General features: G+C 42.2%; 6 protein-coding genes across 6 annotated transcripts; 5 read left to right on the top strand and 1 right to left on the bottom strand.

Moving 5' to 3' along the window:
* The first annotated feature begins 7,197 nt into the window (after positions 1-7,197).
* On the top strand, positions 7,198-8,360 carry LOC122397903 (WAS/WASL-interacting protein family member 1-like). Its single transcript, XM_043397398.1, has 2 exons — positions 7,198-7,248; positions 7,599-8,360. The coding sequence occupies exons 1-2, from the start codon at positions 7,225-7,227 to the stop codon at positions 8,358-8,360; spliced, it is 786 nt and encodes a 261-aa protein (XP_043253333.1). The 5' UTR covers positions 7,198-7,224.
* Positions 8,361-14,253: 5,893 nt separating this feature from the next.
* On the bottom strand, positions 14,254-17,148 carry LOC122397705. Its single transcript, XM_043397052.1, has 4 exons — positions 16,884-17,148; positions 16,562-16,735; positions 16,173-16,305; positions 14,254-16,091 (listed from the first exon to the last, which is right to left on the bottom strand). The coding sequence occupies exons 1-4, from the start codon at positions 16,914-16,916 to the stop codon at positions 14,350-14,352; spliced, it is 2,082 nt and encodes a 693-aa protein (XP_043252987.1). The 5' UTR covers positions 16,917-17,148; the 3' UTR covers positions 14,254-14,349.
* A 413-nt stretch (positions 17,149-17,561) lies between these two features.
* LOC122397781 (protein phosphatase 1H) lies at positions 17,562-20,860 on the top strand. The gene is made up of 6 exons (XM_043397173.1): positions 17,562-18,298; positions 18,391-18,648; positions 18,732-18,949; positions 19,360-19,630; positions 19,703-19,962; positions 20,034-20,860. Exons 1-6 carry the CDS (start codon positions 18,116-18,118, stop codon positions 20,287-20,289), a joined length of 1,446 nt encoding a protein of 481 aa, XP_043253108.1. The 5' UTR covers positions 17,562-18,115; the 3' UTR covers positions 20,290-20,860.
* An 11,310-nt stretch (positions 20,861-32,170) lies between these two features.
* LOC122397636 (probable salivary secreted peptide) lies at positions 32,171-32,824 on the top strand. Its single transcript, XM_043396906.1, has one exon. It carries the CDS (start codon positions 32,215-32,217, stop codon positions 32,614-32,616), a length of 402 nt encoding a protein of 133 aa, XP_043252841.1. The 5' UTR covers positions 32,171-32,214; the 3' UTR covers positions 32,617-32,824.
* Positions 32,825-33,186: 362 nt separating this feature from the next.
* On the top strand, positions 33,187-33,588 carry LOC122397904 (probable salivary secreted peptide). The gene has a single exon (XM_043397399.1). It carries the CDS (start codon positions 33,187-33,189, stop codon positions 33,586-33,588), a length of 402 nt encoding a protein of 133 aa, XP_043253334.1.
* A 3,345-nt stretch (positions 33,589-36,933) lies between these two features.
* On the top strand, positions 36,934-37,806 carry LOC122397766 (probable salivary secreted peptide). Its single transcript, XM_043397157.1, has one exon. It carries the CDS (start codon positions 37,001-37,003, stop codon positions 37,391-37,393), a length of 393 nt encoding a protein of 130 aa, XP_043253092.1. The 5' UTR covers positions 36,934-37,000; the 3' UTR covers positions 37,394-37,806.
* The last annotated feature ends 34,283 nt before the right edge of the window (positions 37,807-72,089 follow it).

Here is a 72,089-nt window from a genome sequence, read left to right on the forward strand (position 1 = left end):
AAATCGATATCTAACCGGTGGTTAGTCATCCAAGTTGGTTAGCGTGTTGGTCTTTTTTCGTAGATACAGGAGAGAGGTAAATCCAATCACTTGTACGCGTGTAATTTATATTTAATGTATTCAGAATGTATATCTTTCTTATATTACCACTTACACAATTCTTCCTTATAGCATGCACGATCTTTAATTCTGTAAATCCCTTATCGAGATCGAAACTTGTATTTTGTACAGTTTTTCTACTAATAATATACGTCTATAATCGCACAATAGCACGTGCTTTATGCAATCTCTTCGAAAACGATGAAATATTTATTTCTGCGTGTAGAAACATTTCCAATTTGACTGGTAATACTATTAGCCGGTAATTTACTTAACTTATTCCAGAAACTCTCATCACCGAATGTGAATCCCATCCAAGAGCAATCTCTTCACCTTCCCATTATACATTCATTGAATTTGATCGTTTTATTAGTTCGGATAGGTTCCACGATGATCGGAGCCAGTAAATAAATGCAAATTTAACGAGGAAAGTTACGAAGAGACTCGACGATGATTCAAAAACATTGGTCCAAGAAATCATTTTTATCGCTAGCGAGAAGGCTTACGTAATCACGTAACGACAGAGCATCGATAATGTTTATTCGATGCTTTATGCGACCGGGCCAAAAGGTACAATTAACAGTTTAATATCCGGGCGAAATTTATCGATCGCCGGTTACGCATCTCCGATACTTTCCATCTTTCACCGGAGCAATGTTACAAAACTCGGCTCGTTTAATGCAGGTGGGCGCCCATTCGCCGTCCATTACGCGATCAAAAGTACCTCGCGAGAGGAAAGTTTTTGGGTAACGCACGTAACCACGCCGGTGAAAATCGCCGGGTCGTTATCCCCGGGAAGAGAATGGAACTTACGGCTCGCTTCTGGATATCAAGTTGCTCGACAATTAATCGCGGAACCCCAGCCTTTTCATCGATTTCCATCGATCTGCGCCATTATAGGTTTCACGTCCTCGCGTGCAAACGTAAACTTTTTCCTCTTGCATCTTCTCGCAATTTATAGCCCCAAAAATTCCTCTATTACATTTGCAGATCAAAATTTAAACAACCACTAGAGATATAAAGAAACAGAAACTTGAAATTTTTATCGAAACTAACCCTATTCAAAGACATTTAAGAAATTTTCTTCTCTGCACGTTGAAACGAATTATCGTTTCGTTGCGTTCTATCGAGGGTTTAGATGCTAGTGGTGTTTTTTCGAACTAATATCGCGGGCCTGTGTTGGAAAATTCAGCGGAAAAGTGACGCATGTTTCGAAGCAACGTGTCGAAACTAATCACTGAATTTCCGTAACGAATTTTATTACAATAGACGTACTGCGACACCGATCACAAAGGGATGGGACTGCGTCGACTTTCTCCCGTTGTCGCGGACACGCGCGTACGCCATGAACTTAATTGACGGATTCCCGGCATCATGCTCGATGCTCAGTTAATTAAAAAAATAGATCCGCGATACGCGAAGGAAGTTGTTAGGCGTCACGGCGACCGACAGCATTGTCGCCGGGACTGGCTTAATCATCGTCGCACGTTTCTAACGTTACTCGTCGTCGCAGCCTTTACGGTCACAAGTACTTCCTTGAACGCAAGAAGATCGTGTGGCGTGTCAGATGATTAAAGTATCCTGAAATTTCACACGAGACCCGGAGACATGAATTTCAACGTCTCTTTTAGCCAACGATCGAACCAATCTCCAAACTCGTACAAATAAACAGTTCACGAGGGTCCAAAAGTTTTCCTTTTTCAAGGCAAAATAAAGTTCCTGCTTAGACTAGTGGAATATTAAAAAGACACTTTTGTGCGACGGATAACTTAAAATCTCTGCGATACCAGCGCGGTAACAGTTTGCGAAAATTCATTACTCTCGCATCCCGTTACCGAACGATAAATTACAATTACGTATCGCGCGTTCAAACACGACAATCGTCGATTCGTACAGCGAACGGATTGAGCAAATCAACGAAGCGTGAAAATATTATAATCTCCGACAGATCGGGTTTAAATTATGAAGTCGAAAATATATATGCACCGTCCGTGTCACCGCGTTGCAGTCGTTGCATGCGTGTTGGTAATGAATAACGAAGCTACAGGGACGCCCGTTGATCATTTCCACGGATGCCCGGACTCGCAGAAACTTTTTACAAGGACCAGTTTCATAATCATTTTACGGATACTTTGACATTAAACTCTCGCCCGAGTTACGGTGGCCAATATTTTCGCTGTATCCACAAATTAATGCACCGCGATCCGACCGGGAACCACTTTCGTTCGAGCATCGCAACACGCTATTAGCGGGGAACTCCATCGCGCGAAAAAATACATTTTCCATCACGGTAGCCATTTATCTTCGGCTGTACCTTGTTTTGCAAAATGGGCGAACGTGCATCCAGAGATATGGTTAATTGCTTTTACAAAATTAACAGAGACGAACACGGCTGAACCTGGCACATTCCAACGCGTCCCTTTGCCGGTATTTTAATCGAAGAAAATATGTATAATGATCGAAACGTGATCAGAGTGTTTTTGTCTCGATGATGTACCAACGAAAAGTAGAAAAGGAAATTCATGCTCAGACGAGAGACCGTCTTTTGTATCGCGCGAAATTTCAGAGCGAAGAAGAGAGTAAACGCGAGTCGTCGACGGATTTCTGGAGGATTCGCGACGGTGTGGACGAGCAGGCAACCATTCGCGACGATGACAAATCGGAATTGGAAGGGGGCAAGACGAAGATGAAAGGGAAACTGGCGGCGAAGTCCTTTTTGGTCGTTCGCAGTCGCTCTAGGACGCGAATTAAGTTTGCTCCGTGGCAGAGAGGAGGACGAGGAGCGAAAAGGGCGAAAAAGGAAAGGGCGTAACTAGAAAACGGCTTGATAAACACCTTGAGCGAGAACATCCATCCATATATTCATGAGAGCCGCGGCCTGGCCGACTCGAAAGCCATTATTGCATAAGGCTACGTGTGCGGTCGGTGAAGCAGAAATGCAGACTTTGTGAAAATTCCGCTCCTACCGTCTGCCTGCACGCTCGTTGGCCGCGGGGATTTACTCGGTGCTCTTAGGCTGCATTTCCGTAACTGTCGCCCCTGCGAATACGAAGTTCGAGAGGCTTCGATTCGTTCGAGGACACGCCCGAAAATCACCATTCGCGTGACTTTGTCGATTACCTAGCCGCGAGAGATCATTGGAACAGAACGAGCGAACGTACCGGATATACGTTTCTGAAGGTGCATGAAAGCGGCGTTATTGTTACGAGAAAGAATCGCGTACCGATAAAAATGTTCGCGGTGTATCCATTATAGGAAATACAAGGAGCGGCCGTTTATGTAATTGGAATATTACAAATAGCCGCGGATTACCAGGAAACGCGAAGTACAGAAACAATACGTACGAAAACGGTATCGAATACATCCCGCACGTAATATAATCCCGAGCACTTGCCAAAGTTCCGTGTACGTAACGAGACGAAGCCGTTTATGTGGAAAATATAGTTTTCACTTTAACGAATTTAATATAAAACGGTTTCCCAATATCAACATTTTTTCAGCAAATCGACTGCTAGAGAACCAGTAGTATGCCAGAGGCGGTAGCCCGTGTAAATAAAAAAAAAAAACAAATTAAGAGAAACCTACATGTATTCGTCGACGTGTACGAGCAAAGGACTGTAAACGCGGGGAAAAGTAGAAGAGCGCGCAAATCTCTCATTTTACGGATCTTGGAGCCTTTTAATTGCTAGAGAGAGGGGGGGGGGAGGCAAATCGTGACATAATAGTAGCACGAAACGTATTGCTGTCGGCGTGGAAATTACAATTACTAGCAACAGAATTGGCCACGTGGTGGCGTCGAAGCGTGTTATTAGCTTCAAATTCAATGAATGAAACAGCAACGTTCGCAAACAAATAGATTCCCGTCACGGAGATTTGCGCAATTACTTGGCACCTGTGACCGACCGTCCACCTAATTAATACGCTTCATTACGCCTCCGCGGTAAAGAATCTTTTTTCTCCTCTCCGACGCTTATCTTAGTATATCGCTACAGAAAAACCTCGCGTTAAGATTTAGTCATTTTCTATTGTAATAATGATATCCTTGGAGTGTCGTACTATTGAAACTTTTGTTTGAGTAATATCCAACCCTCCAAAAAGGTAGAGGGTGTTTAGTCAAAGTATTTTAAATCTTATCTTCTTCTAATATTAATTTTACTTGATTCTTACTGTTGCTTTACTGTATTAAATAAATATCATCAAAAAGCTTCAACAACTCTTGAAGTACTAACCATCGATGTCTAAAACCACATACATATATTGGCTTCAGTATTTCAAGCACTATCATCCTCTGACTCCTATAACGCTATGACCCGTTGTCAGATCACCGTGCGTCATCTCGATCGACAGGTTTCACGTACCCCAAATCGAGAAACGTTTTGAACCTTCGATCGACGTAACCTGTTATTGTACGGAAATCGGTTTCCCGTCCGAGGAGATTGCGGCCGCCGGAAAATCTCTATAAATTCATCGAAAACAATTTAATCCTGTTCGAAGGCGAGGCAGAAACTATCGACAAACATCTTCCTCTCGCTTTTCGTTCCCGTCCCGATCGAACCTAATCGAAGCCAGGCCGGGTTCGTCGTAACGCACCGACCTATCTGGCCGGCAGTCAAATCAATATTTTCAGATTCAAATATGGAGATTCAAATTCAGATATATGGAAATGTATTCCCGCCGATAAGCCTGATAAACCACGGATACGCCGGATATTCTAATGCTTTCCAACAGGCGAGATCAAGGTACAAAGTCATTCCGAGATTAACCGCGCCCCAGGGAGCTCGTCGGTTGATAACCAAAAATCGTTGGCGTCCCGTAACTCCTGGAGCACGCCGCGAACAGACCGCGAATAACGTTCAACGGAAGCGGCGGCATCGAATCTAACGGTTACGTCGAGAATTTTATCGGCCGTTCCTTCGGAAATATGGGCCGTTTTGTATTTCGCGATCCACCCCCGTTTTCGAAACGGTTTCCACCGGGCGTACGAGGGAATTATTAAACGTTAACTGAATTTAACATCGGAAACGACGCGGCGGCGAGCGTTTTATTTCGAATCGAAAAGTTTCGGACGGAATGTAGGTTAAACTCGCGCCCGTCCACTATCCGCCGGAGTGGCCAAGTTTCTTTAACTGCGACAGAAGGAAAGAAGGTGCAAATACACGGAAGAGCGTAGTTTCAATGCCTTCGGAGAATTCCTAATAGTCTCGCTTCTCGCTTTAATTAAGCTCTTAATATTAATGAAGCTCCCGACGATGTGAGTACAGAGATGTAAGAACGTATTGTGAACAGTAATCGGATTAAAAAGGGCCAACGGGAGCTGAATCCGTATTAGTTGCGCCGGTTCGCTCCGACGGTTCATCCCGTAATTGAAAACTTGGCGACTCGGGGAAACGGCGGTAAGTAACGAGAAACTTCGAAGCCAATCGACGCGCAATTCTGACAAGTGCATCCGGAATCGAAACGCGATTACAACTTTTTTTCGTTCCGGCCGATCCAACGAATTTTGCATAATCTCTCCGAGCGCGATACTTCACGACTGCGCGGCATCATCGTTCGTTCGAAAGAAATTAAAAAGTTACATCGAGCCGAAAGTTTTCATTCCACGAGTCGATAAACTCGAGTTTGAAAAATAATGGATAATGGATCCTAAGTACGCTTAACGCGGATAAAAAAAGTTCGACGTCGAATCGTGTCTACAATTGGGACATTTACCTTAAGTATTAACATGGCATGGGGCATATGCGGCAGTTGGCTGGGAAAAGAGGATTTTCGCTGCAGGATTTAGCTTCTCTAATTGGATATTATAAGATTATTGACTCTATAGTAAAATCATTATATTTTAAAGAATGTGGCAGCACGTTTGTTCGAAAAATATATGATGTTATTTAATGCGTTCGAATTTTTAACCAAGACCTCGGCAGTTTACTGCAAATTATTGGCGCGATGGGTAGTAATTATTGGTCCCAATGCGTGCTGATATTGCTCGAGATATCGACGGGAAATATATTTGTATCGCAGAGGTTCTAATGTATAATACACGCTACGAAAGAGGCTGGATCGAGCACTCGTTTGGACCAAAGGCCTAATTTATACTTTGCTATTATGTCACAGGACGCGGATGCATAATTATTTTACGACAATGAAATATAATTTAAAGGCCACTTTTCAATCGCACCAACACCGGCCATTATTCCATTATGTAAACGCGTGTAGGATCGAAAAGAATGCAATAATTTTCACGAAAATAAGCGAAAGGATATAATTATATAAATTTAGCGTGGAATAAACTCTCCTCTGGCGAGGAGGAAAAGTATTACATGTTTAATAGAGAATCAACTTATGGTTAAAATAGACTTTTCAAAAATCTATTTTCACTGCCATAAATTTTTGAATAATCATGAATATTTTACCGTGTTGATGTAACCTTTGAAAAGTCGAACGAGAAAAACGCATTAGGTCCATTCGTGTCACGTTATTATACTTGCGTAAATCGCCACAATGCGAGTTAGAGCCATTTATGTTAAACAAGATTGTACTCAAATAGAAAGTACATTCACTTTAAGTAACATTTTAAATTCAAAAAAAAATGAATGAAAATAATATTTAGGTACATATAAAGAGTGAAAAACAATAGTAATAGTAACTTTGCTATTACTACATTTGAGAAATTTGTACTTTTATACAATAGGTATTATAGACTCAGTGAAAGCCAAAAGAGGATCGTCGAAAGCTCCAACGTAAATAAAGACACGTTTGCATCGATCGATAATATTTTTAACGTTTACAAGAATTAATTCAAAAGTCAAACGAGACCCAAATTCGCGTCGCGACAGGAGCAGAGTTAAAGGATTCGCCGGGCTGTTAGTAGCTAAAGGAGCTTCAAAAGCACCGAGCAGCGTTAAGGAAGAAATTGCACGAAGCTCAGGGCAACTTGCTAAATGCTGGCTGACAAAAGCTAACGGAGGAAAGCGTCGTCCATGACGTCGATCTCTTCCTTTCCTTCTCTCAACTTCCTACTCCGCTACAATTTCAACGGCACGCTCGAGTTGCCCACCGGACTGGCCGTAGCGTCCCCTATAAAAGCGGGGGTAGACCATCGAGGAATCAGTGTGCTCACTGTCGACCAACATGAACAGCACAGAGAAGCTGAAAGTGAGTAGCTCCGGTACGACAGCCACTTGAATCCCCGTCTCTTGGGGCTCTAGCGACGCGAACGGAGCTGGCGTAACCGGCGAAAATTCGAACGTGTTGCTGTTCTAGACGATATCGCTTAAAGTACACTCGAAAATTCGCTGAATTCTTTACTCGAGGCGATTAACTAGAATTTCATGAAACAAGTCGCGACTCTTACGCGACCCCATAGCTCTTTAATAACCGTTCAATGTTTTTGCCAACTTCGAACCCGTTCGATCAACGACGCTTTTAAAACATCCCGCGGAACAATCGAGACCGACAAATGCCCGCTGACGCGCGACTAACGATCAACGATTTGTTTTCTTCAGATCTTACTTTTCTGCGGTTTGGTGCTGTCCGCCGCGGCAGGAGAGACGAAAAAGGCCACGGAGTCGAAAGTCCAGCCGAACGAATCGAAAACGAAACGCGGCTTAGAGCTGAGCCTTGGTGAACACAGTTTCGGAGGAGGATTCGGAGGAGGTTACGGAGGAGGTTACGGAGGTGGAGGTGGAGGAGGTTACGGAGGTGGAGGTGGAGGCGGCTTCGGAGGAGGCTACGGCGGAGGTAGCGAGACGGTATCCGCGGATCACGTAAAGGCGGTCACGGTTACAAAGACGGTCCATGTGCCGGAACCGATTCCGTACGAGGTCACGAAGCACGTGCCCTACCCCGTCAAAGTACCGATTAAAGTACCGTACGACAAACCAGTCCCCGTCCACGTGCCACAACCTTATCCAGTAACCGTCGAGAAGCACGTACCCTACCCGGTCGAGAAGCCAGTACCTTACCCTGTCAAGGTTCCTGTCAAGGTGCCCATAGGCGTGCCGTATCCGGTCAAGGTACCCGTCAAGGTGCCGTACACGGTGTCAAAGCCAGTACCCTATCCCGTTAAAGTGCCCCTGGTCGTGAAGGAGGCTGTACCCGTTGTCGTGGAGGAACATGGAGGAGGAGGATACGGCGGTGGATTCGGCGGTGGATACGGGGGCGGCGGTGGATACGGAGGCGGCGGCGGCGGCGGCGGCGGCGGCGGCGGCTACGGCGGTGGACACGAACTCAGCGGTTTCGATCTCGGCAGTTACGGGCACCATTGAAGTCAAACGCTTCGCCTCAATGAGGCGGAAGTCTTTGACCTTCTCCGCGTCTTGTTCGATACGAGACGTAACGGTTAATTTCGTGACACCGGTCTCTTCCGGGCTCGCAACACGCCAGCTGCTCGAGAAACGAACACCCATCGGCGAGCAAACGTGCCGTTCGTAGTAGACGTCATGTCGAATGCACCAATATTGTATTCACCCGTGATCCCAACTCCAAATTTTATTGTATAGTATGTTTTTTTGTAAAAGAATAAAATGATATTTTTTATACATAACACGAAAACCGATTACGTAAACCCGGGACACAAGATCGCACGGGAGGAAATCAACCGCGTCAGCGGTTACGCGATTGGGAGGAATCGCCTCCAGAACTTTCACCGATTACTGTTACGTTACCCGGTGGTACACCTGTTCTACCGTAAGCGAAGTGTCGGGGAGAAAAAGACGCGTGTCGTTCGCACGGTCGTTAAGATAAACGGTGCCGCGCGAAAATCATAAGTTGAGAAAGGTAAAACGAAACGCTGGTAATAGCAGAGATTGCGTACGCCTCTCGCTCCTAATCCTCGATACTTTCGATACGTACGTAAGTACGTGATCCGCGGGATATTTGAAGCATTAGAAAATAAGCTTTTCGAGTGCGGTTTTTAGCGGTGGCAATTTGCCGTTAACCGTTCGGACGTAATTTTAACCGCGCGCCATCTCGTTAATTTAAAATCGTAACGCTGTGCAACCGCGTGGCGAGCACGCTCTTTTCCCCGTAACCTGGTTTCATTTCCGCGTGCAACGCTCGTTCCCTTTCGCGAGCGCGTGCGCCCCGATCTGATACCGCGGTGGAAACTGAAAGTGACTACAGAACGGATAAACGAATTTTAAAATCTAGGAAAGTGGGTCCGCGAACGTCGTGAAGCGCGCAAACGCGGCTCGTGGAATCGCAGAACCGTGTCCGTGCACGCGTACGTCCGCGGTCTGTTCGGTTCGACGGGTTCGCAAGTAGCGAGGAGACTCGTTTACGACAATTTCGGACCATTGACGAATGCCCTCTGCGAATATCCGGTCTATCGACCTTGTCCAACGATCAAGGCAAATTGCACGGATGCGGCACAATCGCGTTTCACGCCGTCGCGTATCGATTGCTAAATTATATTGGATATCGCCTCGCCCCCGTTGCGAATTACCCGCTGGATCGCCGAAGAAATTATCGATTGTGCGAAACTGATAATAGCGAATCGAGTAAATTGTGTTTAATTGACCGATCAACGATCTTGCACGATTTGATTCGCATCGGGGAAAATATTTACGAAGTACGATAAACATCGTGCGTCTGTGTGATCTCGAGTGGTCATCGTTACGCGTTTTTTGATTGTGAGTAGCGGTATTAAAAAATCTTCCAAGGCGCAAAATCACTCGTGCGGATATATAATTATTCGCGTTTGCATAAGGCAGAAATACGTAACTTACGGTTCACCGATTGATTGATTTACTGTGGCTCGTGACCTGATTTGAATAAAAGAGGGAACTTGGTTAACTCTGGCGTGAGTTGAGCTGGGTCACTGGATTCACCGACTTTGGAACGATCGTAATAACGAAATTGTTTATGTAGTAAGAAAACCATGATCGCGTTGAGAACGGAACTTTATTGAAACAAACAGTTCTATGCTACGTTTCAAAAGAGAATTTCCCAGTTAATAGTTTTGATTTCAAAGCCGTTTCTTATATTTTATCTGTAGATAATAGTGTTCTATTAGTCGTCTGGAGAAATCATAGTTCTAGAAACTATGGCTATGGTGACTACATTTGATTCGGACCACGGTACTTCCTAACGATTTAACGCCACTCTAGATTTAGTTTCTTCGAAGGAAAACGAAATTTAAAATATGCGGTTCGTCGAGAAAACGAAGCTTTTAATGAAAAACCAGGAAAAAAGGTGAATGTATTTTTTCTTAAACGGGTAGTTTATAATCTACGATGAAACGAGGGTTCGCCGCGGCGGCGTTTAGTACTCAGCAAGCCGTTAAGAAATAATAACCATTAGCCAGGTTTATCTTTTAACGTCCAGACGAGTATTAAAAGCGTGATAACCGATGCTTTTGTATCGACCGAGACACGCGCTTGGTTAGCAAATCCCGTTATTTAACGTGCTGCAATCCAGGTAATCATATTTAATGGTCGAGGAAGTTCGCATAAGAGGGAAAGAGATTTCTTCGATTAGTCGCGGGCCGCATGTGGATGGTGTTCGGGTATAAAGGAGAACGATGCAAATACGAGGTTCCCTCGTGCGCGAGTATGTCGATTGCATACCGTGAGTTACGTTTCCGTCAATTGTGACGCAAACGTTCCTTCGCGCGAATGCATTATTTTGCCGGTCTGTTGCGTTCGTTCGTGTCCGAATCGTAATGTCTCTGAAAGAAAATTTTAACGTCTTCAAAACGACGCGGAAAATTGCTCGTAAATAGCTGTTGGAAGCCTATCGTTGGCTGTGACCGATGCTACCAATTTTCTTCAACTCATTTAGCAACTCTTTGAGATATAACAGTTGGTGCGGTTTTCCAATGTGAGTAGAAATCGAAGAAATCTCTTTAGTTCAATTCAAGCACGATTCTGTGTCATGATACTCGTTCTTGTCAGAAATATTTTCACCCCTCTTACGAAAGAAGGAAGACGTCGATCGTCGGTAGCTGTAGCGTTGAAGTTTGAATACTTCGTATTTGTAACGTTCGCGTTAGGTGTACGCCCTTCTCTTTAATGGGTATATAGGAAAATTCGCAATTATTTATCCGCCTGGCACGGGCAGCGATTTCTACGCTTCCTCGTTCCCCAGAAATTGGCGCGAAATTGTCGAGCACAGGCGTTTCCGAGAAATCGAAGCGTGCTGCGCCTCGATGTAGACGCGTCTGGCGACGTTACACAACGCGGTCTGGAGCACGAGTTTTTCGTTTTACAATTTAAAGAATCGTGACTTGGCGGTTGCATCAATCTCTATTGTGTCTTCCGTCGAGTGTCTTGGAAGAGACGAATAAGGAGGTCCTTTCACGTTCGCGACGCTTTTTTCCACCGATATGTACGTGGAAATCCGCGTTACGTCAGGACATTTCCCACTATGCGCGCCGATCGCAGCGTAATGTTATCGTGCAATCACCGTTCTATTATTATATCCACCATTTACTCAATTTTATTAGCGAACCACGTGTACTTCTTTCCGTCCCGCTCTCCGAAACGCGTTAGATAAACTATAAAACTAGGTAAACAAAAGCGACTACTAATCCATGGAAAATCAAGTTACCCCTTGGGAAATTCGAAGCTTGACCGAGTGACCTCGATAACAAAGACTTTGAGAAGCAGACGAATGTTCTAACGCGTATAAATTTATTTATACAAAAAATTAGATCTCCCAGGCTATAAAAATATTTAAAAAAAATGATGAATGAATAACCAGTTTACACAATAGAACGCGTGAAATGCTTTCGTTCCGCCGTTATCCGTCAAAGAAATCTCGACGAAAGAAGTAACAAGAACGTAACTCGTACGAATTCGAAAGCGATGACCGAGAGAAAAGAACTTCGTGCGCAATCTTTGTTTCGAGCGATTATTATCGCCGAACGATGCAGCGCTCGAAGTGATAAAATAAGACGGAAATGCGAGTTAGAAACTGACGTTTACTGCACGCATGAAGAAATACGTGCACCTACTTGTTATATCCCATCAACCCCTTTTTCATTCCTAGCGAATGGCGAAATGCGCTTATTGTGTATTCGTGCACTCAATTTGCGCATTCGTTCCCCTTCACTTTCTATGTAAACGCGTAAACTTCGCACGTGTGTCAACAAAACTGAACAAATAGCGGAGAATTAAATTCCAACACGCGTTTGTAAACAACAGCGATACGAAGTGTTCTCTGCGAGATAGACCCTAAAGATTCTCAAGGAAATTCGTACGGTCGAGACAATGTTCTGAAAATCTTGTACAATCGTATCGATATCGCGACCTTCCGTTCGCGGATTCACAGAACTCGATGGAATTCCATGGGGTGGCACGCGACACGTCGCGGGAACGTGAAAGGAACGTAGAATCCTTCGTTCTACACGATCCATCACGTTCGTCGATAGACCAGCTTGTTTGCACGAGAAATGATCGTCAACGTAACGTTAATATTGGTACTGTCGACACGTACGGGCTTCGAGTTTGCGTTTTACTCCGTAAGTTCCAACTCCTCCACCCACTCAACCGCATGAAGGGGGTAGAACGGAGATGGTGTTACTAACGGACAATCAAGGAAAAGAAATAAATCAACCAGAAGATAGAATAACAAGTAAGCTTCGAAGAATTCAAATGGGCAGGTTAACGAGGAATATTGTCTTCGTTTAATTGATACAATTACAGTAATACACGGATTGTAACAAAATGATATTGCAAATTTATCGTAATTGTTGGACCATTACTTTCAGCGTCTAAGCTGTGTTTCTTCCTGATAAAGCTTTATAGAATCCTTCGGGAAAGGAAAGGCGTTTAATCAACGCCATTGGAAATGAAAAGACTTAATCGTGCGCCACGCTTGTCGCGATTCCCCGTAAATTGCTGTCGCACGCGCCTTTTATTCGCATCGTCCACAAACATGACTGATTCTTTGTTTAAACATTAAGATTTTGATACACTGTCGCTCTATCTTCTCGTAGTGTCACTTGAGCGTTGTTACGTGGAGCTATTTTCCATATTACGAGAAATCAATCCAAGAAACTCCCGCGACGAACGGTTGCAGCCAGCGACGTTTAAATTTATCGCTGTATTAACTCCTCTACCGTGGTATTGTAAATGCAACTTTCATCGGAAGTAGACCATCTAGAAATTCCCGGTGTTGCGCAACACGTTTCAGGATTACTCATTTAAATTCCACTCGAACCTCGTCAACAATCTGTCTCGCATGATGCAGAGCACTATCGACCTTTCTACTCCCCTGCGAAGTTGCCGGTCTCCCAACCTTTTGTATCTCTTATTTGCATCGTCGCGGAGAAACTTTCCAAGTTCCACGGCACCGGAACCACCCATCGCGATCGAAAGTTTCTTGTGCCAAGACCGTCGCGGTTCTGAAAAATCTTTCCAACGGCCGTGTCGTAATACCCCGTCCAGCATTCAAACATGCAACGACAAAGTCAATGAGACTACGTGCGTACTAGTTTCTGCGTTTCCTACGTCGTGAAAGATCATTTATGCGTCGCGATAAATACAGGCCGATTTTCACGCGTGTTGGCTCCGGTTCGACTTCCGCGCGTATTCGTACTATAAACGGGTTGCTACGTTTTCAAAACGAATGGCAATCTTACCAATCAACTAATTTTTTAATGACTGCATTGCAGAAACGTATACAAAATGTTTTATCCGCGACGCAGGGTGTTCGGCTACTGGTGTAAGAAATCTTAAGGGGCGATTCTACATGCCAGAATAAGACACGATGATTATAGCATTTTACGAATAATAACAGCTATCCCGCGACATATGAAAGTATCGGAAACTGAGAGTGAATGTTTCATATAACTTATGAACAATTAACGTTTCACATCGATGGTTAAACTATGTAAAGCGGAAGTAAGGAAAGCAATGATCGGATATTCGAATTCTTAAGTACAGCTAAGTACACGAGCGATATATCGAAATCGAATTTGAGATCGATATATAAAATACGCTAAAATTAACAATGAGAGATATCGATCAAGATGTGATAGTTCCTAATTGTACTTTAATATTATTAATTACAAAATCATTAAAGAAATACTTACATGAAGCTATAAAAGTAAATTAAAGTTATTTATTAAAATGATGTACTCCCGTATATAAAAATTCCTTTTAACGTTATTACTATTAATAAATTACTACTTATTTTAGATTATTGATGCCTTATGTAACTTATTTTTAAAAAACCTCTATGGGATACAATTTCTTCTATACATATAGAAAAAGTTAGTTTACTAGACAGACGACTTTAAATCAAATTATATTAACCAGAATTGGTACCAGTAATTGCATTAGTTACATTTTCATTCTTTATGGCGAATGAAGTGTCAGTATTTGTATCATCACCTAAATTAGTCCTTTCATCAACATTGTACTCCTTAGAACATACAACTGATGTACAATTACTTTCAATTACTGTACTGGTATCAATAGATGTATTTATAGGGGCATCATTATTCTTTGCTGTAATAGAATCAGTATTTTTATCACCAGTACTAAGGTTTGTAGTGGCAGTTTGCTTTAAAGCTAGATATTCGTCGACTGAACCCAATGGATTTTTATCTGCTACTATTTTACTTCCCGGTTCTGTTACAGGAGATGATGATGGGGAATTTGCATTTGGGGAAGTACTAAGTTTAGAAAGTCTTTGACGTTCTCTCAACCGTTTACGAATTTCGGACTGTATCTTGGACTCTTTTATCACATTTTGAACATCATCCGTTTGATAGTAACGACTCGCCCAAGTTTCAGTTCCATTTAATCTTTGTGCAGGACGTACTTCAACTTGGGATTTACAGTGCTCACTTTGTATAACTTGTTTGTTCTTCTTCTTATCATTCTCACTGTTTTCTATATCATCCATATCATCGCAGTAATTATCCAAGTCAATTATTTCATCCAAGTCACTGGATTTGTCTTCATCTAGCAGCATTTTATTCGATATGCTTGACACTTCACCCGAATTTTGTTTTTTTATTGAATTATTGTGTATTATTTTTGACTTATCATCAGTTCTATGTTCATTTTTATTTAACTTTACATTTTCTGTAATACAGTCTACTGGCAAACACTGATCTCTTTTTGCACTTTTCACATGTTGACTTTCCATGTGCGATTTGCTTTTATGCGTATTTATCTTAGAACTTGTATTTTTTATTTGCTCTTTGGTGTGTAATTTTTTCTTCACTTTTCTTCTTTTCCCATTAGATTTAGATTGAGTATCAATACTACTCACATTATTACTATGAACCCGTTTAGAAACTTCTGTTTTATGAGTGTCTAATTCTTTTTGTGTTTCTACTCCATTTTCAACCACTTTCTTTTCTTTCGAGTTTTCTGCACTATTTACACTATGTACACTACTGATATCTTCATTCTTGGCACTGTCAATATTGTCCTTTGTATTTATAACACGTTCATTTTGCAATTTTTTATTTATACGTACACCACCATGAGATTCACCATCACTTTCACTTGACAATAATTCAATGGTTGGAGTTGGTTGAACCACTAATACTACATCTTCATCCTCCACAGCACTACTCTGTTGAGCACTTATAATCCTTTCCAATTGTCTTCTACAATTTTCTTTTTCCTTCATTTCTTCTTGTTCAATTTTAGCTACAGCATTATCAGTCAAAGTTTCATTATTGGCTGCAGATTTAGATGCATTGGGTATTATATCTTCCTCTTTTCTTATTAAAGCTCGTATTGCTCTTGCCCGCATCTCTAACTCTAACAAATCTAACAAACTATCACCTTCTTTTTCTTTATTTACTTCTGCTTCTTCTTCTTTCTTTATTTGTACATTTTTATAAGTAGTTTCAAGAACTTTCTTATGATTAGGTTTACTATCATTTTTCTTATGAAACAATGATTTCCCTTTTTGTTTAACTTTATCCTTTTTTACCTTTCCTTTAAGAGAATGCATTCCTTCTTCTTGCTTAAGTACATCTTCATCGGTAAACCATTCTTCAGTATCAGAAATAATTTCCAAAGAAGGCCCTATTATAATGAAGATATATTTAAATGCAATATCTAAATCATAACACTTTTATCTTTAAAACATCCTACTTTCTTACATACCTGAATCATCTGACTCTGATGTATCTGATGATTCCATCATGGTTTTCCCATTCAAAATACACAATATACGCACTTTTGACATACCATTTAATTCATTAGCACACCATTCTTCTAATTGCCCAAAATCCATTTTCTACAGCAAATTATTATAGAGCACTTTATTATTTTGTACATATAAAATAATATGCTGATGAGTGCGTAAAGTGAACGAAAATGTTATGTCTAACATAACCTAAAAATCTAGTTACGATAAACTTTGAAAAATAACAAGAATATGTGTCATATGTACTAAATCAATTTTGTTGCAAATGCAGTTTAATATGTGACAAGCCATTACATAAAAAACAAGAAAATAAACAGTTCATTTAACACGTCAATGACAAGCTAACCTTTAACACTTGAGGTAACATCATTTGTATCTTTTCTGTTTTGACAGATTTGAAAAGTTGTCGAGCTAATTCCCGACGATCTGATAAGTAATCTTTAATTGGTTTCAAATCTTGTGCATCTACTTCTTCGGCTGACGATAGCGAGGAAGATGTATCAGATGAGCTACTTGCATCCTGTAATTTCAATGTATTCATTACAAGATACATTATATTACATATAAATTACTTATTTAATATATTACTTTGTCACAAACATATTGTATAAATATTGTTAGTAGACAAAGAATTAAGAAACATAATAATACGAAGGTTAATTACCTACCTCACTACGTGCACTCTTCCTTCCTTTTGACATGTTAATGAAATATTTTACACGCAACAAGTTCGTACAAATGATTTGTGCAAACAGCCTTCAATTTAATTATCTCACATTACATTTTTCAGTCATTTTCAGTCACTTATGTTCTTAAATATAACATAGTCTATGATATCAACACTCTCGTGGCTACTGCCTTGTTGTGGTGGGAGAGTTTGTGTTCCCTAGTGACTTTTGAAGCTATACCGGCGGGGATCTTTGATCCCTTGCAGGTTCTACCATACCGAAAAGGTTTAGGTTCAGGATGAAGAGACAGACGAAATGTAAGACTCCTGTTGGTCGTTAGTCGTTACAATGACCCATTCACAATTCCTTTTTTGGTTTTGTGAATGGTACGTGATGGCAGGAGGTATGAGGACCTTGGCCTATGACGACTCTATGCTCAACGAGCTGTTTTGTTCGTGTGGTTCCGCCAGCTAATTCAAATTGGCGGAGACGCAAAACAGTCCGTTGGTGCAGTCCTGCCACACTGATAAAAGTGGCAGGACAAACTAGGTAGGCTGTCGTACAGGATAACAGTGTCGAACTGAGAAGGAGGCGATGACGATGTGCCATCATTGTGGAGATGTCCAGGACACGGCGCAACACACGCTGGCAGCCTGCCCAGCATAGGCAGATGAGCACCGTGTCCTGGAGTAGGAAGTGGTCGGGACTTCTCGCTGACCACCATTTTACCCACTAGGGTGGCCAGCGGGCATGGCAAGTGGTGCCAGTGGTGGCCTCCTTCTGCGAGATAATCATGTCGCAGAAAGAGACCGCCGAGCGGGGGCGCAACGTGTCAGAATATAACCTATTTCACTGTTGGCAATAATTTGTCAACAAAATGTTACCAATTAAAAAAATTACCAATCTATAAATATAATTCGAAGTGTATGATTCTATTTTCGAAAATAGTATTACCGAGTTTGCATGAATATTTGTAGTGCAAAAATTAATTTTGTGATTCACAACTGACAGATGACAGATAACCAAATCAGTAATTACAACTTCGTATGCCTTTTCGTCGATGATATCATTCGTATGCGCCAATGCTTAATTCCTTAATACGAAACAAAGCATAATTTAGATGCTATTACCAAAAATGTTATTTTACTTATAAAATATATGTTATGACACAATTTATTACATTTGTCACATACCACGTTTGTCATTTTTGTGTTCATAAATAGCGGACAAAAATGCTAAACAGATTTAAATCAGCATTATTGAATGCTGTTGGTGCCAGTGAACTTGGCCTACAGTATCCTAATGATTCAGACAACGATGCATTAACAGATTATATTAATTCAAATTTTGTGGAAGTTGAAAATAAACCATATAGTAGACCTAGTTTTCTAGGATTAACTGCAGAGGAAACTCAAGTATGTGCTTTAATATATGCTATTATTGTATATGAATTAAATATCTCTTCATTCATAAATAATCTTAACATATCTAATATGTATTATAATAGGTAAGTGCTGATCACAGAGTAAGACCAATTATAGTTCCAAGAGATTTGAGTCGGTTACCATGGTGTGCTGGTTATGCAGAATGTATAAATGCAGGGAAAAGTACATGGAATGAGGATCAAGCCTGTGCAATTCGAGGAGATCTTAAACTATCAGATGTTAATATCACATTGCCTTATATCATGTTTTCTATGTTTGATGGTCATGCTGGATACCAAGTTGCTTTAACAGCAAGATTACACTTACATAGGATAATCTTGGTAAGAAAAAACAACTTTTGTCAAAAAAATTTATAATTTGCTTTTGTAAATTGTATTTTCGAATAGTATATATTTATGTCTAGGAAAGGTTAATGGCAATACCTGGAAACATACTATTGAATGAGGATGAAGATGATTTTGTAAAAGGAAGAGATTTAGTCATTGGTGCTATTGAATTAGCATATAGGCAAATGGATCAAATGGTAGAAGTTCAAGCTCTAGATGGAGGTGGTGGTTGCACAGCTATTACCATCTTATTTCTCAATGGTATATTATATGCTGCAGGTGCTGGAGACTCAAGGTGAAAATCCTAATACTTAATTTTTCAGTGGCTATGTCAAGTTTTATGATATAAATGGCAGTTTCAGTTGAGCCACTTGTCAAATATATATTCTTTGTCATTTAATTGGTAAATAGCATACTTTACTATTTTTCACTATAGTTTTTGTATAAACCTCCTGAACATTCTCGAGAATTCTGTATATTTTCGGGATTCCACATTCCCCTAGAAAATATTCGATTTTTGCAAATAAAATTTTACGAATATCAAGCTAAAAACAATCAGGAATTAAATATTATTAGCTTAGAAAATATATAATTGAAAATACTGTTTCTAAGACTCGCGATTCGCCTCACACGGCGATCGGCTTTAGAACATCTAATATAGACAATAAAGATGAGAATAATTCATGACAAATATATAATGGACAGAGCTGTAATTGTGTTGGACGACACCCAGGGTGCACTAACAACAGATCATACCCCTGATTCGGAATCTAATCGTATTAGAGCATTAGGTTTTTTGAGAAGTAATGAACTATTGAAAGGTCACTTCACACCATTGGAGTTCCGAAAACGACCTATGCAAAAGGAATTAGGATCCACAGTTTTGTATAGAGAACCCTATATGACAGGTTGGGCATACAAAGTATTAACTCATTCCGATTTAAAACTACCTCTCATCTCTGGACATGGCAAAAGAGTAACTAGTTTTGACATTTAAACAATAATGATAACATTTATGATAGAAATTTAATTTAAACTTGATATTTAGAGTCGAGTTATGGGTACCATAGGAGTGACACGTGGTTTTGGAGATCATGGCTTGAAAGCAGCCAATACAAGAGTTAACATAAAACCATTCCTATCATCACAACCAGAAGTGCAAACTATACATTTGGACAGTTATAATCCCACAGAACATGACTGTGTGATTGTTGCTACCGATGGACTTTGGGATGTTGTATCGGATAAAGCAGCAGCAAATATACTTAGGAAAATACTTGCTCCTTGTACCCCTACATTGGAATATAGGTACTTATTACTTTTGAGAAATTACAATGTATATTTTAAAGGCAAGAGTTACTAAAAGTTTGTAATTGCAGGCTTACAATGGGTGCTCAAGAATTGGTACAAGCAGCAAGAGGCAGATTAATTGGACGAGTTTGGGTGGGTAAATCAGAAAATCCTGAAGAAACTGACGACAAATTTTCACCTATGGCATCGGTTGATGATATAAGTGTTTTAGTGGTACCATTATATCCCTATATGTGTGAACATAAGCAATGGTTGAAAACAACACATCAAGAAAGAAGATATTCTATGGATTCGTTACACATATCAGTTAATAATTCAATTTAATTATAATTTTGTACAATAATTAATCGAAACTGTAAGAACTAGATACTTTGAATTTTAGTAGCAAAGTTACAGTTGAGATTAAGTGTATATTCACAAATTAGTGTACTAATCAATCACAGAAGTATCATTGCTTTTACACTGCTTTTAACAGTTAATATTTATATGTATATTTAAGTTTCAATTTATCCAACAAGTATTTTTGGAGTGATAGTTTATTATATACTGCCACTTTAAAAATGAAATTAAAAATTGCCATTATTACTTAACGAAACATTCCAGTTATAGAGCATTGAATATAAGTAATTTAATTTTAAACGTTATGCAACATCCAAAGTAGATATAAAGTTTGTTTAATGTATGCATGATTTTGAATGCATTGCAGAGTAGTAATGAAACAGAAGTAGCTACAATTTCTATGAAAATAATCTTATTACAAGTACATATTATATTGAGTAACTTTATCTCTTTATCTTATATCTTCATTTTGAAGTAATTAAATTGAAATTATGTATACGAACTATCAGTAAGTGGTTGATTTACACAAGACTTAAAAAAGAAAGTTGTAAATAAAAGGTGCATTGCTTTATTTGTAACAGTGAATAGAGAAATGTATGTTTTATCATACTTTTATATAATCTATTTTCGTTCTGATGTAATCAATGTAATTGAAAAATTAAATAAATGTTACATTGCATTTAATTAAGTAATTTCTATCTTATCTCAAATTACTAGTCTTACTTGAGATTATTACTTATTGCAAATTATATTTGCTATATAAATAAAATTGAAATACAATTAAAACACATTGTTAGAATTTTTTTTTGTCTGACTATTTGTTTGTTCACTTGTTTCGGGTTACCTCTAATTCTGTTGTACTGATTTCAATTAAACGACTACTTATTTATTTATTCATAATTTTGTTCAACTCACGCGTAAAGAAAGCTGCCGATAGAAAGGACATCAACGCGGCCGAAACTGAAGGTCAGTCTGCATGCAATTCCGAATCGTATATAATCGTAGATAGTTGCTGGTGTTTATAATAGTTCGAGGCGGCCAATGTTGAACAACAGTATAATAAACTCACCACGCGTAATAGTTTTTCGTATTTTAATATTTTAATTTAAAATCGTCAATGATTGTCGGAGACAGACTACGGAAAATTCTTTGCACGGTGAACGTGTTAAATAATTGTGTATCGTCAGCACAAATGAACGTAAAAAGCACATTGTCGAAGGACACAATAATGTCAAATGAATTTTAACGTATATCCGCACTAGCAGCGATAATATAAAAAAGCACAAAGATAAAAAGCGAATCACCGTAGGAAAGTGCTCTTCTTTACGTGAACGTACGCGCGTTGCTGGGCGGAACTAAAGCTGCTGTGACAGCTTCCGGTTGCCCTCGGCGCGCGGCATCATTCAATTTAAAAAATTACTACTGCTTGAATCGACAGCTTTCCGAAATCTCCTTTACGGCAAGCCATCAAAATTTCCATCGCTGTGAAAATATTATTTCTACTCGATTTAGCTGACACATTAGATACGACTGAAAGACTAGGTTATCTTCAAATTAATTACGCGAAACAAAGAATTGTTACACAAATAAAAATGTCATTTCTAATTTCGCTAAACATTTGTTAAACGTTACGAAAACAATTTTTTCATTGTTCTTTGAATAACGAGACCTGCAGTGTCTTTTCTTCGAAGTAGAATCGAAGAGAGATGCTCAATTATTTAGGTTATTTAAAAAATATAATTTAAAAAAGTCCAAGTCAGCTCGATACCCATTGTTAATTTTGTTATCAATAAATGTTCGAAAACGTTCTATTAAAATGTACTGGATTCTTCGTAAATGGTTATACTATAAAGATTTTGGCCTAGGTTGTTATCCGAGAGAAAAGTCTATGTTATCCTAGGAAAATTGATGGCGTTATAGAACTTGACCGACATAATTCACGTCCACATTTTGATCGAGAATTATGACAGGGTATCTGTCACGGTCATCATCGATGGTAACTTCGTGGATACCAAGGGACGCAATGTTTCTCTCGGTAAGGGGTGGCGAAAGAAAGGATAATGGAGAGAAAGCGAGAAAGAACTAGTAACTTACGGTGTATCGGAATGGCCGCAAGTTAGGGGTCTTGTACTACCTCGATACATCATCGTTAGAGAACTTTGGACGGCTTCCCGGTTACGCCATTGATGGCTTCCTCCGATAGGACATGATGTATCTGCCTCGCATTGCTGCAACGTGGAAGTACGAGTCGGATGCAATTTGAAAGTAAAAGTACAAATTAAGCGATAGTAAAACATTTGTCGACCGGTTGTGTTTACACGGGGTGTTCGGCCACCCCTGGGAAAAATTTTAATGGGAGATTCTAGAGGCCAAAATAAGACGAAAGTCAAGAATATCTATTTCTTGACTGAGACTTCCTTAAAAAGTTATTAAAAAATTTCAAATCATTCACGGAAAAATTATTTTCGGTTGCGGGGGTCAATTGCAATCAATTTTGGTGAATAAACATACCCCCGAATTCCTGCGCACTTTCGAGAAAAAAATTCGAGTATGTGCTGAAATTTTTCGGCGAAATTAAAAAATTTCAAATAGTTCTGAAAAAATTATTTTTGGTTGTGGGGGCCAATTACAATCAGTTTTGGTCAATAGACATACCCCAGAAATGGTACGCACTTTCGAGAAAAAAATTCTTTACCGAAAATATACTTTGTGACTGGAAATGTTTCTATAAATTTTTAACGAAGCCTCAATCAACAAATTAGTATCCTTGATTTTCGTTCTATTTTGGCCTCTAGAATCTCCCATTAAAATTTTTCCCAGGGATGGCCGAGCAACCTGTATATCAATCATGTCATTCGTGGTACCCAGTGACGATCTGTTTTTAACCTGGGTCAATGCGTAAATTATTATTTAAATTGATTGCATAATACGAGTCCTTGGCCTCATCAACAGAGTAGCGCAATCATTCCGACAATATGTCATAATGTCTTGAGAAACGGTAATGTTAGATATCTTATTTGTACGCTGCGTGATTAGATTACAAACACAGGTATTCTCAAATTATTTAAATTATATGTTCCTGTCAGAAATCTGAATACTTTTTGTAATCAGTTATATGTAAAAATGAGAAATGTTTTAATCCATGTTGCAAGGTCAAAATGTTTCACTCTTCCTTGAACGTTCGATCGTTGAGACTGTTTCCCCAGTTTCGTTTTCTCAGAGTTTTAGATTTCCATAGAGGACACAGAGTATATCAATGTTTACGATTCAAACGAAACTTTGGATCCGCGCTTTCTACAACAGGTCTTGGTAGCAATTTGCCTGGCACGTTTCTCAGAATACGAAGTCAACTTCGCCTCGTTAGTTCCTCAGGTGGCTCGTGCCTGTTGTCAACTCTCTTAGCGTCCTCGTACCTAATGTCCCTTAGCTAGAAACTAACGCCTAGTTGCCAAACGTGATGCAACGGATAATGCGACAAGTTTGCTGTCCAGGGATTATGCGACTGACCAGTTTACGGCTCGACTCTCCTCGCGCATTCACGCTATCCATATTTGAAGGAAGCCCCAAGTTATCCTCGAACGTTTATATTAGTAAATTCGAACCTGCTAGTAATCGCAATTTCTGTGAAAAATATCTAAGAGACGATAATGTCAAAAATATAGGAATTTATATAAAAAACTGTGATCTAATCTTGAAGTCACGCCATAACCTTGTGTATCGATTACGCAAGTATTTAATCACAGTCGTGAAAAAGTTGGAACACATACTATTAATCAATTGATTAAGGAAAATTGCCGACGCCCATTTTTCTCTTTCCTTCGCGATAACGACTACGGGGAAAAAGAACAACAGACGGTTGAACTTGATCGATTAAATTATCGATTGAATCGAAAGTAAAGAGTCGGCTTTCCTCCTTCGTTTCTTCCTTCCAGCCATTAATTATTTTTTCCCCCGGAGATAATAGTGGTCCGTTATAACCTCTGCAGATTATGAAACGACTAGGACGGGCATCAAGGATTTTCTCAAAAATTTGTATCCGCGGGGAGGAGAAAGGTAGAAACGATTACCCGCATGTCGACCCACATGCATGCACGTACACCTAACAGGAACGAGATGGTAGAACTAAATTAAGGTTTTTTTTACCCCGGCCCGCCCTTTGCACAATGCCGCGGAAATAGACTTCCACCGACTCTTTGAAAACTATTCTCATTTTCCGTCGCGAAACTTGACGGAAACGACTGTTGGCGACAAGGGGACAAATTAACGTAATGCCAGATATTTTTCCGATGATACGTTGAAAGAGTTGCGATTCTAACGCATACGAGAGTCTTGTTAATTCCGAGACCGACAATCGGCCTTTGCGGAGAAAATACGTGCTTCGTAATCGCATCTGCAGAGAATATCATAGCGAAGAGCAAACAAGCGTGGAAGCTTGGTTTCGAAATCTATTTTAGACTATTCCGAACGATTTGAACCGTTGTTTTTTTAAACAAATTTTTTATTTTGTCAAGGTGGCGTAGCACGTAACGCTTGGGTGAGTCAATTGTTATGAAATTCTGATTTCTTTCGCGACGAGAGTTTTTTCTTGGCAAGTGACACTTCGACCGAACGTTCCTCATCATTTTTTGCGCATTAATGCACTTTTCGAGGAGGACCGTGGGCCGATGTGTGCGTGCAAGCCTTCGGGGGCTCGCGCGTCGCTTCGCACCGACGACGGGAACGGTTATCCAATATCAAATTAGCGTACGTCAGGGCAAGTTCTTCCATGGCGTGTGCTCGTGCTCTGTGCACCAAATAACTCCATTTTCGCTGACATAACTTGTAATCGTATAATCTACCGGGCAGTCTGCCCAGAACGAACGGCTCCGTTCTTCGCCGATCACGGAAAATGAGAAACGTCCGCTTTATGTACCGACGCCGATCGTTTAGCCGCAACTGATCCAAATCGAATTTCTGTTAACGTTGAAGGACGCTCGTTAATCCGTCAAGTTGAACGTTTCTCGTGAGATCTTCATTCGATTATCTCCATCTCCGGTTAACGATCATTGATATAGAAAAATGCCAAGGATTACAAATCGTACGGATATAATGGCTGACTCATGATGTGTGCTCTTCGCGACGATAAGGCGCCGGTTGATAATGAATTATATTATTGCACAATAGTTATTTAATAGGAATCGTATGACTCGTGAAAAAGTATTGGTTTTGTAACGTACTTTACACGATTATCTTATCGGAGTAATTTTTAGTTTAGACTTAAAAAGACTGTGTTTACGCTTGACAATAATGGGTACAATAACACTGTTATTTAACAAAATTTTATTATGTCTTGTTTCATGCGTACTATTTTGAACTTGCAAACAAGTTTCTCTTGTTTTTCATCCCTAGCACAAGTTAGAAGGTGTTTTAATTAGAAGTTTCACGAGTGCATTATTTAGTAACTGTAGCATCGATCCTGTTCAACGTCTACAGTGTCTTGTATTCCAAGGAAGAAATAATCAAACAACGTTCGCAAGATCAATATTCTTTCCTTTAGTGCATAATTTAGAATCACATGAAAAGATACCTATAAAAATTAAGTCGGTGCAACGATACGAATGTATCAAACTTGGATACCGCAGGAACTTTCAAGATTACCCCAACAGAATATTTTCCGAAGTTGTCTGCTTTCTTTCTTACCGCTCAAAGCGTTGCGCTCTTATTTGATTCCGAATCGATAACGTTGGTTGTGACATAATAATGGCAGGAGGACTCTAGAGTCCTCGAGTCGCGGGGCAGAAAGTTCCATTTACCGTAGATTCTATAACCGTGGGTTTTATAACTCGTCCGTGATTGTGTAATGCGCTCGAAGGAAGGTATCGCGGAGAAGTAGAAAGAAGGAGCGAAATTGTAATCGATCTTCTGCCGGTCGACAAAGTTTCTTTCCGCAGGACGCAATAACGCATCCGTGGATTGCTCGCATGACCGAGCCGAAGCTCCGTTGTCGGGTGGCAAATGGATAGGTGTTACCTGAGCTAGTTACGGATCCTTCGATAAACACAGACGGACAAACGTTTCCTAATTGTGCTGGGAATTGTTTACGCTACCTCGCAGCACCTTCCGGCCTTCCTGCGTTCATGGCTATTCCGTGTTTGCCTCCCCGTTTCTTGCCCGTCTCTGTCATGTCTTCCGGAAGAATGGACGATGAAAATTTCGCAGAAGGATCAACGACGGTGGATCTTAATTAAGTCGTTGGTGTCTAGCTCCCCTCGCAGAGAGAATCTTTTCCTTCGTTACGTCATGTTCTTCTAAACGGACGAAAGGTACTGTTTGCAGTATTAATTTCGGGCGATCGCTTTTAAACGTACACTTCGAAATGACCGTAAACCGTAAACATTTTTCCTAGCGATGGTGGATGGGATCTCAATTGTCACGGAACGTGGAAACGCGAGAAAATAGACCGGGGTCTGCTGGGAATTACGGTGAACGCGGAATCTTCCCTGCCAGGAGGCTAGCAGAAAGCATAAATAACAAAGTGCAACTCTTAGAAATGGCTAAAACAAAAATAGGTGGGGAACGCGGTATTTCACCGTACAATTCCGGCGTTAAACAGACGCCGTGCGTATAAATCTCAGGTTGAGAATTTAGATCCGTTCTTACGGATGCGCCCATTTGTTGTGCGATGTTGAAACCGGAACCGGTCGCCTGGTTCTCAACTTCTCAAAAATGCGTGGCGATCGTGGCACGCTCGTTTGGCCCGGCATCGCCACATAACTTAACGTCGGTCCTTTCAATATTTCCGTGACGCGGTGGACCATTAATCTCGCGTTTGGCACTTGGCTTTCAAACTCCGACGATTCCGTTCATTTTTCTGTTTCTCATTTATCTCGCGCCCGTGTCTGGGATACCGTCGTCGCGACGATACATCGATTTACTGCCGTTTTACTACTGTCGCGGCGCGGCTGCCTGTTTTAACGATGCATAAAGGTACCGGCGCATAAGGAGACCGTTCACGGCGACTGCACGATAGTCGCGAGATAGGATGCACGACAGGTGAGGCATGCAACAAATCGAGACCGGGGTTTCCTCTAGGAAAAAAAAAAAAACAGAATATCGGTCGTTTAACGCTTCCTCCCGGTGAGGGACCGTACCGATACGCGACGAATTATTGCACCGCTGCCAATCTACGAGGATTACCCACGGCGGGGAAAGGGCCACGGGGACGTCGTTCGACGACTTTACTGCTGCACACGTCGCCCTCCTGAAAACGCATCGACGCCGTTGCAGCTTGAGCTTTCTGAGGCTTAACCGGGAACTTGCGAAGGCGCGGGCGCGCGCGCCATCGAGAATTTCGATTTCACGGGCTTTTCGTGGCGTACCATAATTCGCGGTTTTATCGCGTCGAGCACGGGGAACCAAGTATCGTCAACGAAAATGAAAAGACGGTTGCCCCTCATTGGATCCCCGATCGTTGGGTATAACGTGCACTTTCGAGAACGTACTTAGCTCAAATTAGAAAATTCGATTCATCAACCTTACGTCGTTTATTACTTGGTACTGACGAGGAATATTCGAAAAGCGTGTCTTTTTCTGAACTTTGGTAATCATGGTGTGTAACATCCGAAGAGACTCATTTTACGTTTTATATTGTTAATACGTATGCAATATTCTACGTTTCAATTTATATTGTTTGATGTCTCATAAATACTCATTTCCTTAGTCAACGATTGAAACTCATTCGCGATTGGTTTTTTTTATTATACACTAAGCTCCAAGGCTTAACGCAAATGATTGATTCTTCCAACCGCTGATCCAAGTTCAAACAATTGAATACGCATGTATGTGTATCTATATGGGCGCAAGTATGATACGGAATATTTGGAAATTGTATTCTGCGAAAACGGGAAAGATACGCAGAAGCAACAACGAAGAAAAATTTGATAAATTAACAACGATCGAACGTAATAATGCGGTCGAATCGATCGATTGTTTCGGAGGTCGGGATTGCGGTCGACGCGAGTAACTATTTAACCTTATCGTATCGCGACGAATGCAAATTACGCGTATAAACGTACGCATCGCGTAACTGTTATATTGAACTCTGCTGGGACGAACAGACATCATAAACCAAAACTATCACAGCTCGATGCGCCCGGAGTTTCTCTTCGTGCTGCATCATCGACGAACGATATACGCGTTATGCCGTTTCGAGCCGAAATAAACATATCGTTGATCGAGTTTGTTTAATCAGAACGATGATTCTCTAAAGTCATTTTCGTGAATAATTTCGATAAAGCAACAACTAAGTCCAGGTGTTCGCGATGAACGAAGGTAACGTTACGCAATCACGTTCAAACGAAGCGACATTGTTCTGAAAACGATACGAGATTAGACTAATCTCGTGTGAAGTATGTTTCGAAGAAGGAGGACAACCTTCGCGCGATTATCTCGTTTTTGCCCAACACGTGCCTACGCTACACACTTAAACGCTGCTGTTTGAATAATCGTTAAAAATAAACGTTCCAGCGATTGTTTATACGGAGAATAAATTTTGATTTCGGTAGTTCATAGTCTAAATTTGTCCCCTGATATTTTTGAACACCCTGTACAGACACCTCCGTCCTGCCAGCGCGAGTTTGGTATAATATGTTAATTCCCCAAAAGATGTGAACGGCTCCGAGTAATGGAAAAAACTAGTAGCTGTCGCTCTGACTCTTACAGGGACGGCTGGGTAGCTACTAAACTGCAATGGAACTTTTCTGTTCGCCTAATTGTCCTAACGAGTGACCTCAACGCTCATTACTCTCTTATCCCGTCTTTGGTCCAGCACCCTCGCGATTCTTTCATCCGCCGCGCCACAGAACGATCAATGTGCGTTTGATTTGTGATACTTTCCTCTACTGTTTGACGCTAGAATAACACAAAGCAAATGATTGTAAATTCCTTTCTTTATCTACGTTTTAACAGCATTTTGGATTTACCCAGGATGTACAACTAAAACGTAAGGTAAACAGGGTAATACCCAGTACGAGAGATAATGGTAAAGTCATACACTGAATCGTGTAAACTTACATAACGTGTTTTTTTCTGGAATTAAAAAAATTTGCGTATCTCGAAGAGAGCCAAAACGTATACAGATAAAGATAGAAATTTATATTCGCTCTGTATTATTCTCCTACTGATCGTAAGCTGATGCTTCTTCCTCGAAGGATGAAATAACATTCACGGAACGAAGGGGTAATACGATTATATTTATCGTGTCACGGAGGTAACGCTTCGAAACGTGCAACGTTTTCTGGTACATCCAAATAATTAACGTCGTTCCGTCGAAATTACCTGCTGTTTCGCCTCATCGATCCCCGCGAGCCGTGCCACGATTCATCCTTCTTATCATAATCCAATTACGTTTCACCGAAACGTATCAATTATTCGACGATACGCCGTCCGCTGTTCGATTACGAGTACGGGACGTTCTCGAACGATCGACGGAAAATTCGTCGCTATTCGTCAGGCTGTTACGAGCGTCTACGAAAGCGGATTCAGTATTACCGGATATCTCGTTAAGACAGTTGAAATCGATCCACGCTGCGGATTTCCGAAGTACACGAAAGGGGTAATTAATGGCAAAAGCATCGCGCTGCTGCTGATATCTTCTGTCCGGTATGCTCGAGACAGGTGCCAGAGATCGAGTAGCCCCATAGTCAAGGTTCGTCCGTCGAATGAATAATGCGAGCTCACTTGCATTCTACGCCGTCGTTCGTAGGTAGGAAGCTAAAGTCGGGGAACTCCGGTTTAACGTTTGTACTTGTGTGTGCGTAAACGTACGACGCGTTGGTGGATGCACCTGAAAGTAAGACTTCCACGGTACTGCTCGTAGAATATGCACGCCTATATTTAGACACACGTGAACCTTCTCAGAATAAACATCCCCATATGCGGTACCATCGAAACAAACCGAAGCGAAACTGGCATTCGTCGTTCGTACGATTGTTTACGAGCACTCCATTCGTTACAGGGAAATGGACTTTGCGGTAAATTAACGGCAGAAGGGCGCAATACCTTGCGACAAAATGATAGGAAGACCATAATATCCTGGAATATTTATTCGGTGCATGATAATTACGGAATATTATTTGTGGAAGTTTGTGTATTTAGGCTCGATTAAAAAAGCAATAGAGTATAATGGTTACTCTTCGAATACTTAAAGATCGTTTTCTAACTAAAACTAGGTAATTTGGGAAATTTATTTCCACGGAAACTGTTGGGTAATTTTCAACCACACACGCATAGGGCGCTCCTTAAGAATAGGGTGGTTTTTTAATCAAAAGAAAATTTTAAATATCCGTCGACTATGAATTATGAGTACAGTGTCACCTGAGATGTTATGCTACGGTAATTGCTGAGCCTATGTTCACCGAGTGTGGTGCACGACAGGGTTTGCCAAAAATTGAGAAGACTGATTTACCAGAATCGTAATTGTTTCGTTAAAAATAGGGACTATGTTATGAGATCCGGTTGCCAGGGTAGTTTCACTCTGCGTGTACATTTCATGGCTGTTACGACCCATATTCTGTCATCGTGTATCCAGCAATTGACTTAATGATCCGAGTGAATCTACTCACGATGCGGGAACTAAGTGCATACACGAGGTAACATATTGGATGCTCACACGGTTAACAAGCACCCGAGCAAACAACCTACAACGACCTTGACAAAGCAGCTTTAGGTCTTGTAATCAAGAGAGCTTGTAATGTAGGGCGCTAAACACGAAACTTGGCGATCCGTTCTAAAGAGAGATCAAAAAAATGGACGAAAGAACGATTAAGACCGCCTCAGCTGACTATAAAGAACACCCGACGAAATATGAATGTTCGTTTGGGAACAAATGTATTAATACTTCGTATTATGCGCTCGGTTTACGCGAAAGCTTTTTAACAGTATGAATAAACAAGAATTTATCGGAAAATATTCCCCTCGAATATACATCCATGGCCCGTTGTCGTAATTAACTACTTAAATTGCTTTTATAGCAATTTAAATCTACATAAGTTAAACTGTTCTATAATACGTTTACGTGGATGCTTTCAAAGGTTTCGTATCGAGAGTTTGCGAACGCAACCTATCGAAGGTGCATAGCACCTGAAGGTGTGTGTGTGTGTGTGTGTGTGTGCATACGACGAACAGAGCACACACGGCAGGATAGAGTATTAGATGGAGTTAGGTTACTCGTGAATTATAAAGATCACCGTCAATTACGAGATTGAATCCAAACACGTTATATATGCCGATCGATCGTTCTGAATAATAATTATTACCTTTATCTAGAAAGATAACCGTACATAGATCGATTCAGAGAATCACGATATTTATTGAACCTCTCGAGAAATGAACAAAGCAAATCTAACGTTCGCAGAAACTCGTACGTTACACCTGTCCCCGCATAAACGAATACTGGCCTGATAAAACTGTTTACGAACGATATCTGAAATGTACGTACGCTTGACTACATCTCTGAGAATGAGTCAGAGACAATGTTTCGACAAACATGTAAGACACAGGAATATAACGTGCAGCAGAAACGCAATGATAAGTCGAGGAATGCTCGAATTTGGAGTTTCATTTAATAATTAATTTATTCTATGTATATTCTTATTTAAAATAAATAAAATAAAATAAATTGTTTATCGGTGACGATCCAATCGATTGATACATCGTAAATCTACAAGTACTCGTACCTAGAATAAATATTTCCAGTATTAGAAAATAGAATGAGAAAATCAAGAGAAAATCACGGTAAGTGGTTCGATAAGCCGTTCCGCTGGTTAGTATTTAATCGACGGAGTGGCAGGTTTCGCATTATTACTCAGTCTGCTAAACTGTCGTGATATAAGCGTGATTTTAAAGTTGTTGTGAATCCACGAGAAGCCCATCATGTCGGCTCAGAAAGTTCTGGTTTGCTTGGCAATAATTGCCGTAGCGATGTTGGCTACGCAAGTAGACTCGTTTGGTCAACCGAGTTACGCGAATAATGCAACAAACAAATCTCACAACTTGGTCATTGGATACCGAATGCCTGGAGATAGGCTTGTTCTGAGACAAAGCGTAGTCAAGAACTCGTCCTGGATGCAGATTGTTACCGATCAGAAGTCCGTCAGCGTTTCGAAATTCTACCGTATTTCCATGATTAATGCTAGGGACATGAAAACCGATGGCAACGGTGCATTCGCCACCCTTGTATCCGGTGGTCTAGGATTCAATAATGCCACTCTCAGATTCAAGAGCCAACGGGGACACGGAATCAACTTCGTTCTTGAAGTGTACGCTCGTGGTTAAGCTAATTTCGCTGGATTAATATGAACCGTTTCGTTCAGGCCAGTCGGTTCTTTTCTTTCGGTCGAAAGTATCTTACTTGTTAAAGATTTGTCATTCCTTTCTGTATCATGAACCATGCTTTGAATAATTTGTTCCCATAACTTTTAATTTGTATTGTTATGCTATGTTGAAGAAAGAATAAAATTTTGGAAATTTGTGTGCCAACCAAGTCTATTGTTATTACTATAGTATCCTTATCTTCTAAGAGTGTATGTTCGAACGGGAAATATTTTCTGTGAAAAAGGCTTCTGTTCGAACGATATACAATTATTTACCTAAATAACTTGTTTATCGGCGACGATCCAATCGATAGATAAATCGTGAATTCACAAGTACTCGTTCCTAGAATAAATGTTTCCAGTATCGGTAAATAAAATGTGAAAATGGTATCACGATAAGTGGCCTGATAAGCCGATCGCTGGTTAGTATTTGAACGACGGAGCAGAAGGTTTCGCATTATTGCTCAGTCTGCTGAACTGTCGTGATATAAGCGTGATATCAAAGTTGTTGTGAATCCACGAGAAGCCCAACATGTCGGCTCAGAAAGTTCTGGTTTGTTTGGCAATAATTGCCGTTGCGATTTTCGCTACGAATGTAGACTCGTTCGGTCAACCGGGTTACGCCAATAATTCAACAAACAAATCTCACAACTTGTCCATTGGATACCGAATGCCTGGAGATAAGCTTGTTCTGAGACAAAACGTAGTCAAGACTTCGTCTTGGATGCAGATCGTTACCGAACAGAAGACCTTCAACACTTCGCAATTCTACCGCATTACCTTGGTTAATGCTCTGGACCAGAAAACCAACGGCAACGGTGCATACGCCAGCCTTACATCCGGTGGTCCAGGATACAATAGTGCCACGCTCAGATTCAAGAGTCAACGGGGACACGGAATCAACTTCGTTGTTGAAGTGTACGCACGATCTTAAACTACTCTCGATGGATCAATATTAATCGATTCACTCAGGTCAATCTGTTCTTTTCTCTCTGTCGAAAGTATCTTACTTGTTAAAGATTTGTTATTTCTTTCTGTATAATGAACCGTGCTTTGGATAATTTATCCCCATAACGTTTAATTTGTATTGTTATGCTATGTTGAAGGAACAATAAAATTTTGAAAACTCGTTTGTCAACCAAGTTTGTTGTTATTTCTGTTGGGATAGGTTGTTGTAGGAACTACACTTCTTGTGGGGTGACAAATCTTTCTTTATTTTTCCGATGTTCTCGGATAGAGCGCGCAAAACCAAGTGTGTTCTTCTTAGCTTGTCTCCATGTCGACCCCTCGGTTGCACTGGCAAAATTGTTAAACAACCCTGATTGGTTAACCCCACGCGTTGGGCCTTTCCAATCAGGGCCGTTTATTTTTCCCAAATCACCGCCTATTTCTTACGCCCACGGCGTGCTTGTTTTCGAAACGGCGTGGTGATTGAGGGGGACGACGTTGCGCCCTCACTGCAAGATTTCCTTCGGACCACCCGCGCTGGGCCCACTTGGCGAAACTCCGATGGGTACGCGTCGAGTGTCCTCTGGAAATCCCTAATTTACGACGGTCTCTATTTGCTGTTGAGGGACTTAGGAAAAGAATTTACTAAACGCATTCGATACGCGAGTCTGGAAAATATCTTCCTCAAAAACAGCTTCGACGAACGAGAGTCGTAAATTACGTGGGCCGTTTGCACGAGAGAAACTTTCCCATGTGCGCACGACCGGTCGCTACATTTCTATAGCGTCCTTAAAATAAAGAACAAGAATATGAAACAAAGTTATGTTGTATATGTATTTTCCTTGTCTGATTAGTTATTTAAGTATTATATCCCATATGCTGAGTCCACTTTTCTGCATCAAACCAGAAATTGTTTGGCTCGATGCTGATCGGATATAAATATTTTTCTTCGAGTACACTTTCTCTTTTATCATTCGTAACAATGGATTTCGATGTACAGTGAGTCTGAATTCATTCGTTCTACGACAAAAATAATTCATTTCAGGTAGAAAAACACTCAATAAATATTCTGTAACATTTATGCATGGTACGCTATTGTTTTCATCTTTCTATTGTTTATTGATTATTGATTTCTTTTTACAGTAGTTTGTACAATTTGTTATGTATGAAAGTCACAAAACAATAACCTTTACTAAAATGTTTGTATTTGTCAATTTAGTTGTGACAGTTTAAATAAAAGAATAAACCTTTTTCCATGAAACGACTTTCGTGCGTATAATAATATTGAAAAATGCTAAAAATTCGTGGTGTGTTAAAATCGATAAAGTCGCGTTGGAGAATGATAATAATTAAGATGTCACAAATCTGAAATATTTCTGCTAAATTTTATTAAGTTTCAACGAAATGCGCATAAGTTATCGTCTACAACGTTCTGAAAAATATTATTTCAAGCGTAACGCGATGAAAGTTTTTGAAACTGTTATTTCGATGATAAAGCTGAAAACTTGTATTGTACTTTGAATCAGCTATTCCGGTACTATAATACTTTTTAACAGCGAAAAGTTTACTCCTGGCCAAGTTTTCCTGTCGTTTAGCTTGCCTAGCCTTTCGTAGTATTTTGCGCTTGGGCTCCCACGATGAAAATACGTGCACCGTATCTATAATGTCAATAGCATCGGGGCTAATAATATTTATTTAGAGATTCGGATAGTTTTTCAATTTTAAGGTAATTATTCTTCTTTAAAGATCGAAAATAATAATAGTTTCTAAATAATTCGAGTGAATCTACTTATGGTGCGGGAACTAAGTCTACACACGAGGTAACGAACCCACTCGGTTAACAAGTATAGTAGCAAGCAGCCACCGACGACCTTGACGAAGCATTAGCTCACATAATTAAGAGAACTTGTAATGTAGGGCGGTAAACACGGAACTTTGTAACCTGTTCTACCGAAAGATCGAGAACACGCACAGAAGAACGATCAAGATTGCAAGACCCGAGTACAGAGAACGTCAAAAGAAATTCATTTTTACCAACTAATACTCTGTACATACATACATATTACGCGATCAGTTTGCACGGATGCCTTTTAATATCACGAATAAACAAGCCTGTCATCGCAAAATATTATTATTCCTCTAAGCGTACAGTCACTTCCCGTTATCATAATTAATCCTTGAGATTTTTTAAGTCTCATATATAAAGTAAAAAAATTTAATTCTTCAAATAAATAGCAAAGTACAGTATTTGATTGCTTGCACAACTATAAAGTATATTGCATACATACATTTAAATCTTTTAAAGATCGTCACGACCATCCGTAACGCAAAAGTCCACACGGTTGTCGTTGAATTAACTAGGTAACTTACTTTTACAGCAATTTAGATCCATGTAAGTTTAACTATTTCGTAATACGTTTACGTGGGTGCTTTCAGAGGTTTCGTATCGGGAGTTTGCGAACGCAACCTATCGAAGGTGCATAGAAACCGAAGGTGTGTGCACGCGTTTGCATACGACGAACGAGGCACACACAGCAGGATGCAGCATTAGATAGAGTTGGGCTGCTCATGAATTATAGAGATCGCCATCTATTACGAAATTGAGGCCAAACACCTTACACGCGGCAGTCTATCCTTGATAATAATGCTTACCGCCTGCATCTGTAAAGATATCGGTAAACAGATCGATTCGGTGAATTACGATATTTATTAAACTTCTAGGAACAGAGGGGTACCGAATTTAACGTTCCCAGAAATTTGTACATAATACGTGTTCTTACGTGCGCGAATAATGGCGCGATAAAATTTGCAGCGGTGAACGATCGGTGGAATATTTTACGATAAAAGGCATGTTTATTCATGCTGTTAAAAGGCTTGTTTGCGAACGATACCGCGAACATTTGTGTGTTTGATTACGTTTCTGGAACCGAGACAGGATCTAAAGAAAGATTCCAACTCGCGGGTATGAAATTAGAATATAAAATATAGCAGAATCATTAAGATAACTGGAGGAAATGTTTCTCAATTATATATTGTTCGGGGAATATAAATTCCAATTTCTGCACGGTTTAAACGTTAAATTTATAATCTATGAATGGGAACGTAGATACGTATCTCTGTTGCAAAATCAATGTATTTGTCGCTGACGAGGGTCAATCGATAACAAACTCAAAAAAAAGTGGAAACATTTAAAAGCACGTTTTCTTAGAAGGGATTTTATTAGTTCAAGTAATGTAGATTCTTATAATCATATCGAGATAAGTGAACTGATAAGGCGATCGGTGATGCTATTTAAGAGACGAAGCAGCAAACTTTGCACGAACACTCAGTCTGCAGCGCTGTTGTGATCAAAAGAGTGATTATAAAATTCGTGCGTGTCGGTAGAAGAAAAATTCACCATGACGACTCAGAAGACTATGCTGTATTTGACGATACTGGTCGTTGCCGTGTTCGCCACGGAAGTAAACTCTTTATGGGGTTCCGACAATAACGGAAACAAGTCCCATAATCTGATAGTTGGATTCCGAATGCCTGGCGACAGGCTCGTCCTGAGACAAAATGTGATCAAGAATTCGGCCTGGATGAGGATCGTCGTCGAGGAGAAGACCTTCAACACTTCGATGTACGATCGTATCACCTCGGTTCAAGCTCTCGACCAGAAGACCAATGGCAACGGTGCGTACGCTAGCCTAACCGCTGGTGGTCCAGGATATTCCTCCGTCAGCCTTAGATTCAAGAGTCAAAGGAGCCATGGAATCAACTTCGTCGTCGAATTGTACGCGCGAAATTAATCCACGCAATTTGAAATTTGTCAAATCCGCTTATTAACGATTTGTCGTCTAAGAGAACCAAGTTTCCTGATAATTTATTTGCACAACTTTTAACTCGTAACTTCACTTTACGCAATGTTAAAAGAACAATAAAGCTTTGGAAATTCTTGTGTCGATCGAATCGATTGTTACTACCATGAAAGCGTCTAGCTTTCAAATTTCATCCGCTCATTGTAATTTTCCAGAAGTAAACTTAAAAATGTATCATTCCCCTTCGTAACATGAATCATGCCCTAATTAATTTATTTCGATAACTTTTAATTTGTAACTTGTGTTAAGAAAAACAACGATGTTTCTTAACGTTATTCGGTAAAAAGTGTGAAAATTACAAACCACCTCACCGATAGAGAAATAAACTTTTTCAAATATTCCAATCCTCCAGTTCTCCAATATATCTCTGCTATTTTCAGTTCCCATCCATTCGCGATAACGTAATTAAAGGAATTTTAAGACCTTCGTCGAAGAACAGATTGCTAGAATCATCGATGCCCTTTTCGTGTACGCTAATCAACGAAATCCCGTTGGCTCCGATAACGCTTCCCTTCGTTCCTCTTCGATTCTACTGCGCTCGAAACTGAATCCCTGCGTAGATGTTTCTAAGAGGCAGAGAGATCTTCCGTTTCTAAGGCTTACGTACAAAGTACATTTTGTGCATGCATGCGTGGCGGCACGGCGGAGAAACAACCGACTGGAAAATTGTTGTCGCTTCGCGGGGCATTCTACCATGGGGATCCGACCGACGGGGGGTGAAACTTCGAATCGAGTTGAGGGCCACTGAAATTGGTGGTGGTATCTCAAGCTTGCGAACGACCATTTCGTTAACCTATTTATTCTATCTCCATTCCGCTAGCGTCGCTGGCCGGAGTGACTAGTTTGCCCGCAGTTCCAACCTTCTCAAAACGCGCCCCCGATCCGCAGGGAAATGCAGTTTTCTTCGTCATGGATTGCTCTTTAACGACGTCAGCCGCTGGGACATTAGTGGACATCCACTTCGTAAATAGGCACAAACTTGTTAATTAGCTTAAACACTGTGGCAGTGGAATTTCATATCAACGTTGCTCGAAGTGAAACCCATCGCATCGGCGGGTACCAGTCGCGCGTGTATCGCTGTTTGTGCGGTCGCTCGTGAGCAATCCATTACATCCTCCAGGGTCGTTGTTTGTATTTCTGATTCAGATACAGTATCGCCTTACATCACGCGGAATAGACATATCGACGAATTCGTCACGGAATGATTTTATCAGAACGTTTCGTAAGTCTTCCAGCACTTTGGCGTACGAAGAAGATGGCTATCCCGTAGATAATATTATTCCTTGAATTAAATTTACGTACGCGAAACGATCTGATATCGAGTGTGCGGTATTAATAGACACAGAAGAAAGTTGATTACGCAGAAGTATACCGAACTACCGGGAGTTCTCCAAGTATAGAGACAAAGGGATCGATAACGCACAGTTCGGTTCTCATTTACTACAATCCTACAAGGTGCTATATACGAACACTGAGAACGCACAAGTGAATCAACATGTGCATTGTTAGACAGAAATAGTAACGCCGTCTACTATTTCCACGACGCGTAAAAATAGTCCAGTCAATAAGGAATTGTAAAACTTTCGCTTCAACGCCTATTACGTTTAGGTATCTATATATAAGTCAACGACTCTAGTTCTCGGTTCGCCTGATATTTTTTACATTAATATCGACCGACTCCCTGAAACTTTTCGATGCAAACGCATTAGATACGGGTCACTGGATTTTTCGATTCCTCCAATCTAGCAAACGATCGAGCAACGCAGCAGTGTTAAACGTTGCATGATTATTGGAAAACAATTGTACACTGTGGTCTGCCGCACGATAGCAAAGTACAAATTGGCTCTTTGCGTTCAATCTCATTTTTCATTTCGAAGTAATCGTCTCTGATAAGAAAGTGTAAGCGCGTTTAGGTTCCCATGCATCGGAAGCGCTCGACCGCAGACCCCATCGGTTGCGCGTAATGCGAAAGCGTAAGGACCACCGTGCGTGGTCGTAAACCTGTCCAGCGAGCTTTCGGTTATTGCTTGTAAAGTTGCGAAAGTGACGAGCAAACGTGCAGGCGAAACATCGTTTGGCAGACAATTCGATGACAGGATCGGGCGAGAACGAACCGACGAATGAAAGCGTGTTTGCACGAGCGTACACCCAGTCGCTCCTACAAAAGAACTGGCCGTCAAACCGAAACCGCAGCGACCATTATCGGGCAATTTTAAACAGAAAGCCGTAGTTACGGTTCTCGCGTTTTAAGCCCCGCGTTCGTCAAACGACGCGACACGTTCCTTCGATTGCCGAGATACGTGTAAACACGGTATTAATGGCGGGAACGTTACAAAGGCAGAAGAGAAAATCCACCCTCGCGACGCACAGGGCTGAAAGAGGAACGAGAAACATTTTTAGTCGAACGGCGAAAACAAGAAACGAATGTGTTCGACATATGTCACCTGTAATATCACCTGCGTAACGCAAGTCAGCCGAGTTATAGACGTTACGCAGCGTATCTCCGATGAAATGGTTTTAATGGATTGGCCAACTGACTTGCGTTTTCTGTTTGATGCTCGTCGCGACTCGAGCAAATCTACTGTAGAAGCTGACGAACTTAAAGATTCATCCATACGAGAACTGAGGTTGCACTTTCGACCGGTTGTAATTATTTAACACATTTTGTATTTCGCATAGAGACATCTTTAACCTTTAATATTGAGGAAGAACTACGATTTAATTAATATACTAGTAATAGAAATAAATATTTTCTAATGTTTCTTCCTCTTCCTTTAATGTTCTAAGCAGATGCTCATTTTGCTTATTGGTTAATGCAGTGTATTCTTGCGTGTATTCCATGCAGATTACTATTAAATAACTTGGAGTGCTGTTTTGAAGCAAACGTGCTTAGCTACTTTTGGATCGTTTGAGCATCGGTCTTGGGAGCATTTAGGTATTTGATGCTTAGCCTTTGGTACCAATTCTATCTACTGATTAGCCGCAACCGTAAGATCACAGACCGTGCATTGGCGCAGTCACGACGTAAGTCAACTGTGTTGCCCCATGCGGTCAGCTCGTTAACCGGTATGAACTGCACTTCGACCACCTATGTAATCTACGTTTATGCATATGAGAAACACGATTAACTGATATCCTTTGATAGGATTCCTCTTAGAGAAAATCGCATTACCACTCGATCCGTCATGATTGAAAGAGAAGTTCTAATGAGCAGAATCGCACTGTGTCCGTACCTTTGGTGGACGAAAGATCAGGAATCGTAAATATACCTCTATCAATTTGTGGTGACAGATAATGGGAGTTACGCTTTGCAAACGTCTCGTCTCGTTATCGAAAATTAATAATTATACTAATATAGAATGTCCCAGTTTCACATTTAGTGCTCCATCAAGTTAAGAGAATCTCTTAAATTCTGGTTCATTTCTATACTAGAGAGGCATGATGCTAATGGTTGATTCTGTCGAGAGATTTAGCATGTTACCTCGTAATATAAAGTCGATAAAATAAATTTATTTACGAGAGAGGAAAATATTCTGCGAATATATACGAAAAATAACAATTCCGAAAGAAGTGAGCAATTCCGACAACTAAGTAATAGAATTTCGTGAAATTAAACATTCAGGTGAAACTAGGGCAACCAGTTTAAAAGCTCTATGTACTTCAGCGGCAAAAGTACCACTCGGGTATGAAAGTACCATCTCGGAGAAATCTTTTTATTCCACCCCACATTTGAATGTATGTACGTACATATTTCTATAAATAATGCTTAGAAATATAGTGATGATTTATTAGAAGTTTTATTTGCTTTTAAAAATATACGAAATATATTATCTTTAATAAATTTATAGAATTTTTTTCTTAAGCAATATCGTTCGTAAACAGAAATTTCTTTTAAAACTCTCGGCCATACCACCTTCATTCAGAACTATTTATTTTTTTCTACGAGTCTTTATACGCCCTAATTATGCTATACTTCATTTATTATGCCGCGGTACGGAGCAGTGCTCGTTATTTGAGTTAGACTTGAATATGTAAGGCCTTTTGAAATTTTAGAAAAGTTCATTCTCGCCAAGTTTTTAATATGTTCCCGTGTAATAGATCAGAGTTATGGTAGGTTTTCTTTTTTATGTTCGTGGAGCGACATTACTGGCTACGATAAATTGCAATATACTGCCTTTAAGGAAATGGCATGACATATCGTTCGTGGCTCAGGAAAGGTAAAAGGACGCAAAGTGGTGGGTGTTAGGACAGGTAGATGAACTACAGGTGGAGGTAATCATCGACGGGGGCTGTAGAAGGGTCCGCGTCAATAAGTACTGACATTTACGCGCCTTCGTATATCGATCCGAGATGAAACTTTCTAGGAAAAAGAAACGACGTATTTATATCGGTATGAGAAACCTGGATGTGCTCGCGTGGCGCGATAAGTGCTCCAATAATAGAAGCCAACAGTTTCTCGATCGTTACTCGAATATAAAAAACAAGTATTAGAGGCAATTGTAAAGAAACTATCTTATTCGGAGTTTATAAATTGTTTTGTTTGCCGTCGATTCCTCTCGGAGTATCATCCTCATTAAGGACGTGAAATGTGCATGTAATTTGAAATTACTTTTAATATACTTCGTATATATTCGTTCGAGGGAGATTAATATTGAAGTTTAATTATCAAGATAACGAACTTGGCAAATGAAGGGTACTGCCGAATCAGGCCAATGGCCACGGGCGTGGCTACGTCAGTAGGCGGTCGTACAAGATACGATCCGCGTTTCCGTGTTGCATGATTTTTGGTAATAATGAGTAACGTCGAGCTTCATAAATATTAAATTGTTCTCTTTTATTTATATTTTGCTCCGAACCACGGGGCTATCGTGTAATTTCGTTGGCGAAGTATTACGAAGAATACGATATATCACTTTGAGAACGATTTACATATTTATGTTTTGGGTACTGGCGAGTGAATTTTTGCGATGATCTCGAGGGTCGTTTCAGATATTTTCCCAGGGATTATGCCGCGAGTGTTTCGTACGGGAAAATGTTTTCAGTCGTTCGGCGAGGGACGATGAAGTAGATCGTGAGCGATGTGTGCGAACGTGTTTGCGTACGAGGAAAGCCAAGGGTCGGTTGGTAATTTCTCCGACTGGTCAGTAGAAGAGTCTCGCATAGAGCAGCCAGATAGCTCGTGTCGCAGGTTGTGGATGTGCGGAACGATATCGATCCGGGCGTTAAATATTTAATCGCAAGAAGAAAGTTCAATTCACGGACGAGGACGGTTGTCTTTCGAAGACAGGCCGGAGGAACGAAAACGAATGCGACAGAAACAAGGTAGCACGCAACAATTTCTCGTCTGCCCGCTATTTGCCATGAGTGGGTTGACTTTCATTATTTAGAGCGGCGGGGAAAAAATGAGGATCGTCGACACGTCACTCCTACCACGTATCGATCGTAATTTACCAGACAACTTACTCATACATATCAAGGGCCGGCAGTTTTTTTTATACACCATCGTTCGGAACTCCGAATAACTTTCAGATTTCCCGTCGTTGCTCTTATTTCAGATTTCAGGCACGGAGTTTAAATTTATTAAGATACTCTTGCTGGAATTTATGCTGACTCGAATCACTTGAAATATAACCTTAATTTATTATTACGTCTTCCAGCTAATTACAAAGAGGAATTTAATTACCTGTAATGATACGACATTAACTCTCGGACGACCGAGCGATTAATAGCGGGATGGACGGCCGATTCCGGGTCATTTATGACCCCTGTTACCGTATACATAAAAACTAAAGTCTGAAACGAAGATTTATCCAGGACATTCTAGTTGAACGACATGGAAAGCAAGTATCAAGTTTTAGTGTTTACCTGTATTTTCAATCAAATTATAAGGGTTAATGTTAAGAGAGATTGTTGAAAATACTCAGCAGGAAGATAAAGCACTGCAAATGAATTCGGGTTGAGTATTCATGCATAAAACATACTATTCATAAATAGAAACGAGGTGATAGAGCGTTTCTACATGAGCTTATCCGAGACTTCATCCGAACGATCTCCGGTAGTTGAATCTTTGAGTGCGGAAATCATCGGTGAAATACTACGATTGCTTTTTAATGAACTACTTCTCCGCGTACTTCGTTTCGAAATTAGAGAAATAACGTTCAAAATTATTCTTTTAAAACGCATAATTAATGTTACGCATCCACTGATTATTAACTGAAAATTCAATAAACAGTGATTGCACCGCTATACATACTTGTATTGTATCATAAATGATTAGTTGAATATTTTATCATTGATCGCATTTCAGTGAATAACATATTGATAGAAAATATGCATGTTTAATTACACGGAATAATCGGGCCGGAATGTTTCATAAAGACATTAAAATAAAATCTTGATTTAGCGGGTTAATTAAGAAAAGGGGACTTTGCATTTATTCAAAAGCAGAATTATTTAGATTGACACCACTTGACGAATAGTGAGTAGAATTTATAATAAATAAAATTTGATAAAGAAACAGTACAGATACATTAGCTCAAAACTTGTGTTGGACATACACTGATAAAAGGTCATGATTCGCTTTCCAGAAAATAAGACCCACCAATTTTCTTTCCCATATCGACAAGCTGCTTGTTACTGGAAAATTGCATCGGAAGCACGCGTAACTACCCAGTGAAGTCGATAAACAGAAGAGAGATACGATCTTCCTCGAGTTGCTAAAGCGAGCTTGGTTCTTGCGGACTGTAGTGTCGTCTTTTTTGGTAGTACACTTTTAAAAGAGTTTTTTTAGATAAAAAGACTTTAATAGCTAACACCGAAGAAGTTACTCGTAGCGAGTTTCAGTGCAACCTGCACCCCCTCGTTAATTTTCCAGTCAAGATCGTATATTATTAAAATTTTTATTTTCCTGTTACACTTTTATTTATTTGATTTTCATCATTCCCTTCAGGATTCTACTACCGATGCAGGACTTTAGTAATATAGTAAAAATGAAAGACAAATGAACGAAGTTTACTATTTCCGCATGGTCGGATGCTTTAGTGGCCGGATACGTATAGTTATCGGTATACAAGCTCTATCAAAGAAGCAGAGGATTTTTAAACGGTTGACTTAAACCCACGCGTCTCACTCGCTTCTCGTACTTTGCACAACAGCTTTAAATGGTGACGAAAACGCGACTTTTAATTGCGCGCTTCGCGAAACGCATCGCACGAGTGCAACATACCCCTTCGTACCGCGACTCCCTTAATGAGATGGCCGGCTGAGCCGCCTCATCGGTGTTAAAAATGTTGCTCTCGCGCGCAACCGGGGAGATGGGCTCGTAGACGGAGGGCCTTTCTCGTGTGCACGTATTCCGTGTGCTAGGCTGTCGCGCAACCCCTGTATCTTACGGAAGGGTGATGTGGGGACTCTCGCTTCTTCCTTCCCTGTACGGAAGTTGTGCTCGCGGGGGGTGCTTTTACCGCCTCGCAGATAGCACCAGTAAGTATGTACGTTCTTGGCGCTTGCGCACGTCTCGTTCCGTCTTTGTCGCGCGCGTGTCGTTCGACGTGCTCATAGGCAACTACCGGTCCTTGTCACGCTTACCTAGCTGCACCACCGCGATAGAGCGAGAAGGAGAGGGCGAGTACGAGTCAGCCAGCGAAAGCCGCGCGAGAGAGAGGGAGAAGGGCTGTTACCCCTGGCAGGGGGGAGGGGGCGCTCGCGAACGACAGAAAGAGAGAGAACGCGCGCGCAAGGTACGAGGGAGAACGAGTGAGAGAGCCGGAGCGTTGCGTGGGGAGCGATCGCAGCTCGTCATTCGAAGCCCGCCAACGGACGAGCGAGCAGCCACGGAACGGGACCGCGATTGAAAGAACCCACACGATCTTCACGAAAATAAGAGTAAAGGAACACACGCTTATCTCTGAGATTGAAGCTAACAAAGGGACGCGATCCCTCGTGACAGAGCATCGCTCAAAAACAGAATTCACCGGCTTGTTTTGCGATTGCAAATCAATCTCCGACATAGCCCTCGTCCTCGTTCGGTCCACTCGAACGAAGCGCTCGTTTCGCGTTCGGTTTACTTCGGTCACGATCGTGTCGACCGCAGTGCTTACCGGTGTCCGGTCTCGCATGTTTTCAATTCGAATCGAAGTGGGAGTGTGACAGCAAGAAACAGTGGTCGAAACGGAACAGAACTGTTGACAGTGATTGAAGCGACTCGCGTAGGCCACTTCTAATGGATATTCCTGCTGTATTGCTTTCTATTCGTTCGTACCTGAGAGGTTGAGAGACGAGCACCGCAGAGGACGAAGCACGATTACTCGTACAGGAACGTAACGCGAGGCTCACCAAGCAATTGAACTCGTGCTTCGATCAGTCCTTGCTCCTGCAGTTCAGGAAATCGTCGCGACTACTTTAAACCGCGTTCGGAGTGAGTTACAGTGTCGTTTTCGTCGTCTGCCAGTCGCGATCGCATATTCGTGAAGAAATTATCTGTTAGCGAACACCGTTGAATCTACGAGTTGGAAACGTGTTGAGAGCTCACGAACAATAACAGTCGAGAATCGTTCCTTGGGCAAATTACAAGAACAAAATCAATACTGGTCGATCGATACTGGTTGTAAAAGAAGAGACATTCGGACGAAGGCGCCATTAATCGAAAGGACACTGCCGCTGCAGCCATAACCTTGTGACGTTCGGAGCACTCGAAAAATCGAGATCTCGTTTCGCGCGCAAACGGAGAATCGTTTCAATGGTAACATCGGAGAACGGTTGAATTCTTACGAGTTCCTTTCGATCCAGTCCAAGGAAGATATCGAGATCCGCGCATTTGTTCCAACGTCGAGAGGAATAACTAAATTCCCGGCACTCGAGTTTATTTCGAAAGAATCTTCGATCGAGCGAATCCACGAACCAGTACGTGACCCCCTCTGTGGAAAACAATCGGAGAAGGCAACTAACGACTGGTTTGTCATTGAACTAAGCTTCCCGTTCGCCGTTTTTACGAAGGATACCAGCGAAGACTTAAGGTATTCCAGGAGTCGTTGGCATCGCAATCTCGACGTTCGATTAAACGTGACCCGGGCAGTGTGTGCGCGAAACTAAACCTGTGTTTACCGACTGAAATTCAACTCGTACGGCCATCGTGTTTCGGCTACTAATTCGACTTCGTGTTTCGGTGACACTTTGGTACTCGTGTGTGTGTTTCCAACCCGGTGGATGGATGATCCATCGTAGCGTCGCATGAAAAAGTATACGTGTGTGCGAAAGGCCCTTCCAGTTGGATTACATCGAAGCGTCGACATCGTGTTTACTTCGTGGGAGTGGAGGGGTTGCGGAGCGACCTCGTGAATTCCGAATCCGGCGTGTCGATCGAGACAACAGAGAGCGCGTGGCCAATTACTCGCGCACCGTTACTCGAGCACCGATTAATCGATTAATTAACATCGGAATTAATTCGTTAAGTCGGTCGAACAGTCGTTACGCCGTGAGCCGATCCCGCGTCCCGGAATTCTTTTATACCCCCCGTCGATCGTCGATCCGGCGAAACTCGTAATTTTCTCTCGTTGCACGCCGACAGTTCGATTACGCGCGATTGATTAATCTCGTTTCGTCGCGGGTGCCTGAAGAACATCGGTCGCGTCGCGTTTATATCGGTTTCCATTATCGGCGCGAATACCACTTCCTCGAGCTCGATCCACGGCGTGCACGCAGCATCCTCGTAGATCCTTTGTCCGATTTAGCCGGGATTACGAGCCTAGTTCCGCGGAAGCAGTAGCTCTGTAATTGCGCCACGCGCACGCTAAACGCTTGTCTGTGCCGACGAACAATAAACGGTGGTGTTTACGCGACGAAAGTGCAGACGCAGCCCACTCGGTCATTTGCAAAAAGTGAGTAGCCCCTGTCTGTCATGTTTACTATTACCTGTGCTTATGTGCGCGCGTGTAAGCCTGTGACAGCCCGGCTCACACGTGGCGTTCGGCCGTGTGTGCGCCAGTGTGCTCGCTCGATGCCTTGCCGGCATTCATTCAAAACAAAACAACCGTGCTCGTCCGTGGCGGACATGCACGCACATACACGCACGCACATCGAAACGATACGATACTCGAAATCATCGTTTTATTAAATTATATCAATATTATTAACAACACACATTTTTCTTTTTAATCGAATGTTATCTCGCCAAATACGAAACGATACAATAATCTCGTTATAGCCTAGGGAATCGATAGGATACTCGAAGTAATTATTTTATCGAATTATATCAAATTACACAAATTTTTTCTGCGTATTATTTTCCTATGGAACGAGACTGAAATGTTATAGAAGATACGCTGAACAAAATGATGGAACTTATTAGGGCAGGATTTATTTTGTTTCGCGATACGCGCTTACTTCCTTTAATATCGCAGAACCTGTAAATATATGAAATATATGAAATTTGTCCCTGCACTGTACGTGAATATAAACACTCGTACACGCGTACATTTAGCAAGTTAACTGGCCCCGTAATAATATTGTTTTTGTGGGAATTAATATTTCGAAGCGAAAGTTACTAAACAGACGATAACGAGAGACCGAGTTTCGAAGCAGCGGGTTTGATTTTCTCGTTAAAGCGTAATATATTTGTGTATTTTCCGCGAAGGTATTGCATTCGTTTTCCATTTGAATTTATTTCGAATAAGGTTTTTAGTAGAAAACTTTGAAAAATAGAATGTTGTTTTTCGACCATGTGTTTTTGTGGTCAGAACAGGAAACGTATAATATTTGATAATTAAAGGAAAGTATACATCAATAGTTAGTAGATTCACTGTACGATACATAATTTTATTCAAGTAGTAAGTGCTTGTGTACTTATTATTTAATTTACCTAACCATAATTTTATGCATCTCTTTAACGTTTCACAGCCAATTTGCATTTGTATACTTTCCAGTAGTACCAGTATCAATAATATATCTTCTTTTTTAATTATAAAATATTGCCTGTTTCTTGGTTTGAAGAAAACCACAAACACGTGGTCGGAAACGTTTAATAGTGTTATAAATGGCTTTTTGCCGCATCGGTGCTCGTTATAAACAAGTTTGACTACATGCAGGTTGTAAACCGTCTGCTACATTCATTTCTTAAATCACGCGTTACGAATTAATAGTTTATTTTGCATAAATTCCATTTAGATCAATACTCCATTGCTATGCTATAAGGTTACAAAACTATTAAAACTTGGAGTTCCATAAATTACAGCAGCGAACGATCATCACATTGAAAAAATGACTTTTTATCAGAATTCATTAACTGTTTATCAATTTGCATTTATATTAACGCTTATACTTTATTTTTTAAACAATTTTGCCTTTCATTTCCTCAGTTACAGTAATCTTACCGATACGTTAAAAAAATCCTGAATCGGATTGGAGTAAAAGTATTTAACTGTAATGACGAGATACGTTGATTTATATCATTTCTCGTCGTTCATGCATAATGAATGAACCGAAAACATTCACAGGCTGTGACTTTGCGCCGTGACAGGAGATCGAGCATATTTTTCCCGTATATCACTAATACCGCGTAAACCTCGGAGGAGATTTTATGAGAGAGATCGTGCCGCACGACTTAATTAATGCCTGGACCGACTAATTGCAGGTAGAGGTTCCTAGCGAAAGTATACATTGTCCCTCGAGTCTAACGAGTCGTTACGAAGGCAGTAATTTTCTTAAATACCCCAGTAATTCCTTGAGCCGGATTCGACGGAACGGGAAGGTATTTTTATCGAGTACTGTTTACCGAGATCACGAATCGTATCTTGTATTGAAATATATCAACACGTGGAACGATGAGAAAAATCTCGATAGTATATATACCGTGGCTAGAACGTATCTCGAGAAAATCAGACTTTGACGCGGCAAATCCGAGAAAAAGAAGAAGAATAAAAGGTAGGAGAGCAAGGGGGAATGATGAAACAGAGAATAAAGACGGAAATGGAGAACGGGAGAAAGAACCTGTACCTAAGACCGAGCCTGTCCCGTTGACAGAATAGCAAGCTATCCGACAGCTCGGTAGGTCTTTAATGGTCTTCTTCTCTACTGGATGTACACTGTTTTACGCTTTATTCCAGCTTCTTCTTCTCGCTCTCCTGGACCGAACCGTGCCACACGTTTCACTCTCGTTCTCTTCCGACTCACGTCGTAAACGTGTCTTTCGAGCAAAAACGCAATAAAGTTCCGCCTTTCCTTCGAGATCAACCAGAGCCACGGCCCTGAAAGCAGGTGACTCTGTTCCAAACAAGATTCACTCGATGGGGGGTCCTTTGCAATGAAGAACGAACGTTGATCTGGTATCGCGCGGTGAAGATCAGAGTCGAAGGCAGGACGCGATTACACATATTAAATTCGGGAATTTATGCGAGCGCGCCGCCAGTTGATGGGCCACTTTCCAGTCTCGTGCGCAAACAATGGAAATAAATAGTCCGAGGAGAACGATCCCGGGGAATAATAAACGTCAAACGTTTGTTGGCTGCTTTTTTTTGCGACTATGCATCATCGTAAAGCGTCGAGGTAGATAAGAAAAGTATTAATACATAAATTCGAGAGTACATGCCTTTCGAGGGCCGCGAAGAAGCAGCGTAGAAATATAATAGACAGGTGGATAGAGACTAAATTGAGCGCGGTTAATGCGAAAAAGGAGCAAGACTCGGGGAGACAGTTGGCCATCTTACCGCGAGCCGTCGTGGTTAGAATAGACGTGACTGTAATAACTGCATCCTGACACTCTGCACCCTCTGTCTTTTCACTTTTATCCGTTTCTTTCGCCTCTTCTTGTTAGCCTCGCGTTCCCGTCCTTATCCGAGAGCTTACATAAAACATCGAAAGACGCGGCATTTTAGCTATCTCGGAATAACTAATATTCCTTCTTCGTCGTTTAACCCTTTACGATCGATGTTTAATTTCACTCGAGGATCCTCTCCGTTTCTCCATATAATATTTCCATAAAATCTTCTGTAATAGCTATTAACGGGGAGCACACGAACCGGTTTCTCTACATCAGACACTTAACCAATCTCACGGTATTTATGCTTTTCTAACGAATAAGTCCCGTAAACGTGAAAGTTATTAGGCAGCGAAGATGAAGTTTTTGTTTGCGCGTAGGCTGCAAAATACGTCGTTAAGATCCTCTGTCGGGTAAACAAGACCGGGTACCGGTGGTACAAATTAAGTTCACGTTTCTTCGTTACGATTGTACGGAGTCGGCCGGCTTTTACTTTCCTTTTATTGTCTACGGCGAAACCTTCTACGCCCCCGTGGATACTTAAGGTATAGGAGTCTTCCTTGAATCGTTAATTAGCTTGAATTCTTGGATTCTAATTACACGTGCAGTTTACGGCTTTATTTAAGCAAAGTAGTTATCTCGGACTCTTAATATCGGGGGATCTCGGTACAGGTTAAATGCCCGTATCAACGATTCCGTGGAATTATCGCACGTAATTCCCATTAAAACGATCCGTTCGAAAATTTCTGACGTCTCAATTATGTTTCCCGTGATTTAGGTGACCGACACAACGCAAGTTTTTCTCGTGGAAGTGTTACACACACGGCCTCAAGATTCAGCTGGACATCATGCCTTGGTTCATCTTATTTCTACTTCTGTTAGCGGTGATGGAGGCTTTCCCTCGGGAGGCCACCTGTTCCCCCCTGCCGGACATCTATTGGAATTCTACCAATCCAATGTAAGTCACAACCTGAAGCTCACTCTTATCTTATTCGCCGTATCTTTTCAATGTAATTACCTGTTACCGCGCTCGGCTCCTAGCTGATTTATGCACGCTGCGTAGACATATTTGAAATGTTGCAAAGTAAACCAGTTTGCGATTCATTTTGACAGAGACGCTCGGTCGTCGGTGTTCGTGCACCCGTTACACTGTTTTTGCTCCACATTTGAAACCAAGAATAACCATTCTTACGCGAGTATTTCAAAATTAAATAGAGTACACTCCCATATGTAAAAATATTGTCAAACGTAGTTTTCACTTCGAAGCGTGAATCTTATTTTGAAATACAGTAAAATACGCGCCGTCGTGTATCTGAAACCACCCTCGTAGTCACTAGAGGCATCGTATTTACTGAAAACATCACCCTGCGCCTCACGCGAAGAATGCAAGCTCCGTTTAATCTCATCCAAGATATTACCGTGAATGTCCTTGTTCCAAATAGGAGACGACCGCATTTCCACGTTGAAGCATTCCGCGAATGGCAACGCGTTCCCCCGACAGAAAGATCGAGTTTCGTGGTATAGCTGGTATCGCGGGACTATTTCATTATAACGATCGCTCGATCTTTATCGCCATTTATCCGACTGTAATATCATTTCTTGCCGGGAATTATTTCCTGACCTATCGTTTTCGCATCTTCGTCGAAACTGCTTCTTTTATCGACACAATTTCTTATTCATGACGTCGTTATTCTTATTTTTTCTCTGAGCTGCTTGCTGTGCTCGGCGTTCCTCCTGCAATTGTTACCTTCGATCTTATTTCTCCACGATTGAGAACTTGCAAGAGAAATATAACGAGTCTAGATATTGGCTGTACGTCGATGGCACAAATTGATTTTCAGCCATCAATTCAGATTACGATCGTTTTAACACTTATCGAGACACGCGACTGTAAGTGTCGACATTAATTACATCGTGTTACGCTGTTTACAATTTGTGTCAGGCACGAAACAAGTGGTGGTGTCGCGGTTAATGCCGACTGTCCGATCTAATAAAGGTTTTTACCCTTGTCCCGCCTGTCGGCTGTCGTCTCGTTATTAGGGGACTCACCTGACTAGCTTTTGCCCAACTATTTTGTTAGAAACTGGATAAACGAAAATTATCTTCAGACTTAAAATTTAATTTGAAGAATCACCAGGGAAAGGCCAAAAATTAATTTGTTGCTAACAATGGCGTGGTCGTGACTCGTGCAGGTATAGCGGGACTTTCCAGGGGGTCAATTTCTTGACCTTCCTCTCGTTTTTTATTTCACCGTTTGCAGTCGTTTCGTCTCGATTGGAGTCGTGACGTATCACCGCGATATTTCTTCCCCCTTCGAACCGCCGCGCCGGTACACGCGTGACGAAGCCGACGAACGTGTGGATTTTTACTCTTTCCGGTTCGATCGGTTTTCTTCCTCCGCGGCGAACCAACGACGGAGGGGAAAAAGGGCGGAATTGAAAGCCCAACGAAAATGGTCCGGCGCGTTCACGCCCCTGCCTGGCTTCAGGATGTACGTGCGTTGCCGCGGGCGACTTTCGGAGGTCGAGCATTATAAATGTACCGGGTGAGCCGAGTCGAAGTTCCAAAATCGATTTACCCAGCCGCGTTCGACGCGAGGGTCAAGTGCACTGTTGGCGCAACGGCGGGTGCACGCGGTGTGCACGTGTGCGCGGCCAGGTACGCACACGCTTCGGGCACCGTCCGCGGAAGGCAGGCATTAAACGAGCATAAGTCGCGGAGAAACGGAGTTTTACAAGCATTAAAGTTGACTCGACGTCGAGAAGCGAAGATCGATCTGTCCTCGAGTTTCGTTGGGTGGTTGACTAATGCGGTAGAAGGGGTTGGGGGCGAGCTGGGAGGCGGACGAGCTCGGTTAACGGGCAAAAACCAATTCGTTGTCGACGCGGGATTGAATGTCGAGCGTTCTCGTTCGTGTTTTATCATCTAAATCGATGGGTATTCCTTGTCGGATCTGCGTACGCTCGGGCAGTGAAAGACATTAACGTAACTTGTATCATCTGGTTCAATTTCCGATTAATAGACGAGAAACGATCGCACGATGAAATAAACGCGGCCTATCAACCCTTACGCGAACGAGAATCTTAGAACACGATAGTGGTGGGATCGATTCAAATTTAAATGAATCGAAAATTTCAAATCTTTGATAAAAATATTAGAAGTAATAACATCGAATGTAATATTGTGTTCTTGCGTTTGGAATGGTCGACGTGCTCTTCGAAGTTTTTCGCGAAAGCTTATTTGGATCGCGTCTAATGCAATGCGATTCCGAAGTCCCATTCTCGTGTATGTTCCTGTCTCGGTGGAAACGCTCGCGTGCAATTTCGAGACCGATACTAAACGTAACCATAGAGTCGAGAATGGATCGCGGGTACTGTGTATACATTTTCCTTAGACAAATCCAGATCCTGTAGTAATCGGTACCAGAAGGGTATAAAAAGGAAACCAGGGACGCCCGAGAATGTTGCGCCGAAGGTAGAAGAATAAAGATCGCACGCTGCTCGTACGATCTAGTAATTTATTCGAGGATTTGTCACGGCGTTGTTACAATTTTTACGGTCGACTTTGACTTCCGCGTCTCGGACGATTTCGAGGATAAACCGAAGGAAAGAGAAGGAACCATAGTCCTCGAAACTTGCCCCCCCTCCCCCCGTTTGTAACAGTTTGTTTCGAAGAAATTGATTTTCTACTAGCGAATCCACTGCCTCTAGCGTGTTCTCGTTGAGAATGGTGGCGAACTATAAAGAAACAACAACTCCAGGATTGTCTTCGTGCACACACGGTGCTCGAGCGTATGCAACTTCATCGAAACGCTCGGAGCGCAGTTTTATTCGTCGTAAAACGCCGGAAGATTGACTTCTCGTTCTCTGTCAGGCGATCTCTGACGATTCGCATCTTTATTGTACATACGGTGTGCCGTTTTAATATTGAAATACATTTTGGGAACTGCATCGAAGTTCGACTCGAACCTTTGATTATTTAAGAAGTATAAACGCTGGGCACAGGAACCCTCGTGTTTAATAAAAACTAAGATTTTATGATGTTACCTGACCTCTGGACCCTGTGGCGCGTATCGAATACTACTTCCCAGAGTGTCGCTCATTCGATTATCGGCTATAAAAATAAAACGCCGCCTACTTGCTCACTCGCGGCGTAATTCTAGCTAAAACGCGAATCGCTTATAGCGATTTAACAAACGTTGAATGCCCGGACGTACCGCAAATAAAAGCCAGGGTTTGTGTAGTACGAAACGAGGCACGTTCGGTCGTTGGAAAAAGGAAAATTGGATATTTGCTTAATCGCCCTCGACGGTTCGTCTCACTTTCAGCTTCTCTTGGTCCCCTCGGTTCTGGTCCGCCCGTTTCGTGCCTCGTCCTCTTGATTCTCCGGCTTCTCCAGGGGCCGGTCCGGCGGCTTTCAACGCGATTGATAATTTATTTAAGTACCGCCACGTTAAAGCATAACTACCGTCCGAATCGGGCAAATCAAAACGACCACGCTGCGGCGGTCGTTGCGGCCGCGAGGCATCGGGTCCATTGTTCGATTTTTAATTTTCCCTCCGCGCGCCGATCGATTCCTTTTCGACCGTGTTCGCCACGCCGGCGTCATTTAACGTTAGTAATTCTCAAATGGCTTTCTAATAAATGACCTAGCGCCGAATCGATCGATCCCCAGTTTTGAATGGGCGCGAGTCACGTTCATATTTTTCTGTTATTACTCGGAGGTTAGAGGTGTGCAGGGACCCGTTCGGTTCGGGTCGAGTATTTCACCAAACTTAGGGTCTGCATCCCAAAAGTATGGGGTCGCATACTAACTTCGAGATCCTGGAAGTATCACGCTAGATACGAAACTTTGGGATCCCAAAAGTATCCTGCCCCAGAAATTGGCAATATTTTTATTTAGATCAAACCTTTGACCCAGGAATAAAGTTTAGTATTCGAAAAATTTTAATTGGAGATTCTTGAGGCCAAAATAAAACGAAAATCAAGAATATCAATTTGTTGATTAAGGCTTTATTAAAAAAATTATTAAAAAATTTCAAATCATTCTGGAAAAATTATTTTCGATTGCAGGGGTCAATTACAATCATTTGTGGTGAATACACATACCCTCGAAATCCTACGTATTTTCGAGAAAAAAATTCTTTACCGAAACAATACTGTGTGGCCGGAAATATTTCTATAACTTTTTAACGAAGCCTCAATCAACAAATTAGTATCCTTAATTTTCATCTTATTTTGGCCTCTAGAATCTCCCATTAAAATTTTTCCCAGGGTTGGCCGAACATCCTGTATAATTTAATTTTGCTCATCGTTCTTCTGAACACGCGTACGTTTGGTACGCTGAAAGCAATATTTTGCATTTGTAATCGATGAAACACGGAAGCAATATCTGCTTTTAACTGTTCAGTAATATAATTTAATCTACGATGAACAATTCGGTCTACAATACGTACGAAAAAATTGTATTATATATCCCCAATTAATTTTCCACGCGTAGAATAACCGTATTGTCGGTTGCATTACCATTCATCGGACACCGTGTATATTGTAATGCAATAACGTTTGAATTTACAACAAAGATTTCTATGCGCGATGCACTCGCAATTCCAATTCGTTTAACAAAAATGCTCCGGCGATTGTAATCCGGACTTTAAATTTCGCTCGTGGATAAATTAGATTTCGGGTAAATTTGTACTGGAAATATAAATACTTTTTGTTGTCTCCAATCTTCTGTTTCCCCTATTGATTTCACGTTACCTAGCAACAATTCCTGTATCGAATCACATTACATCTCGATTCGAGAGCAGTATTCCACACTAGCACCTGGTCGAGGAATAAAGTTTGCCAGAAACATGGTATCTTTACTTTTTCATAACGCACCATGTTATTCTAAGCTTCCCCTCATAGGCTGCTTACAAGTTATTTACATGCACGATTCCCAGCGTTTTCACTTTTTCTCGTGATTCTGTTGGCGCAAATCCCTTCGCGGAGTTTCTCGCGTTCTCGCGACGAATTTACGACGAAAGTGTCAAAGAAATTTTTAATCGAAACAAAGCTTGTTTTCTTAATTTTTTCAAATGATAAATTTCCTTCGTTACGTACAGAGAGTACGATATATGAAAAAGTAGAGCAAAAGGAAAAAATATGCACACGAAATATTGAAACTGTAGTTACCAGACACGAGCTGTGCATATTAATAAAGATAACAGGAGACAGAAAATCGTTTGTCTCGTTACATATTCTCACGCCGCTCGGAAAGACAAACAATTACCAGGGACGTTATTCACGAATTATTTCATTCGTTCCAAGTCGTTCCACGTTATTGCATTATTTGAGTACATTATCGTACGTGAGGGCACGGCTTGAATTTCTACCAGGCGGCACGAAATTAGTACCCGGTTCCAGCTCCATTCTAGATCTAACGCTCTAGTTCGAATGGTTGTCACGCTTTCAGCTTGTCGTCCGTCCCCGAATATTCGCTCGGACGAAAATCTCATGTTAATCGGTAGAACAGCATTTCGTCCTCCTGCGATGGAATCGTCCAGGCATTCGCTCGTACAGTTGTCATCTTTTTATTTTTTTTCACGCTGCACGGTATAGAATTTTTTCGGGTAACCGAATGGATGGAGCGCCGTATTGTTGCAAAATTCAATCGATATTCAAAGTTGCTACGGTTCGCGGATTTACGTGAAAGAATAGTATTACGGTAGTATTACCAGGGACTGGGCCATTGTATTTCCCCAATCGAAGACCTACGAAAATTTCATACTCGGAATGGTTTTGCGAACCAGATCGATGCAATCCGCCATGTATCTTTTGTCGGCGGGGCTTGGAGCTTTGTTGTATTATACGTAATATTCCATAGGCGTACGCTAGCGTCTAAGCGGGACCGCGTATCGTTCGACAAATCCTCGATGCAGTTATATTATGGGGGTTACATAATAATTCCCATTGGATTCCCAGGGATTGGTTCGTAACCAGAATAACATGTCCTGCCGTTGGACCGGCGGAGATGATACATTCAGCTGATAGTTACGTACGCGGCCCGTGCACGCATTGGCCGCCTTTATAACCGCCGCGTTTGCACGTACAACCTACAGTACGTTTCACACTGCACCGTCCTTCGCAGAGGTTCGGCCAGAATACGATGAGATTAAGGTACAAGCTTCCTGCCGGCAATGAATTATATCCCAGCACGGCTCGCGGAGATGTTTCTTCGCCGGGTATCGCGCCAGGTTGGACCCGTACGCGGAGCCCTTACGTATGTTGCTACGCCGTAATGGTAGCCGGCATGGTACCATCCCTTTCTGGACACTAATTCACGCTCTCCGCGCTCGCGGGAATAAAATTAACGCTGCGCCGTGAAGAATCGCGCGACGATTTTCAACGAACCCCCTCAACCGGACGACTAAATTATTTGGGGACTGGAACGGAGACTCGGTTAAATTGTTTCTTTTTGGCCCCTTTATTTTAATTTTCGGCGCGCGGAAGATTAATGGATTTTTTATTAATACGAAACACTCTCTGGACGATGATTTATTGCGGTATTTGATTACGTCGTTAAGAGGTTTTTGTAATTCGGACCGTGATGCATTACGTAATTTCAACGACGTTTGTTCCCCTTTAATTTTATATGCGATTAACTTGATGCTCCGCGGAGATACGAGACCGCGAGGATACTTGGACTTGATACGGATGCAATTAAGTTTATTCTTCGAAATAAGAAAAAGAAGCTTAACGGGAACACGACGTAATCGTGGAATCGTACTTTGAAAAAATGCCTTCGAAGAAATCGAAACGCAGACTCCGATTGATTACCGCCAGGTGAAAAGAATTCCGTCAACGAAGTATAAATGACCACATACTTTTCAAACGCATCGAATATATCTGTCAATAGTATCGGAAAGCGATGTCGATGTTTCTGACTTCCGAGTACGCTTTTGTCTCGTGCCATTATTCAATAAATCCTGTACATTGGATATTATAGTATTTGCTCGTAAAGCGTCGGGGCTTGTCTATCACGACGAGAATGTAATATCAATCGAATTCTCTAACGTTTTCACTCCGATATATATTTTAAAAATATCGATCCGTGGTTCTTGCAGGAGCACGTGAATAAGTAGATAAATTTGATTGCTTTCCCGCTGGAAAAAACGATCGAGACAAATAGTTTGTTCGCCGGACTGTGTATAAAGCAAGATTAACAGTCCGGCGCGGATGAAGAAGAAGATGAATGTAACATGATTTACAGCGGCTTCTGCGTTTATGCACGGGATCCTCTTGTCTCTCGCTGTTTCATCGTGAAATCACTCTGCCTCATTACAGCTGTAACACGTCCTACTGACGACGTGCCGGTTCTCCGCGTAATTCTGCGAGCGCATTGTTACACGATATAGACTGACGTAATTTAATTCGCAGTTGTGTGCGGACCGTACGCGCGGTAGCAAGGACATATAATCGTACACACGTGCTCTAATACGCGGCATGTTGCTGAAGCTGCAGACCTGCCTCGCAAGCTCCGTGCCTTACCGATCTATGAAATGGTCCCGGAGTCGTACAATGCGCCATCTTCTCGGTGCCTGCGTCTCGAAATAAGACGCGGGACTAATGCCATGGTAATGCGTCTAATTTGATTCGAGATCAGCGTCGAATGGGGTAATACCTGCGCCTGACGGTGCATAATTAATTTCGTATTAACGGCTAGAAACAGTGCAATTTCAATTCCAATTTACGATTTAACGCTAAGAATCGGAGCGTGCACGTGACGTCTGCTGTTTCCATCGGAGTCTACCTATATTCCTTTCGTCCAAACAATGTGTTAATTGTTACGCGAATAATCTATCTATTCCACTGATTCCGAAGTTTTTAAGCATTGGTTGCGTGTATTTTAAATTCATTTTCAATTAGTATATCCGAATAAAGTTGTTACGATCGTAGGATACGATCGGTACTCGAATTCGTCCGTAGTCCTCAACTTTCCATCCAAACTTCCATTAGGGAGTTACTTAAATGTTCACGAGGGCTGAGCTTTCATTCGATGCAACGGGTTCCGTTTGACGCTTCCCCCTGTGCAGAGATGCGTCTGCTCTTTGGGAACGCGTCCTCGTCTTAAGATCGCGTAATGGGTACGCGATGCGGAGATGTCGCGCTCGTGAAAACTACGAGTGTGCTTCGAAGTCTCGTTCGGCGCTTTGAGAGGACCGTCCATTAAAAGAAAAAATGGTGCTACGCCGAAAACACATTTATATTCTTCAAAAGTTTAATTTACTCGATACTTTCGTAACGTTGTTTCATCGTCGGATCGAGTTGTTGAAACATTGTGCCTGTAAGAGCCCGAAGGGAACGAATTAAACGTCTATAAAGAACCAGTTCTCCGTGACGCGATGCATTCCATTTGGCCTTTTTGCGCCGCGGTCAGGGCGGTCACCTTTTTTGCGAATTCCGTGACTGGCTAAAACTATTGACACCTCGCTCACGTACGCGCGGATAACTTCATCTCTGGAGGTCGGTGTAGTTCCACGACTGTGTAATGATCCCGGAGGCGCAAAAAGCTTTTCTGTTGCGGTGCGGCGTAGGAGAGCGAAGCGGGAAGATAGTCGAACGAAGGGAACGGGCGGGCACCTCGTGGAAAAAAGGAGCGAAGCTGATCGCACGGGGAACAGGGGTTGGCAGATGCACGGTGTATCGCGGTATAAACCCACACCGTGACGCCGGCCTGATGCTTGGGTTATAAAGCACAGCTGACGCTAGGTATAATATATTCTTCTTTTCCTCCGTGTTCTTCCCCACGCTCGCGCCACTTTCGGTCTCTTACGCTCTTGGCTCGGTCTCTCGAACACGCACGAGCTCTTGCACCCTCGCTTGTCGGTCGAGTCGCTCGGAACAACCCCCGCTACTCTGCCACGACTTCGTTCGTTCGGTCTAACTGTCCGTTTCACTCGGCCAGAGTGGCCGTAACCGATACGTTGGAACGAAGGTGGTGTCGTCACGGTTGGTCGAAGACGAATGAGATTGCGAAGTTCGATACCGCAATTAACGGAGCTTCGGTACGAAAGACCGGGTTCGGGGAGGTTCGTTTCGCCGCAACATGTGTAGACCTTAAATGGAATAATAAATCAGAGATCGTTCCTCTTCTTCGAAATTGGCCGCGTTAAAAAAGCCGCGGAGGAAGTTCTTCTTAATGCGGATAAGAACCGACGTTGCGGCACGATCGTGGAACGATCCGGTTGACGGTTCCTTCTGGTTTTATTCGCTCGTTCGAATTGATACATAATGGCGCGCCGTATTATTTGCGAATACGAATTTCACGGGAAACTTTTCGCGCCGCGGCGACGTGGCGAGAATGCGCCTCGACTTTCCTTTCTATTTTCGTATCGGCCGCAAGAAGTTCGAGTACGTGTCGACCGATCGAAGAAGCGATTCCCTAGCCGGGGTAAATACAGTAGGCGGTACAGTAAATAATACATTTCCAAGCACGGAAGCATGCGAGGGAACTATCTAACCGAAAATATGGCTTTTATCGGGAATGGGATAAGAAGTATTGGCTATTTTATAGGTACGACTTTGAAACTGTGGAGCACGTAGACTCGAAGGAAAGAAAAGATACGCGAAAGAGGCGAAGATAAGGATAACGGTGGTGCTTGATATGAAAATATTTTTCCGCGAGGATCTATTACGGGGTCAACCACAGACGGTTCGTCTTCATTGAATGTTTCGTATATCGAGCTCGCCGTAGAGAATCTTGGGTCGGCCGACCAACCCCAGTGTCCATTGTTGGCGGATTACACGAGGATTTCCTGGGGAAATTGATACTCTGTTTGTCCGCATGGCCACTATGAGGTTCGCGGAATCCTCAAACTCCTGGTAACTTGAATAACCATTCCGCAGCTGTGGGTTGTTATCCGCGCCCATTTGTATGCTACTTTTCTTCTTAACTGCCTAATAACGTTACGGAGGTGAGAAGTTCCAAGCTGATTTCTTAATCCCTGCAAATATTAACTTCCCGCTGAAAGTTTTTAATCTACCCACCCGATAACGTTGCCATGTTTACGCGCAAATATTTTATGATATTTTCGCGCAGGTATAAAAGTTGTTCGATGGTATAGTAATTTTCGAGTGAGTTTGCACTGGTCACGGGTCAAGTTCATGTCCGAAGAACGGAAGCAGGGTTCAACAATGGTATTTTTGTTCGCGATACAGACTCTGTCGCTCATCGGTTTTCAGCGAAACAGAAGTACACGGTGGTCCGTGGACGTACGTGTACTCTTTACGCGCGAAGCTGTTCCTATTTATCGTGGTTCGCAAAAAGCGTGTTCTCGTTTCGAGCGTCATTACCATGTCTGGGCGATACAAGCTCCAGTGGGTTAAACGGCGGCTTGATTTCGCAAAATGAAATAAAGGAGACATTCATGGCAGTCTTGGCCCTCTCCGCCCGTACGGAACACTAGGGTTGAGTAATGAGTGTAAAGTTTCTATCCTGTTCTTTCTACCCTTCTGTTCGTCGCTTTCTAACGTTTTCGCGTCTCTCTTTCGCCCCTTTATTTTATCCTTGCGCGTCCGTGCTCTCTTCTCTACTCCCTTTATCTCGAGAAAGTTTCCTCGGCAAATCTCAATGTCGACGAACGCGTTTAATAAAATCCCCCGGCGGTGGGTGGACCGGAACTTCGTAGAAGAAGCTACGTTTAAACGGTACAAGGTGGCCGTACGTTTAAATTAAACTATTTCTTTTTCCGCGACCGTGCGAATTAATTACGCGACGCATTATCTCCGCTCGGACGTAACGGCGATTCCGATATTAAATCGCCGCGACGTGACGTCTTTCGTTTCAAGTCATTAGTTACGAACAAAACTGAAGGGGTGCGTTCTGTCAGACTGGCCTGGTGCTTCCGAGTATATTATCGACATTTGGCGCACCTATTCGATCGCCTCGGCAGTTTAGAAGTGGCCATTAGCCTTATTCCAAAGATTGACTATCGTCCTGGTTCGCGTCTAGACTTCCTCGATCATTCTGATATTTTTAAGTTTTTATTCCCCCCGGGGAAAACTTCCGAAAGAACGATTTTTAAACCGAATTACGATCGTTAAAAAATTCCACTATTTCGGCGCGACGTTTAACTCGTACGTTGGGTCGCGCGAATATTTTTATTTATACGTTTCCACTGAAGGAGACAATATCGAATAGAATTTTCTTTCTCTAAATCACGTTTTTATTTTGGATCCGCGAGGAGGTTAATTTCGTGCGGTATAACTTAATAGATCCTTGTCCTGACGTCGGTTCGAAATTAGTTTGCAAAGCGAAATAATTTTCGCGCACGAATGAGCTCGCTATTCCGACGAGGAAATATTTGCAGTTAAAGGTCGCATACCCTTGGCACGATATCGGCACTCAGCGACCATCAACGGATGTGCTATAATCAAATCTAAACAGATGGGAGTTACATTTAATCGAGTCATCCCAACCGTCTCAATGTGTCCTAACCTAATTTCAACTCCCTTGATGTTTTCACACATGTGCACACGTAAGGGTCTTCGTAACGCACACACGGAGCAGAAATGCCGGCTGGCTTGGACCCGTCGCTGTTCGCAAGGTATGCATCGGTGGTCGTGCAAAAAGCAGCCAAGTTTCGCGTAGCGTTAATTAAGCTCTTAAGTGTCGTCGGGATATCCCTCCACGAGTGTGTACTTCCGCCAACCCTCCATGATCTAAAATTAGAATTTCATTACTCATAACCATAGGAAAACTTCATGTTTCGTTTTTTCTTTCTTTTTTTCTCGCAACTACCAGCCGTCTGCGCGGCGAAGAAAAAAAAGAGGAAGGAATTAGCGTCGCGCGTTTAAATGATTTTATTATAATGCGCGACGAAAATTTTTAATTGGTACGCTGATTTTAATTCCGCGTTCGAGAACGCAACGCGCGCACCCGGAACGAGGAGCCCCGCAGTTTCGAGCGGCGTTATTAATTTTTTTTCGAGCTCGTATTTAGACATTCTGCGCGAAGGTAACCGACGAAGGGTGAGATTTTACGAAGGGGGCGCGGACAATTTCAAATTTCTAACCCACCCCGATCCCGTCGCGAGCCCCTTTATGTTCGGCATTCTCCGCATACCCCACGCTTCGTGGCGTTTAATTATGAAATACGTATTTAGCGCAATGAAAGGTGCACTGTCCGATAATTCATCACCGGGCAAATAGAAGCGACGTTGCCTACGGAAACATCGAACGCGTTCCCGTTTTCGGGTATTCGAAATCACTTTATTGCTTTGAATTTGGCACGGGCATAGATGACAATCGAGATCCTTTTTTTTTTTATCGAGAACCATTTGTTTTCATAAAATGCTCTTTCTAAACTCTTTTTAGGGAAAACAACGTGGTCGTAATAGCTTTGTTAATTGATCGTTTAAATTATCTGTAATAGTCGAATTTAAGTTAAGATCGCGAGAAAAAGCGCGTGACGTTTTTAATTTGATGTAATTCTGGTCGCGACGTTTTTAGATTGTCTGGGAAAACAATCTAAAATTCTCTAATTTGTTTTCCATTTTACAGTCGCTATACGCGGCGCCATTGCCTCGAAAAGCTTTTCTTGATTTGGACAGGCTGAAGTACGCGCGATTCCAGGAAAATCCATCCTATCAACTGGGTCAAGCTGTACATTCTATGCGTATCTTTTTCTAGCAACCATTTTCATTCCACTGTTTTCTACATCTGCCCTTTTCTATCTGTGATTGACAGAAAATTGCGTTATTAAAGGTGAATTGCTATCGCGTCGTATATCGTCGATATACGCGATGATTTTCTATTGTCGGGGGTCGAGTTTGTTGGACAGAACTATGCAGCGAACGTTACAAAAATTGATTTTCAATTTATTTGATCGTACACAAATATTCGACGAATCTTTCCAATAGGTATCCGTTGGCGCTACGTTGAATTTTAGTTCTGATTGCGACGCGATATCATTTTTACTTTGAAATAAACTGTGCTCGTCGAACGTTGCATTAGCGATGCCCAGGAAACATCAACAGTAAGTCGATTTAGGTAAAACGTGTCTCGAAAGGAACTTTTTCATGTCACCCTTTTCGAAGAACGTAAACTTGGGCTGAGTGCTCTCGTTATGCAATGCAGGAGTAAATGCGCAGTAGTCGCAAAGTTGGTAATCTTGTAAATACTCAGACTGGAACTGCGAATAGACGTTTCCTCTGGATAAGCTCTTTGATAAGCTTTATCGAGAAATTTTCTGTGACTAACCTATAGACGTCCACTTTTCTTCCATTACGGACAGTTTCACTTACACTCGGTCACAGAAGTATTCGTTCTCGCATAGAATTGTTATTTTTACTCATAAAGATACTTTTGTGACTCATATGCGAACATAAAGGCTTTGGATTAAGTTGTAAGATAGCCTCGTTTTGGATATTATCCTTTCTTCCTTTTATTTGATAAAGCTGTTAAATAACAAACGACAGGAAGATAAGTATAAACGTAACGAGCACAGATTGAGATAATCACACGGTGAAACGCGTCCAGCTAGTTAAATTGCTTGTTTTGACTGAGACGAACAAACGAAAACAGCGAAAACGAAAAGAAATTAGCCGCGGACGGTCGACGACAAAAAAGGACCGGTGTTGTTCCGCGAGACAAAGATTCGAATGGATTCGGTTCGCAATCAACGCCGTTCATTTCGATTTCAGCAATTTAAAGGAAGCAGGACGCAACGGGGGAAGACGAAGTGGTCTTCCCGAGTTTAAGTGGTCCTCGTGCCGCGACGACAATCGCGTGAACGCGCCTTAATTACGCATTAATTCCAGTTTGAGTGCCGTTAAGCTCGGGCGGGCTCGAATCGCGCCGCCCGGGTTGCTTTCTCGGGCTTCTTCCCGCCAAATTGTACCTTCGGGGGTCTTAACTTTGACGTCACGGCGTCCCTCCGATTCTTCCTTCTGTTTCGAGACTCGCTTTCCTCGCACCTTGACACCGCAAGCTGTCTTGACTGCTCGTAAATGCGCTCGTAATCCAAGGTCGACGATCAAAGGGGCAGAAATTTATTAGCAATTTTGTCTGTATTTTCCAAATTTGAAATTAGCAAATCAATAACTTAAACTGCCCCTGAATTTTGCATGGACTGTATCGTACTTCAGTTTCATTAGAATCTCTGATACCATGCGCGAAAGGTGATCGATTGAGAGACAAGATCGAACGTTCTTAACGCGTTCTTTTGGTTCACAGAATTTGATGAAGAGTTTTTAAGAAAGTTAATAACCTACGTGTCCGTTGGAAGTGTATAATTGCGGGGACGATTGGTGGTCGCGATACATCGCGACTTGCAAATTGCGTACTTACGTCGTTGCGTGTTAATGTTTGCATATTCTCGCAAATTGCTTCGAATTACTCTACTCGTGCCCGTGTCGCGTTCGTTGTCCTTTTTAGCTGGACCGACAAAGTTGCACCTTCAATGATCCCTTGATTGCTGTCTCATTACGTTACACGCAAGAGAGTTGACGCGGCAGCGCGCCTCAAAAGACAACTTCATTTATATTCACTCGCCGTTTCGATGCTTGCGAACCGCTTAAGCGACGCGTAAACGACGCTTGTTCTTGGACAAGTTAGTTGCACGTCTTGCTACTCTAGCTGGAATGATGCATCGTCGGGCAAAAGTTAATAAGGCTACCGTGTTTCTTTCGCATCCAGTAGTTCCATGTTCCTTTAAAGGATTAGTTACAGCGGCGCTGATCAACAAGGTATCGGTATGTTCGGTTTCTCATCGCGTTTCCCTTTGAAACGCGCGGCTCGCGAGTGACTCGCTTCCTTAAAAGGCTGCTACGGTATCGATAGAGAAAAAGCTCGAGAAATCTCGTTAGGAAAGAACGGCCATCGATAAGGGTGGTTTTTGGCCCCGAGTTCTTTAATTTTCGATTTCACGATATTACATTTTACTTAAAACTTCTTGTCATTTATTTTCGAGCAAACGTGATCATACTCTGGATACTTTTGCAAGAACAGCGAAAGAAGGGTGGAGACACACACTGGGTCGAATATTATTTTCGTCCATGCTCGTCCATCGCAGCGATTCTTTTCCCGTCGTAAATTCGAAAATTTGAACGGAATCGGTGGAGGTGGCTTTTATTAGATTTTAAAATTAGAAACTATATCGGCAAAGTTGGCCGCTAACTCGAAACTACACAATTGCAAAAGTTTCGGCCGTATAAGAAGCAACGAAGGTGTTTGGAGGAATCGTAAGAAAAATTCTTAAACCAGTCCCCGCATAACCTAGTTCCGCGCATATAAATGTGCCCGTAAGTCATGCAAGAACGATCGTTCTTTACTGCTGCATCGACTACGTGCTATTTGCCCCTTTTTCCACCTTCGTGGATCTTTATGGTCCCGTGTTTTGCGCGAAACTTACGAGGTACTCTTTCTCCGGGGGTTATGGATACCGACGCTCGATGCGATAATGACGATATTTATCCGTGTAACGGTGCCGAGTATCAGTCGTTCTTTTGGAATCCAGACCAGAGGAAAGTAAATCAAGCTGCAATATATTATCGGTCATAGTTTCTTGCAACACACGACGTTAGAAGTTTGAAGTTCCAAAGAGGTAGAACTACTAAAAAGTAGTTACTTTGATACAACATTTCTTCGTAATTAGAACGAGTAGAATAGAAAATAATATGTAAAATGGAGGGAAGATGACGTTAGCCTTCAGCAACTAAATGGGCAAGGGAAACTTCGCGCGTAGTCTTTGGAGTAGAAAGTAAGATACTTTTTGCACGATAACTGGGCAAAGTTGTTTGAGCAAAGACGGTAATTATGGACCGAGGGTGGGGAAGAAGTTGGTCAGTTCCTTGAGCAAGTAGACGGGCAATGGGATATTTTGATTTAGAAAAGTTAGATCGTTTAACCGAGTGGCACCGATCGTGCAAGGCCAAGGGTGTAGCAACCGTTCGAACTGGATACACGTATTTAAATGTTGCGTTCGATCCACCTCATGCATTATTTAGTTTAGGCGGTAGGGCGTTCGTTTTGTGCCGCGATCGGCCTGTCGCGTCGTGTCGACGCCGGAACTACGTACAGAACGCCATTCGGAAATAAACGTACGTACGTATCTGTACCGTACGTTCGTGTACGAGCCTGGCTCGTGTGCCGGCTACGGCAGTCGCACGAGAATACATTATAGATAGGGGTTCTCCATGGATCAGTTCGATTTCGCACTTCTGCGGTGCTTCGACGAATATACCTCGATGTATCTATCAATATACGCGAGTCGTGGCGTCGACGCGGTGACCCGCCAGGCTTTTAATCGAACGCAATTATGACGAATGGCAGACTCAACAACACGCCGAGAAAATGGATTGCCACTTTCCCATTTAATTCCCTTTGATCGGGACACTTTATTGACGTCGATATTTACTTCGCCCGTCGACCGGTACGCGGTAAGGTCCGAAAGCTCTCGATCTGCCTGTGAAAGGTCTTTTATCGAATAAAAAATCGTGCAACGCACGGTTCGACTAGTATTTACAAATTGTTTATTAATATCTCAACGAACATTGACAACGCTCGAGTAATAAAACAGAAATTGTTTACTGATAAAAAAATAGTTGAGTCGAACATACTGCAAGCACGCTTCGAAAGAACAGGAAGAACTCGAAGCAAAAATTTTCGAAATAAAACAGTTTTAAGGTTAACCACGCGGTACTTAATTTTTCACCGATCTCCTTCATCCCCGGCCACCTACTACACAGTGTAAGTTATTAATTTTAAAATGACTAGCAGAGTCGCGTTACCGCGAGCACCAAAATGTCGGAAGCTGGAAAACAGAATCGGTCCGCGTGCTCGACGAACGCAACGTCCAGTATTTTTCCAGCGTTTCATTGTTTCTTTCGAGTGCTTGCTAACTCTAAACGATTTTAAAAAACTCCAGGACGCTTAAGAGATTCGCGAAACGCCGAGAGTGCCGTGTCAAAGGGAATTTCACGCACACCGATAGCCGTCGATTCGTCATACCGTTTGTGGAACAGAGGAACACCTTCATTGTGAAGTGTTGTGCGGAGCGCGAACTAGCACGGGGCTAGTTCGCGCCGTGCTTTTTTTTTTCGGGTATACTTTTGGAGGGAGGAGAGTTGAAAACCCTCGCCTCTTCTTTCTCTCGACGGCACGGTATATTCGAAACCCGGGTCTCTCTGGAGTGGCTATTAATTCGGCACACTCTCACCTCCTGTCGCACAATAAGCGTGAAACGCCAATTCATATTCCGTGCCTTATATACTCGTTGTCGAGGACAAAAGTGCTGCTGGGCCCTGTAAAGGGAAACGTAGGGGGTATATCCTAAACCCTTTGACCGTGCGAGCGGGCAAAGTTCGCGCATACACGCGCGCGCTCTCCGGGGCCGTGCACGTGCACGGGATTTCTCTATGCGCGCACGTAGACCGCGTATATTGAAGTTCAAAGAGTACGTTATGGCGGTGTGAAAGGTCCGTTATTCCCACCTTGGCGTTCCCGATCGTCCCCGGTGCCATGGTGCAACGCCTCCCCTCCCGCGTTCGTCCGGGGCTAATGAGAGAGAAAAAATCTGTCACGGAAGGAGGAAGAAAAATTCCTGGCGCGTTCGCAGAAATATTTTTCTCGCATCGCGGTCGTCTCCGGCCCTCCTTTCTCGGATTCCGACGCGTAAACGGCGGATCGTTGTCTTTCATTAAGGCTGCCCGGGCTGCCAGGCAGCTTGATTAGGCCGGCCTTTTATCGATGATAATTCCCATCGAACGGCCATTATCACCGGCCGCGCGGGTTTCCTTCGACCAGGACCACGGTGGCTCTCTCGCTACCGCGCCCGGTCGAGATAAGGAGATCTTTTCGGCGAAAGGTAGCCCAGAATGCGACCGGGGGAATCGCGATCCGCGAGGGGAGAGAGAACGGCACGGAAACCGAGAGGGACGCGAACAGGAGAGAGCGAACGGTTGCACGTTGCGTCCCGGTCGAATCTCGTTAGTTTCGCGTCCTCTCTAATTGGTGCATCGATTATACCAATTATCGTTTCTACTCGAGAGATTAGCTAATTGCAACCTTCTCTCTCCCTGTATCTCGACCTCTCTATCCGTCTGTTTCTCTCGTCGAGGCTTCGTTGGTCGCGGATCGCGGTGTAGGTGCCCTCGTGCAACTGCACCGACCGTTGAACGTGACACGCAGCCACGAGAAGGGTGTTGGTACGCCGTGCGGGAGAACAGAGCGAGGGGCTTTTTTTGTGGGACGAGGAGCGGAGGAGTGCATTGTGGATACGGGGTATTCATTCATTGGTATCAGGTAACCTGATTCGGGCCTCTGGACCGCTCCCGTAGCCGGCAGAGGCTCGCCCGATAAAAATGCTTCGCTCTCTCGAGCGGCGTCGAGGGCGCCGTCGAGAGGACAGACTGCGCGAAAAAAAAAAGAAACGAGAAAATAAAGAATCGACCGGTTTACCTGTTCGCAGACAGTGGATCCCGGTATGCCTACCGGACTCGTGTATACGGCGATCCTCTTCTTTTCGTCGAGCCTCCTCTCCCTCGATATTGAAATCTAAGGACTCCGTTAACCCTACTAATGGAAGACTGTTTCAACATTTTTGAAACCGATCGTTCTATAAAACGGTCACTCATCCTTACAGGCTCTTTTGAGGAAACATATCGTTTAAAATTAATTTCCTGCTTTAAATTTAACGTTTAAGTAGCTCTGTTCTTCTATTTCTTATTTTGCTTACTATAAGTAAGTACCTCAAACTAATCCAAAGTCAATCGTTCACTGGCATACGCGTTGCACAGATCATTACACTTCATTATTTGTCAAATTATAGCGTCTGTTGGCCAATGTGTCTCCAATCGACGAACCACCATAGAACGGGTTCAACGTCATCAATTTGACATCGGGCAACCGATTACGCTTATCACCGCGGCCGTGCATATCACAATTTACGGACGTCGCGAAATTCGTAAGAGTTGTTGCAGACCTAAGTAGTCGCCGTACGTTTTTCTCTTGTTCGCGCGATATCGTTCGATACTGTTCCTTCGAGAGGGAGATGTTTTCGTGTAAATATTCGGAGCATCTATATTTTTCTGTCGTTGAGGGGGCCACTGGACCGGTTTACCTGTTCACAGGGGACCGGAACTTGCAGGTAGACAACCGCGTGTAGGGTTCGCGCGGTTTTTCGTCTCGTTCGTTTTTCATCGTAACTCTTCGCTGCCGGGCGACGTAAGACTCCGTAGGAGGATTATACATATGTGGAATACGCGATATTTCTTCCGATCGCGCGCAGTCGTGTGAATTCTCGCGGTAATTTAACCAATTTTTTAGTTATCCACGAAGTATAAATGTTACTTGGTAGCCTTGCTCGAACATTGGTCAGTCATGTTTCACGATGCATAATTTGTACATTTTGATGTACGGGATTGATAACGTTAATCCTTAAATTTCTTTCGCGTAACCTTGTTATATCCGATTTAGTTTCCAGGTAAACTAAACGCTGCATGTTAACGGGTAGTTACAAAGTAGCTTTCACGAACGCATCGTCCATGTAACGTTGCCAAGATCGTTAATTCTCGATTGTTGCGAACTCCCCGAACATAATGATCTCATGGGATCCGGTTACCATCCTCCTCTTATTGTCTTCCAGATCTCCACTCGATTCAGGCAGGCACAAGGTAGCTTACGATGTTTCCCTCACGCTAGCCTTTGTCTTTGACAGTATAAAGTTACAGAATATTATCCCGCGGTATTGAACGCTATTTGCTCGAACTGCAGTAAAACGATGCGGTCGGTTAGTAACCCTATGCTTTCAGTTATTATGTTTCGCAAAATGGAAGCGCAGATTTCGACGTTGATCAAACTAATAATTAATTTCTATTACATTATGAATAAATAACGGCAACGAAACCCGTTTACAATAGTTCAGGGATGGCTTGGTTTCTGTTTTATACGGATATCGAGTTGTTTCAAGTAAGAAATCCTGTTTATCTGCACGGTTGCCTAATGCTTTCCGTCCAATCGATAACTAATCCTGTTCCCACCGCCGTAACTGATTGTAGAAAAGTAACGCAGGATCGAATGGGAGATGTTGAAAGAGGATATAGGATTTTGGGGATTGAAGGATTGGCGGTTGAATCCGTAGAATGGGGCGGTTACATGCAATTTTACGAATCAGCGAGAGAAGGTTTTATTCTATTTCCTGTGAACCCCAACCACGATCGTTTCGAATTGCCGAAGGCTACTCAAATTCGTTTTACCGAAGTCACCGGAATTCAACCGAAACTGTACAAATGGTAGCAGCCTTGAATCACGTACTTTCCAACCTAGGTGCTTGTTTACTCGGTTCCGAAAAAGACGAAAGAAGCGAAATCGGCATGTAAGCCAATTCCCTTTGTTTGCTCACTTAAGGAATATTTTTCCGTAAAAACAAAGAAACGTAGGATCAAATGTGTATCTTTTACACAACAATTAAATTATGTAAAAAGAAAATACAGAAAACTTGTTTTACGTTAAAACGAACGAAAGTGAAAAAGTCGTCAAGTAAATTCCGCGATATAAATTGCACGATATAACGGGTAAGTTATAAACGTCTCGATGGATAAAAAGGAAGTTCGTTTCGATTAGATGGTCGGAAGGTGCACGGCGAAACAAGGACACGCGGGAATCTCGCAGGAGCATGAATTACCGCGGAAGTTGGCCGATCTGTTTTTACGGGGAACGCAACTCCGCGGAAATACATTTATCGACTCTTGCTTCTGTGCTGACTACACGTTGCCGCATCGGGATACTCAAGTTCCAATCGAATAGTTTCTTTAACCGAAAACCGCCAAACTTTCTCATTATGCAGAGTTGTTAGTCCGCAGTTTGAGTTGAGTTTGGCTTAGCCGATGAGGTTGCT

The sequence above is a fragment of the Colletes gigas genome, unplaced genomic scaffold (genome assembly GCF_013123115.1).
Source record: "Colletes gigas isolate AHSC1104 unplaced genomic scaffold, ASM1312311v1 Colletes_gigas_Sc00010, whole genome shotgun sequence".
Lineage (NCBI taxonomy): Eukaryota > Metazoa > Arthropoda > Insecta > Hymenoptera > Colletidae > Colletes > Colletes gigas.

Excerpts from the sequence above, each read along its gene's own strand:
- LOC122397903 (XM_043397398.1), top strand. The coding sequence starts at position 7,225 with ATGAACAGCACAGAGAAGCTGAAA. Across the intron at positions 7,249-7,598 it reads ACAGCACAGAGAAGCTGAAA|ATCTTACTTTTCTGCGGTTT; the intron begins GTGAGTAGCTCC and ends TGTTTTCTTCAG.
- LOC122397705 (XM_043397052.1), bottom strand. The coding sequence starts at position 16,916 with ATGTCAAAAGGAAGGAAGAGTGCACGTAGTGAG. Across the intron at positions 16,736-16,883 it reads GGAAGAGTGCACGTAGTGAG|GATGCAAGTAGCTCATCTGA; the intron begins GTAGGTAATTAA and ends TTGAAATTACAG. Across the intron at positions 16,306-16,561 it reads TGTTACCTCAAGTGTTAAAG|AAAATGGATTTTGGGCAATT; the intron begins GTTAGCTTGTCA and ends AATTTGCTGTAG.
- LOC122397781 (XM_043397173.1), top strand. The coding sequence starts at position 18,116 with ATGCTAAACAGATTTAAATCAGCATTATTGAATGCTGTTGGTGCCAGT. Across the intron at positions 18,649-18,731 it reads ACTTACATAGGATAATCTTG|GAAAGGTTAATGGCAATACC; the intron begins GTAAGAAAAAAC and ends ATTTATGTCTAG. Across the intron at positions 18,950-19,359 it reads GCAGGTGCTGGAGACTCAAG|AGCTGTAATTGTGTTGGACG; the intron begins GTGAAAATCCTA and ends TATAATGGACAG.
- LOC122397636 (XM_043396906.1), top strand. The coding sequence starts at position 32,215 with ATGTCGGCTCAGAAAGTTCTGGTTTGCTTGGCAATAATTGCCGTAGCG.
- LOC122397904 (XM_043397399.1), top strand. The coding sequence starts at position 33,187 with ATGTCGGCTCAGAAAGTTCTGGTTTGTTTGGCAATAATTGCCGTTGCG.
- LOC122397766 (XM_043397157.1), top strand. The coding sequence starts at position 37,001 with ATGACGACTCAGAAGACTATGCTGTATTTGACGATACTGGTCGTTGCC.